General features: G+C 38.3%; 4 protein-coding genes and 2 pseudogenes across 4 annotated transcripts; 4 read left to right on the forward strand and 2 right to left on the reverse strand.

Annotated features, from left to right (window-relative positions):
- Positions 1-4,935: 4,935 nt before the first annotated feature.
- LOC101103504 (olfactory receptor 5M3) lies at positions 4,936-13,453 on the forward strand. The gene is made up of 2 exons (XM_004016477.5): positions 4,936-4,948; positions 12,516-13,453. The coding sequence occupies exons 1-2, from the start codon at positions 4,936-4,938 to the stop codon at positions 13,451-13,453; spliced, it is 951 nt and encodes a 316-aa protein (XP_004016526.4).
- A 7,862-nt stretch (positions 13,454-21,315) lies between these two features.
- LOC101114556 (olfactory receptor 5M3-like) lies at positions 21,316-24,607 on the forward strand (annotated as a pseudogene).
- Positions 24,608-25,031: 424 nt separating this feature from the next.
- Positions 25,032-26,137, forward strand: LOC101103263 (olfactory receptor 5M9-like; annotated as a pseudogene).
- Positions 26,138-31,976: 5,839 nt separating this feature from the next.
- LOC101114305 (olfactory receptor 8U3-like) lies at positions 31,977-32,933 on the reverse strand. The gene has a single exon (XM_004016791.3). It carries the CDS (start codon positions 32,931-32,933, stop codon positions 31,977-31,979), a length of 957 nt encoding a protein of 318 aa, XP_004016840.3.
- A 20,055-nt stretch (positions 32,934-52,988) lies between these two features.
- Positions 52,989-53,948, forward strand: LOC101114053 (olfactory receptor 8U3). Its single transcript, XM_004016790.4, has one exon. It carries the CDS (start codon positions 52,989-52,991, stop codon positions 53,946-53,948), a length of 960 nt encoding a protein of 319 aa, XP_004016839.2.
- Positions 53,949-63,291: 9,343 nt separating this feature from the next.
- LOC101103010 (olfactory receptor 5AL1-like) lies at positions 63,292-64,233 on the reverse strand. The gene has a single exon (XM_004016476.3). The coding sequence runs from the start codon at positions 64,231-64,233 to the stop codon at positions 63,292-63,294; it is 942 nt and encodes a 313-aa protein (XP_004016525.3).
- Between the last annotated feature and the right edge of the window lie 7,856 nt (positions 64,234-72,089).

A 72,089-nucleotide genomic window follows, 5' to 3' on the forward strand; every position in this document is an offset into this window, starting at 1 on the left:
GGGCTGAGAGGAGCTCCTTCATGTTCAAGGTCAGGAAGGGCAGAGGTGAAGAGATACCCCTCATGCACGGTAAGGAGCAGCTGCCCTTGGAAGGAATAGATGTTTCCCCATCTATTTCCCATGAAGTGATGGGACCAGATGCCATGATCTTCGTTTTCTGAATGTTGAGCTTTAAGCCAACATTTTCACTCTCCTCTTTCACTTTCATCAAGAGGCTTTTAGTTCCTCTTCACTTTCTGCCTTAAGGGTGGTGTCATCTGCATATCTGAAGTTATTGATATTTCTCCTGGCAATCTTGATTCCAGCTTGTGTTTCTTCCAGTCCAGCATTTCTTATGATGTACTCTGCATATAAGTTAAATAAGCAGAGTGACAGTATACAGCCTTCACGTACTCCTTTTCCTATTTGGAACCAGTCTGTTGATCCATGTCCAGTTCTAACTGTTGCTGCCTGACCTGCATACAGATTCCTCAAGAGGCAGGTTAGGTGGTCTGGTATTCCCATCTCTTTCAGAATTTTCCACAGTTTATTGTGGTCTGCACAGTCAGAGGATTTGGCATAGTCAATAAAGCAGAAATAGATGTTTTTCTGGAACTCTCTTGATTTTTCCATGATCCAGAGGATGTTGGCAATTTGATCTCTGGTTCCTCGGCCTTTTCTAAAACCAGCTTGAACATCAGGGAGTTTACGGTTCACATATTGCTGAAGCCTGGCTTGGAGAATTTTGAGCATTACTTTACTAGCATGTGAGATGAGTGCAATTGTGCGGTAGTTTGAGCATTCTTTGGCATTGCCTCTCTTTGGAATTGGAATGAAAACTGACCTTTTCCAGTCCTGTGGTCACTGCTGAGTTTTCCAAATTTGCTGGCATATTGAGTGCAGCATCATCTTTCAGGATTTGAAATAGCTCAACTGGAATTCCATCACCATCACTAGCTTTGTTCATAGTGATGCTTTCAAAGGCCCACTTGACTTCACATTCCAAGATGTCTGGCTCTAGATTAGTGATCACATCATCATGATTATCTGGGTCATGAAGATCTTTTTGTACAGTTCTTTTGTGTATTCTTGCCACCTCTTGTTAATATCTTCTGCTTCTGTTAGGTCCATACCATTTCTGTCCTTTATCGAGCCCATCTTGGCATGAAATGTTCCCTTGGTATCTCTAATTTTCTTGAAGAGATCTCTAGTCTTTCCCATTCTGTTGTTTTCCTGTATTTCTTTGCATTGATCACTGAAGAAGGCTTTCTTATCTCTTCTTGCTATTCTTTGGAACTCTGCATTCAGATGCTTATATCTTTCCTTTTCTCCTTTGCTTTTCACTTTACTTCTTTTCACAGCTCTTTGTAAGGCCTCCCCAGACAGCCATTTTGCTTTTTTGCATTTCTTTTCCATGGGGATGGTCTTGATCCCTGTCTCCTGTACAATGTCACGAACCTTCATCCATAGTTCATCAGGCACTCTATCTATGAGATCTAGGCCCTTAAATCTATTTCTCACTTCCACTGTATAATCATAAGGGATTTGATTTAGGTCATACCTGAATGGTCTAGCGTTTTTCCCCACTTATATAGTCAGTGTTTCTTAATAGGTATGTGATAGATAGAAGATAGATAGATAGAAGTATAGAGAACTTTTGCAAAGTGGAAATTACAATTTAAGTCTTATAAAAAGAATTAGACATCATGTTAACATACTGATGGTATCATCAATGTGTATAATTTATTCATGTGTATTAAATCTATTTTTATTTTCTTAAACAGAAGAATTCATCTGGAAATATTCTGAATAAATCAGACAAAAAAGAAGGATTTTAGCCTCCTGAAACTGACCAGTTATTCAATTTTGCAACTTTTCTTCTTCATCTTATTCCTATTTCCCTGTATTCTCCTTCTTGTTGAAAATTTAGACCTAACTTTGAGATTAACACCATCATCCTGTCACTTTGCCAATCTGCCAATTTCACACTTTCAGGTTAACATTTTGTTTAAAAAGGTCATTTACTTGTCCAACTTATTTGAAGAGTATAATCTGATTACATTTCTGGTAACTCAAGGTTTAGTTCCTGCTGCTCTCTGTGACCATTACATCCATATAATTACATACTTTTCATGTCAATTTCATGTATTTTTCATTACTTCCAAAATATACACTTATGTGGCTACCATTGCCTACATATGTGATTTTCATAGATTTGTACACAGCATCACAATTGTTTTCTTCAGAGCCGGAGATACGGAGCAACATTACGGTGTCTTGCCACTTTGTAATTACTAAGATCAAATGAAACTGTTATTTATTTAGACCATATTGGTACTGCAAAATATGAATAGGAATATATGGTAATCTCAAAATTTTACATTTTTGCAAATGACTTTCCCATCTTTTTAATATTTGAAAACCAGAAAGATAGCCCCGCTTTTTAATCCTCTTATGAATATGGTACTTCCTGGGAAGAATGAATAGTAAAATTGAAATAGTGTCTCTCCTATATGTTTGTGATTCTTCATTTGAACTGCCAAATATTTAGAAAGAATATAAAGAATACCAAAGTTGAATTACTGCATATTTTTCTTTATTCATAAGCATGAAATATCACTACCTGAAAAATTTGCATGGCTCATATTTGATTACCTTTTTCTATGGGATATTGTAAACATGATTTTAGTTTGTTTTATTTGAATAATAAAATAAAATATTATAAATTTTTAAGAATATTCAATCCAGAGTCAAGACTACTATTTATATCAGTGACTTATTTAAAACCCTTGGCTCTGAAGCCTTGATTTCTTATTTTTAAACTCATCTATCTCACATTCTACAAATATATGTTCAATGAAAATTTAATTGTTGAATAAATTTTCCTGAGTTTTAAAGAAATACAATACTCATTACTGAGCTTTGAAAATCAGAATACATGTAAAAGTAGTCATTGATTTGGAAATTGCAACATAGTTAAAATTATTGTTTATTTTGATGATCTTGGGTTGAGTAATCTATTATTTAAAAAATGGATTTTTTCCTAGAAAACTTCCTCTATTTGAAGACCTTAATGGAAGCTTGTTTACCTAGGCAAGACTATGTTGAGGTAAAGTTTCCTCTTATTTCACAGCTCAACTGATAGAGATAGTTTTAGAAGTCATCTGATTAAATATCTGATAAAAATGTATTCATGGTCATGTATTAACTTACTCAACACAAAGTTATCAAGATTTGTCAAAAGGTAGAAATTGTAGGCTTTAAAAAGGATTAAATATACACCCACCGCCATGTTTATTTATGAAAAAAATTCATATTTATTTGCTATAAGACTTTCTAGGACAAGGGAAGCAGTTAATGAATTTTTTTTAATTGTTTTGTGAAGAGATAGAAAAATTAATTCTGAAAAAGACTTTTAGGAAAGAGCTAGGCTTTGGAAACTGAGTAGAATTTCAAAAAGATAGAGGATGGTTGCAAAGGCATTTTCTAAAGAAAGAAGCAATAAGAGGCAATTGATGGAAGTAGAATAGCTTGATCATGCCTGGGGCATCAATAATGGATAGAAAACTGAGAAATTGTACACAGGATCACATGAGGTGGAATGGGAATGTGTTGCTAATATGTGTTGGATTAAATTTGTTACTCCTTGGAAGGAAAGTTGTGACCAACTGTCAGGGTCCAGCCCCGGTGGATCCAGGGTAATTCGAAGTGGGGATGGAGTCAGCGTCCTAGGAATTAATTGCTTAATTAAAGATATAGAGGGAGATTAGAAAGAAATAGTGTGGTAGGAAAATTAGTGGAGAAAAAGAGGCTGAATAAGTTGGTTGATGTGGGATACCAATAAAGCTTCGAGACAAGAAGCTTGCACTACATACATAGGCCACCGGCTCCCACTTGAATATGGGCAGGTGCCCCGCCTTGGGCTCCCTCTCATGTGGAACTTAAAAGCCAGGGCAAAATTAGCAGGCTTGGCAAGCACCCATGCTCCAGATGGGAATTCAGCCAGAAAAACGGAGAACAAGAAAGAACGACACGGGGGAATCAGTCTTTCCAGAAACTGATCCGATTTCTTTATTTTTAGGTTTGCTTATATACCTTTTGTTACACATAGAGACAAATGAAAATTTTAAAGTCACACGGGGGTCAGCAGTCCTGACCTTTATCAAAATCAGGTGTTTCATATAAATGTATACGAAAATGTCTTAGGGGTTTTACATCATCTTCTGGCCATGAGGCCTGCTGACATTATGATCCTTTCTTTCTGATAATGGTCAGTCAACAAAAAAACTAATTTTCCAGGGGTGATTTTTCTTAAACCAGGCACCACCCTCCAGAGTACCAGATAAAGTTACATTCCTATAGGGTGAGGGTGTAGTGGGTTACAATTAAGAAAAGAATTTACTTAGCCTAAGGTTAACATGATTAATCTTAAAGGTTAATACTTATTTCTCCTATATGCTAGTTATATATGCATTAACATGTATAAGGGCAGGGGATTTAGCAGCAAACATTGGCCCAATAAATGAAAAACCCTTCACCAACATTATTTTTATCTTTAGAAAAACCCAATGCTAACTAAGACTTTCAAAATACTCCAAACTGTCTGTGCTGTTTATGGTTGAGAGATTGTAAACAATTATGTACTTAGTAGCAAGAGTGTGGATAATCCTGTCACACAAGCTAGTCTGCCAGCAGAGAGGTTTCACCTGAGACACCCTTGTCACGCCCAGGAATTTTCATAACTGGAGCTGTAGGTTAACTCCTTCTCTGAGAGAGGTGATGGGGGAGAGCCCCCATAAAGTCAGAGGTGTAGGTGAGAGTGTAAAACAGTAAAATAGGCAGACTCTGGTTTTGGGGGTAGATGCTTGAGAACAGGGGGTTTCCTGAGGCTCGATCCCACCTTTGTGTATTCCGAAGCCTCCTTCCTCATGACCTTTGCCATGGGTGGAGTTCCTCATGCTGGCTCCCAGCAACCAACCTAGACAGCGCATTAAAAAGCAGAGACATACTTTGCCAACAAAGGTCCGTCTAGTCAAGGCTATGGTTTTTCCAATAGTCATGTATAGATGTGAAAGTTGGACTATAAAGAAAGCTGAGCATCAAAGATTTGAGGCTTTTGAACTCTGGTGTTGGAGAAGACTCTTGAGAGTCCCCTGGACTGCAAGGAGATCCAACCAGTCCATCCTAAAGGAGGTCAGTCCTGGGTGCTCATTGGAAGGATTGATGTTGAAGCTGAAAATCCAATACATTGGCCACCTGATGTGAAGAGCTGACTCATTTGAAAAGACCCTGATACTGGGAAAGATTGAGGGCAGGAGGAGAAGGGGATGACAGAGGATGAGATGGTTGGGTGGCCTCACCAACTCAATGAACATGAGTTTGTATGGACTCCGGGAGTTGGTGATGGACAGGGAGGCCTGGCATGCTGCAGTCCATGGGATTGCAAAGAGTCAGACACGACTGAGCAACTGAACTGAACTGAACTGAAATTTGTTACAGATAGGAACCTTAAATCCTTTAAACCTGAGTAGTGACAAGAGGGGTGTAAGACTGCCATTATTTGTTACATTTCTGAGATAAGAATTCTGTGAAGAACAATGAAGTCTTTTAGCCAAGGTAGAGAGTGACTACAGGAGTGGCCACCATTGTTAATCTGGCAAATGATAGTCCCCTTCCCAGACTACTTTTATTCCTCACTAAGATGTGTAGTTCTTCCTTTCATCTGGGGATAGACTTTGCAAAAAAAAAAAAAAAAAAAAAAAATATATATATATATATATATATATATATATATATGAATTGGTAATTTGCGTATGCGCTAAGTCTCTTCAATTGTGTCCAACTCTTTGCCACCCTATAGACTATAACCAGCCAGGGTCATCTGTCCTTGAATTCTCCAGGCAAGAATACTGAAGTGGCTACCATGACTTCCTCTATGGTATCTTCCCAACCCAGTGGTCAAGCCTGAGTATCCTTCAGCTGTTGTATCGCAGGTAGAATTTTTACTACTGAGTCACCAGGGGCGCCCAATAGGTTATTTATCCTCTCTTTATCTTTGCTGTCACTTTGGCTCCCCATTTATTTACAGATTTAGTGTTGTGTTGACAAGTTCCCTCTTGTCAAGATCCTAATATGCATTTCCATGAATCGCCCTTGTCTTCCAAATCACTGAACAAAAGCTGAGTTCCACTAACCTCTCAGGAAAAAAAAAAAAAAAAAGCTATTGTTTATGGTATTTTTACTATAACAGTCCAAGCAAACTAAGACAATAATCCACACAATAACCAGACATCTAAAGTTCACTAAAAGACAATACATGGAAGAATATATTCTGTTTGATTTCAGTTATGTAAAATTCAGAAACCAACACAAGGGATCTACAGTGATACAAATGATCACATCATCATCTCATCATGTAGTTGCTCAGTCGTGTCCAACTCTTTGCCACCCCATGGTCCACCAGGCTTCTCTGTCCATGGGATTCTGCAGGCAAGAATGCTGGTGTGGGTTGTCAGTTCCTTCTCCAGGGGATCTTCCTGACCCAGGGATTGAATCCAGGTCTCCCACACAGCAGGCAGATTCTTCACCATCTGAGCGACCAGGGAAGCCCATCAAAAGTGAAGATGTAGCTAACTTGAGGGATAGTAACTGAGAAAGGAGGTGAGATGTGGTCTGAAGTAGTGTTAATCTTCTCCTTGCTTTTGAAACAGGTCTTATAAGTTTGCTTACTGTGTTAACAGTTCATTAGGCTGTACGTGTTTGTGCTGTGTATATTTTGCATGTGTGTATTAAACTTCACTATAAAGATTAAACATATATAAAAAATGACACTAGTCTGCAAAGAAGGAAAGCTTCATTCCAGTATCAAAGCATTCTGTTTGTAAAACACAGAGCATATCATTTTGCTAGGGCTGCCATAACGAAGTACCACACACTGGGAGGCTTAAACCAGCGAGATGGATTTTCTCCTAGTTTGGAGGCTATAAATTCAAGATCAAAGTGTCAGTAGGGTTGGTTTCATTCTGAAGCCTCTGTCTGGTTTGCAGATGCCTGTCATTTCCCGTGTTTGTAGGTGCTCTATCCTTCGTGAGTTTCTATGTACTAACCTCTTAAAAAAATAATAAGAAAGACAGCAGTCATCTTGAGTTGGGACCCACTCATATGAACTCATGGCACTTTAATTTACTCTTTCAAGATGCTATCTCCAAATTCAGACATATTCTGAAGTACTGACAGTAGAGATGTTGATGTATGGATTATAAAGGAACACGATTCAATCCATAACACTAAGTAAAGTAGTAGCACATTGTGACACAAAGTTATGATAATGGGGTGGAAGAAATTGCATTAAGCTAATATTATGGCAAATATAATGTAGTATGCTCATCCATGGCAGACATCAATACTATGGTGTGGACTTCCCAATGCAAGAAGAAAAATGTTGAGTCTGAAGGTTGGGTCCCATGGGAAATCTGCCTTGTACCCAGTTGTTATTTCTCCAGAGAATTCATGTATTGAAGAATAATTCTCTTAGAAAGTAATTATTTCACCCTCACTTGTTTGTGCAGTCTCTTAGGAAAATGGTATCAACTTACAAATGATATAAATTAGGTCTTCATCATTCCTCAGAAGAGCCATTGATATTCTTTCTGAAGACAGCTCTTCCCCCATTGGTAGGTAGATTTCTTTATTCTACATGTATTTATAACCATCAAAAGCCTACTTATTCGTTCAATCATGTATGGTACCAACATTAGACTTATGATTTATAAATAACTAGATGGAAAAAGAGAAATGCCAGTGACGGGAAAAGTGCAGACTTTTAGTAAATATAGATGACGTCTACATAGAAAAGCAAACACTAGTATTGTCACTGCTAGTATGTTTTTTTTCTTTATTTCTTGCCAAAACAGAAGTCAACTCTAGCTTTCTTAAGCAAAAAATAAACTGTTTTGGAAACACATGGCCTTGCAGATCAATGTGTAGCTAGAATACCAGGCATAAAGAAGAAACCCAAGGAGTCTGAAAACAGGTCAGCTCAGACTTCATAGAGTCAGTCTTCCTTTGCAGGTTCAGTCTAGCCTTAAAGCCACACTGCAATCAATTTAACGCAAAACTAGTTTGCATTCAAGTGACCACCTTAAGTCACTAACTGACTCATGTAAGATATCCCTGGGCCACCATTTCATTTCTTCTTATTCCTCTTTGAGCCAAGAATCTTGGCCCTCAGGTTCCGCAGTGAAACCAAAACTAAGACCAGGAAGAGAGAATCTTCCTCACTGCCAACTCCAAGCAGTGGGAAATTCTCTATAAAATATTCTAACGGGATGCTAATGGCTGGAGAATTTAAAAGCTGGCCAACTGTCAGAACTGTTCAAAAATATATTTTTTGAACAAAGTGAAGGAAAATTCCAGCTATTCACCTGGAAAGTTCTTATTCTATTGAATCTGAAAAAGTTGGAAAGCATAAAACTTGCCCAACTTAATTATTATGTATTCTCCAGTAAGGAATTGATTATGTAAAAATTATCCAAAAAGAATAAGGTCATTTGGGAAAATGTTGTTCTTTGATACCATACTCTTTTCTTTTTCTAAACTCTTTCTCACCTGTTTATATAATTAGATATAAAGATAAAAAAACCTGACTGTGATATATGATGATGGCTATGCACATAAAGCATTTTTTCAAACAAAAAGACCAGGGAAGAGAAAGAGAAGGAGAAAGTGGATAAAGAAAAAGTGAGAGAGCACAATTAGAAGGGAAATGAAAAATTGGGAAATAAAAAATAATGGAGGCCCATTTTTGACATGGCCCTCCATTATTTTTATTTCCCTAGTTTTCATTTCCCTTCTAATATTGCCAACATCTGCTGGATCATGAAAAACCAAGAGAGTTCCAGAAAAACATCTATTTCTGCTTTATTGACGATGCCAAGAGCTTTGATTGTGTGGATCACAGTAAACTGTGGAAAATTCTGAAAGAGATGGGAATACCAGACCACGTGATTTGCCTCTTAAAAAATCTATATGCAGGTCAGGAAACAACAGTTAGAACTGGACATGGAACAAGAGACTGGCTTCAGATAGGAAAAGGAGTACGTCAGGCTGTATATTGTCACCCTGCTTATTTAACTTATATGCAGGGTGCATTATGAGAAATGCTGGGCTGGAAGAAGCACAAGCTAGAATCAAGATTGCCAGGAGAAATATCAATCACCTCAGATATGCAGATGACACCACCCTTATGGCAGAAAGTGAAGAGGAACTAAAAAGCCTCTTGATGAAAGAGAAAGAGGAGAGTGAAAAAGTTGACTTAAAGCTCAACATCCAGAAAACGAAGATCATGGCATCTGGTCCCATCACTTCATGGGAAATAGATGGGGAAGCAGTGGAAACAGTGTCAGACTTTACTTTGGGGGGCTCCAAAATCACTGCACATGGTGATTGCAGCGATGAAATTAAAAGATGCTTACTCCTTGGAAGAAAAGTTATGATCAACCTAGATAGCATATTCAAAAGCAGAGACATTACTTTGCCAACAAAGGTCCGTCTTATCAAGGCTATGGTTCTTCCAGTAGTCATGTATGAACGTGAGAGTTGGACTGTGAAGAAAGCCTAGTGCCAAAGAATTGATGCTTTTGAACTGTGGTGTTGGAGAAGCCTCTTGAGAGTCCCTTGGACTGCAAGGAGATCCAACCAGTCCATTCTGAAGGAGATCAGCCCTGGGATTTCTTTGGAAGGAATGATGCTAAAGCTGAAACTCCAGTACTTTGGCCACCTCATGCGAAGAGTTGACTCATTGGCAAAGACTCTGATGCTGGGAGGGACTGGGGGCAGGAGGAGAAGGGGATGACAGAGGATGAGATGGCTGGATGGCATCACTGACTCGAAGGATGCGAGTTTGGGTGAACTTCAGGAGTTGGTGATGGACAGGGAGGCTTTGCGTGCTGTGATTCATGAGGTCGCAAAGAGTCGGACACGACTGAGTGACTGAACTGAACTGAACACCACTACCTTTTCATGTTGCTGTTTGTTTTTCCTGTTGCTAAGTTGTGTCCAATTCTTTGTGACCCCATGGGCTGTAGCATGCCAGGCACCTCTATCCTCCACTATCTCCTGGAGAGTTTGCTCAAATTCACGTTCATTGAGTCACTGATGTTATCTAACCTTCTCATCCTCTGTTGTCCCCTTCTCCTCCTCTGTTCAATCTTTCCCAGCATCAAGATCTTTTCCAATGAATCGGCTCTTTGAATTAAGTGTCCACAGTAATGGAGCTTCAGCTTCAGCATCAGTCCATCCAATGAATATTCAAGACGAATTTCCTTTAGGATGGAATGGTTTGATCTCCTTTTCACATCAGTTTTTTTTTTTTCCTAGATCATCCTTGATCCCACCCAATTAGATCTGACTTGCCAAATAAACTGTTCTCTATTGCCTATTCTTTAGAAATGTGTTAGTGTGGGGACATCTCTAGCGGTCTTGTGGATAACACACCACACTCCCAATTCAGGGGACACGGGTTACATCTCTGCTCAGGGAACAAAGATCTCGAACAGTGCACAGTGAATTGCACGTGAGGGTGAACACCACTAGCAGCCACAGCACATTCTGCTAATTTAATACCAGCATGCCCTGCTGATGTGTTTGCAGTCCTTTTCAGGGATGAAACCTCTCCTTCACCTTTGTGTTTCCTCTATTATTTATGATGGTTTCTACAACTTATTTCATCAATTTATTTTTGAATATGAAATTGCCAAACACTAAATATCCAGTGTTCTTGTTCAGGGCATTCAATTGTTTTCCAAAAATAATAGATTATCTTAAGTTTTTTAAGTATAGATTTATTTATTTTAATTGGAGGTTAGTTACTTTACAATATTGTATTGGTTTTGCCATACATCAACATGAGTCTGCCACAGGTATACACGTGTTCTCCATCCTGAACCCCCCTCCCTCCTCGCTCCCTGTACCAGCCCTCTGGGTCGTCTCAGTGCACCAGCCCCAAGCATCCTGTATCCTGCATCGAACCTGGACTGGTGATTCGTTTCATATATGATATTATACATGTTTCAATATCATTCTCCCAAATCATCCCACCCTCGCCCTCTCCCACAGAGTCCAAAAGACTGTTCTATACATCTGTGTCTCTTTTGCTGTCTCGAATACAGGGTTATCATTACCATCTTTCTAAATTCCATACATATACTGCGTTAATATACTGTATTGGTGTTTTTCTTTCTGGCTTACTTCACTCTGTATAATAGGCTCCAGTTTCATCCACCTCATTAGAACTTATTCAAATGTATTATATTTAGTGGCTGCATAATACTCCATTGTGTATATGTACCAGAGCTTTCTTATCCATTCATGTGTAATAAACTAGCATTATTTGGTAAGTTTACAGGTAAATCTGTAATCTGATTATCTGCTTCCTGTTCCTGTTGGGCAAATAAGTTCACAGGAAGCTCCAAATGACCCTTGAACACATTTGAGACAAATACAGTCTTCCTTCAGTAGCCAACAGGGTTTGCTTCTCTCCCTAAGACACCAAACTCTGTAGAGATTCAAGTCCCTCCTACAAAATGGCCTAGTGTTTGCACATAACCTATGCATGTCCTCCTGTATAATTCATCATGTCTAGAACAGGTATGATATTATAAGTATTTGTTATATTAATACCACTCTAAAGATTAGCATTCATCTCTTTGTTTTACTTATTTCTTAATCTGCAGCACATAACAGTGGAGGATATCTAGTTGATTATAATTGCATGCTAGATATGAAAGAGTCCTTAGCTAGGGAATATGCATAATGCTTGCATGTGAGGTTTCCTCTTTATTTTGATGACTATTGTGACCAGGTTCTCTCTCTTTAAATGAGCACAACTAGCAGGCTTAGATTAAGGATAACTTTTTATCAGGTAACTAAGGCTGATAATTGAGTTTGAGCAAGATCCAGGAGTTAGTGATAGACAGGGAAGCCTAGCATACAGCAGTCCATGGGGTCACAAATAGTCAGACACAACTGAGTGACTGAACTGAACTAAGGGCTGATAATACATCTGATTAAGTAGCTTCCATTTATAATCTAGGATAATATGGTTACAATTAGAAGGACATAAAGTAGTATTTGTGACATGTTAAAAAGAGAAACTAACTCTCCATAAATATTTTAAAAACATGTGACTACCAAATATGCCAGTGTTAGAAACAAGGGGTATTTAGAAAGTAGTTAATGGACAATTGGCCAGTTACAAATTTTAGTACTAGCCTGGTTTAATCACATTTTGTACAACTGTTATGTAATTAGAGTTGTGTATTTATCCATCTAGTATTCATAATTATGAGAGAGACTGTTACATAGCAAGTGTTCAGACATAATTTGTTGAAAAGAATGGAATAACACATTCATAGATAATTAATACAGTAAAAATTGAAAGGGGACATAAGAATATAAATTAGTAATAAATACTTGATTTTGAATTTGTTTCATTTTAATTATCACAGAGACTTGTAAATAATACTGACCAAGAACAGAGACAATGCTCAACTTCACGGATGTGACAGAGTTTATTCTTTTGGGACTAACCAGTTGTCGGGAATGGCAAGTTCTCTTCTTTGTCATTTTCCTGCTGGTCTACATGATCACTGTGGTGGGTAATATCAGCATGATCCTGTTAATTAAGGTCAGTCCCCAACTCAGCAGCCCCATGTACTTTTTTTTGAGTCATTTGTCATTTGTTGATGTGTGGTTTTCTTCCAATGTCACTCCTAAAATGCTGGAAAACCTGTTATCAGAGACAAAAATGATTTCTTATGCTGGCTGTTTGGTACAATGTTTCTTTTTAATTGCTCTTGTCCATGTAGAAGTTTTTATTCTTGCTGTGATGGCCTTTGACAGACACATGGCCATTGGGAACCCTTTGCTCTATGGCAGCAAAATGTCAAGGACTGTCTGTATCCGACTGATTTCCTTCCCTTATGTGTATGGTTTTCTGATTAGTCTGGTATCAACATTATGGACCTATGGCTTGTACTTCTGTGGGAAGATTGAGATCAACCACTTCTACTGTGCGGACCCACCTCTCATCAAAATGGCCTGTGCTGGAACCTTTGTAAAAGAATATACCATGATCACCCTTGCCGGCATTAATTTCGCATATTCTCTGACTGCAGTTGTCTTATCTTACCTGTTCATCCTCATTGCCATTCTGCGGATGAACTCGGCGGAAGGCAGGCGCAAGGCCTTTTCCACCTGCGGGTCCCATGTGACAGCGGTCGTCATATTCTACAGAACCCTTATCTTCATGTATCTCAGACGTCCCACAGAGGAGTCTGCGGAGCGGGCGAAGATGGCGGCCGTGTTTTACACCACGGTGGTCCCCATGCTGAACCCCATGATCTACAGTCTGAGGAACAAGGATGTGAAAGAGGCCATGAGCAAAGTGATCGGCAGGACAATTTTAACAAAGTAAAGTTGGGATACTTTTGTTCCCTGCGTTTCATCAATATTCATTTGTCAAAAGATTACAGCTTAGTACACACCTTTAGAGAATTCACAAAACGTAGGACTTTACCCTTTACAAAAAACAAGAAAAAATTAAAATTCAGAGGGAAAAAGTGAATTTTCTCTCACTGATACAAGTAGTCAAGCTTAGCTAAAATTAATAAATTAATAGAGAAGATTATTTCAGCCCGAGTTCACAGGTATAGGTATTGACATTGTTTATATCCTTTGTTAGAATAAATAGATTTTGTTTTTCTTATTCAAAAATGTTTTGATGAATTTAGGATATATTCATCTATCTATTAGAGTACAATCTGAGGTAGAAGAAATAACAACATATTTAATTCAGTTCTCTCATGTAAGCGCATAAAGATGAAGGTCTTGCTAATGGTTTTTATTTTCCTGAGGGGAAAGGAGAAGCACATGTGAATTCATTTCTGCTAACTCACACGTGCATTATGGGCAACATTTCAAAGCTCTTCACACATAAACAAATTGGGAATTTTGTTCAAATTATAATAACATCACTGAGTAGTTGAAAAACTTAAGCCTGATATTTAAGACCTTTTCCAATATGGAAGGTGGATCTGTTCCGAGACCTTTGTTTTGAAAATAGAAATACCATGATACGTAATCCTTCTCCAATATTTTTGTACTTAAGAGACACAACAGCATAAGTGTCTCTCTTTTGCTGATTCTAGTAGCTGCTGTGGGGCCAGACTGTGCGCATGTCATGTACCCCGGCCAAAATGCCATCATTCTAACTGAGAAACAGGTAGAATTAGTGAATGTGTCATTTTCATGTACAAAGCTACAGATTTCCCCTCACAAATTAAATTAATATTCAAGTGGATTATTTTGCACTTTTTTGACCGAAGTATGATATCTAACATTAAGTTCTTTTTACTTGAAAGAAGGAATATTTGGGTGGTCTCTTTTTTGTTAAAAATGACACATCCTGACTTAACAGTGTAAACATAGCTTGGCTTCTCTCTTGTAGCTCATTTCATCTAATACAGCGATGAGGCAACAAGTTTACAACTTGGACATCCATGATGTTTCTTTGTCTTTTTGTATAAGTAAACAAATAAATATCCTGATATCTTGACATGAAACATATAGCCAGTGAAATGTCACTCACACATTAAAATCATGCATTTAAATCATCACAAAATGCAGAGATGTAGATATAAAATAAGAATGATGTATAGGAGAACAAACATTTCCCTTTGTCCAGTGTTTTTTTAAAATTATTATATTTATATGTTTATTGTTGGATGTGCTGGGTCTTCATTTCTGTGAGGGCTTTTCTCTAGCTGTGGCCAGTGGGGGGGATCTCTAGTTGCCGTCCACGGGCTTTGCCTCGCAGCAGCTCCTCTTGTCACCCAGCGCAGGGTCTAGGGCATGTGGACTTCAGTGGTTTGGGCACAGGGGCTCAAGAGTTGTGGCTCCCAGGCTCTGGAGCACAGGCTCAATAGTTGTAGCATTTGGGCTCAACTGCTTGCCTGGAGAATCCCAGGGACGGGGGAGCCTGCTGGGCTGCCTTCTATGGGGTCACACAGAGTCGGACATGACTGAAGCGACTTAGCAGCAGCAGCAGCAGCAGCTCCATGGCAGGTGGGATCTTCCTGGATCAGGGATCAACCCGTGTTTCCTGCACTGGCAGGTGGATTCTTTACAATGAGCCACCAGGGAAGTCCTCTTTGTCCATAGTGAGTTTTTATTTTCCTCAGGGGAAAGCAGAAGCACATGTGAACTCATTTCCACTCACTCACCCATACATCATGGGCAACATTTCAAAGCTATTTGCATGTAAACAAATTGGGGATTTTGATTTAATTATAATAATATCATTGTGTCTATAATGCGAAACTTAACCTCCCTAAAGAATTTAAGCTCTTACTTAATGTTACTATTTGGGTGAGCTAAAAGTAATTCCTTTTGTCTGTAAGACTATTCACCACTTATTGGAAAACTCTTGGCGTTCCAAATTAGTTGATGATTACTAACAAATTTTAAAATGTGATTTTGAAGCTTTTAAATTAAGGACGGTCTTCATCTGGAATAGTTTTGTAAAGTGGTTTTTTTTATTTTTTTTTAGTTTTTTACTTTTTAAATTTTAAAATCTTTAATTCTTACATGCATTCCCAAACATGAACCCCCCTCCCACCTCCCTCCCCATAACATCTTTCTGGGTCATCCCCATGCACCAGCCCCAAGCATGCTGCATCCTGCATCAGACATAGACTGGCGATTCAATTCACATGATAGTATACATGTTAGAATGTCATTCTCCCAAATCATCCCACCCTCTCCCTCTCCCTCTGAGTCCAAAAGTCCGTTATACACATCTGTGTCTCTTTCCCTGTCTTGCATACAGGGTCGTCATTGCCATCTTCCTAAATTCCATATATATGTGTTACTATACTGTATTGGTGTTTTTCTTTCTGGCTTACTTCACTCTGTATAATTGGCTCCAGTTTCATCCATCTCATCAGAACTGATTCAAATGAATTCTTTTTAACGGCTGAGTAATACTCCATTGTGTATATGTACCACAGCTTTCTTATCCATTCATCTGCTGATGGACATCTAGGTTGTTTCCATGTCCTGGCTATTATAAACAGTGCTGCGATGAACATTGGGGTACATGTGTCTCTTTCAATTCTGGTTTCCTCGGTGTGTATGCCCAGAAGTGGGATTGCTGGGTCATAAGGTACAGCAGGATCCTCTATGATCCACCTCCCAGAATTCTGGAAATAAAAGCAAAAATAAACAAATGGGATCTAATTAAAATTAAAAGCTTCTGCACAACAAAGGAAAATATAAGCAAGGTGAAAAGACAGCCTTCTGAATGGGAGAAAATAATAGCAAATGAAGCAACTGACAAACAACTAATCTCAAAAATATACAAGCAACTTCTGCAGCTCAACTCCAGAAAAATAAACGACCCAATCAAAAAATGGGCCAAAGAACTAAATAGACATTTCTCCAAAGAAGACATACGGATGGCTAACAAACACATGAAAAGATGCTCAACATCACTCATTAGTAGAGAAATGCAAATCAAAACCACAATGAGGTACCACTTCACACCAGTCAGAATGGCTGTGATCCAAAAATCTGCAAGCAATAAATGCTGGCGAGGGTGTGGAGAAAAGGGAACCCTCCTACACTGTTGGTGGGAATGCAAACTAGTACAGCCACTATGGAAAACAGTGTGGAGATTCCTTAAAAAATTGTAAAGTGGTTTTTAAAACTGAATGCTACTGTTACATTTGCTTCTATGTTTACCGACATCATTATAGTCAAGCATCTTCAGCATAAAGTGTACTTATCTTTCTCAGTCACCCTTTCTCTTTCTTGATCTCTCCCTCACTAACACACACACACAAATGCCACAGTCTCTTCTTCTGAAATCTACATTTCCTTGAGGGAGTGCAGATTACATTGTAATGACCTACTGCAAATGAGTTTACCAGATGTATTTTCTCCATAGTTAGTGAGAAGGAATTGAGGAATCCTGCATACTTGGGCACTGAAATTGCTATCATGAACTCAGCTCTCATGGGTTCATGAAACTCTGTTAGCTATTTTGTCTTAAAAATACTAAGCCAAGAATTTATTTCAAATATTCTTAGGTTGAAAAAGCTCCAAAGTTTCTGGGAGAAAGTGAAAGTGAGAGTGAAATTCAGTCGTGTCTGACTGCGACTCATGGACTATACAGTCCATGGAATACTCCAAGCCAGAGTGCTGGGGTGGGTAGCCTTTCCCTTCTGCAGGGGACCTTCCCAACCTGGGGACTGAACCCAGGTCTCCCACATTGCAGGTGGATTCTTTGCCAGCTGAGCCACGAGGGAAACCAGGTAAGGAGAGGGAGGGATGGATTTCTTGTGTCTATTATGTTTTCAGTGTGTCTCTATGGGTTCCAATAGGTGTGAAGTGTGTGTGTGCATGTGTGTGTGTGTGTGTGTGTGTGTGTGTGTGTGTGTGTGTGTGTGTGCTCAGTCATATCCAGCTCTTTGCAATCCCATGGACTGTAACCCACCAGGCTCCTCTGTCCATGGAATTTCCCGGACAAAATTACTGGAGTGGGTTTGCTATTTCCTTCTCCAGGGGATCTTCCTGAAGCAGAAATTGAACACTTGTCTCTCGTGTCTCCTGCAGGAGTCGGACACGACTGAGCGACTGAACTGAACTGAGGAGCCTGGTGGGTTACAGTCCATGAGGTCGCAAAGAGTTGGACATTACTGAGTAACTAACACTCTCACTTTCAGCATGGAAATGGAGGTAAGGAAGTTATAAGTTTTACATAGGTAACCCCAAGGAAATGCTGGTGAAAGAGATGGTCATTTTTATATGAATTACAAAAGTAGATTCTGCTTTATCTACATCTTTGAAGAATGAAACTCAGTCTCTTGCTAAGTGAGTTGTCCTGCCTAGATTTCTCTGTGATAAATGAGTGATCCTCCTGGCTACTTATGTTGGGAACCATATGGTACCATAAAACCCAAGAGCATCACATGCCTTGCCTTCTCCATAGAGGATGGCCTTAAAACTTAAACTTAGAAAAACGTTAAGGTGATAAAATTAATTGGCAGTTGAAAAGTATCCTAGATCAGAGGTAGGTTTCTCTGAAAGATATTAGATCCAAGACTTCTATGAGGAGTCGATTCTTATTCCTGGGGAGCACATGGATTTTCTCAAGTTAAAAGTTTTTCTCTCAAGATCCACTCAGAGCACTAGCTTATACACACCAAATATGTTTATACCAATTACCAAAGTATGGCTTAATTATAACACTAGGGCTTCTCAGCCTTAAGCTGAGATGTACCTAAGTGTTAGTTAGATGCATGCCTCTCTTCCCTGTGTCAGTCACCTATTGAAAAATCTGATAATCATTATCTTTATTGAATGATTATTTCTTGCACTTCTACCATGTGCCCCATGTGTCATGGGTCTTGGGGCAGGGTCACGTCCAAGGCTCTCTAGTAAAAGGTTCATTGCAACAGAAAAACAAGAATCGCTTTGGAAGAAAATCAGCAATTCCCTTCATAATTCTTCATAAGCAGAAGTAGGCTCTTGTTATAAGAACGGAAGGGGAAGCAGTGTGAGCATACTGATCTGGGGAGGAAAGGAAAGGAGTTTAATGGCTGGGCGTAAGTTGCCAGGCCAATGAGTTAAAATGATCGAATGTATATACCACTAATATTATTAACGATTTTGTGGTTGTGCAAAGGACATTTTTTTTCTGTGTGTGGGACCATGCTGCTAAGCTTGTATGATTTTAGTTCTCCACCCAGGAACCTGGGCCCACAACAGTGAAAGCACCTAGTCTTAACCATTGGATCACCAGGGAATTCCCACAAAGGACGTATTTTTGTTTCCCAAGTACGGAAAACCATACGCATGCATGCTAAGTCACTTCAGTTGTGTCTGAATCTTTGAGAGCCTACGGACCTGGACTGCAGCCTGCCTGACTTCTCTGTCCATGGGATTCTCTAGACAAGAATACTGGACTGGGTAGCCATTCCCTCTTCCTCTGGGGAGTCTTCCTGACCCAAGGATCTAACTACCCAGCATCCCTTAAGTGTCCTGCATTGGCAGGCAGGGTTTTTGTTTTTGTTTTTGTTTTTTGTTTTTGTTTTAACCACTAGCATGGCAACTGTCCCTAGGTTCACAAAGACTTGGACACTACTGAAGTGACTTAGTGCATAGGCAGGTGATGAGTAGGGCAAGTTTGGACTCTGCAACATACTTTTTTTTTTTTTTAATAAAATAGCATTGTTTGGGCAATTTACAGTTAGATCTGTAAGCTACTTTTCTTGATGCTGTTCCCATGGACTAAGGATATTCATAAGCAGTTCAAAATGATCCTGCAATGCATTTGGGACAAATATAACCATCCTTAAGTAACTCAAGGGAAATTGGTTCCAGGACGGCCCTTCCCACCACTCCCCAGGACACTGAAATCCACACGCTCAAGTCTCTCTTACAAAATGGTGTAATGTATTATTATACAGACCCCATGGACTGCAGCCTGCTAGGCTTCTCTGTCTACAGAATTCTTCGGGCAAGAATATTGTAATGGGTAGCCATTCCCTTCTCTAGGGGACCTTCCCAACCCAGGGATGGAACCCTGGTCTCCTACATGGCAGGCAGATTCTTCACTGTACGAGGCACCAGGGAAGCCCGTTATTATACTCAATGCACATCCCAATATGTATTTTGTCATCTCTAGATTACAGGTATACTTATAATATTTAGATACGTCATTACCACTCTAAATAGTGACATTAATCTCCGTATTTACATTACTCATCTTGTTTACTCTGCACAATGTAACAGTGGAAGATACATATTAGATTTAAATTGCTTGTTAGGTATGGAAAAGAGTCTTTATCCAGGAAATATATATAATATATGAATGTGTTTAGGTGGTTTGCCACTTCATTTTGAAGTCTACTGCGATCAGGTTGTCCCTCTTTAAATGAGTATGAGATAAGATTAAAAATAATTTTTGATCCAACATTTAGGGATGATAGATTATTTGATTAAATGGTTTACATCTCCAACCATGGAGAATATAATTATAATAAAAATAGATAATATGATATTTTGAGTTATATTAAAAAGAATATTAAGTGCCCATAAATATCTTAAAAATAGGTGACTACAAAATATAACAGTATTGGAAAAAAGGGATATTTAAGAAGTATTTTTGGATTTCCCTGGTGGCTCAGATGGTAAAGAATCTGCCTGAAATGCAGAAGACCCAGGTTTGAATCTTGGTTGGGAAGACCCTTGGGAGAAGGGAACCTCTACCCACTCCAGTGTTCTTGCCTGGAGAATCCCATGGACGGAGGAGCCCGTGGGCTACAGTTCATGGGGTCACAAAGAGTGGCACAAAACTGAGAGACTAACATTTACACTATTTTCTCTTTCAGTCTTGGATAAATGGCCATTTATCTTATTTATTCATTTAAAATTTAAATGATTTTTTTTATTACAAGTTTTGTTCAATCACATTGTGTAAAAACTGTGACAATGGCAACTGAGTCTGTATATTTTTCCATTTAGGTGACCTTCAGAGAGTTTGTTAAATAGCAAATGCTCAGAAATGATTTGCTGAAAGGAATGTCAAAGTACAGCCATAGATCCATTCAGTTCAGAGCCTCAGTCATGTCCGACTCTCGACACCATGGACTACAGCATGCCAGGCTTCCTGGTCCATCAACAATTCCTGGAGGTTGCTCAAACTCAAGTCCATCAAGTCAGTGATGGCATCCGACCATCTCATCCTCTGTCATCCCCTTCTCCTCCTGCCTTCAATCTTTCCCAGCATCAGGGTCTTTTCCAATGAGTCATTTCTTCACATCAGGTGGCCAAATTATTGGAGTTTAAGCTTCAGCATCAGTCTTTGCAATGGATATTCAGGACTGATTTCCTTTAGGATGGGCTGGTTGGACCTCCTTGCATTCAAAGAGACTCTCAAGAATCTTCTCCAACACTGCAGTTCATGAGCATCATTTCTTCTGCACTCAGCTTTCTTCATGGTCCAACTCTCACATCCATATGTGACTACTGGAAAAACCATAGCTTTGACAAGATGGACCTTTCTTGGCAAACTAATAACTGCTTTTTAATATGCTGTCTAATTTGGTCATAGCTTTTCTTCCAAGGAATACTCGTAGATAATTATTAATAATTAAAATAATGGGTCCATAAATAAAAATATAAATTAATAAATAATCAATACTTGTAGTTAAAATTTGTTTCCTTTTTATTATCCCAAAAGTTTCTATCTAATATTGACCAAGAACAGAGAAAATGCTCAATTTCATCAGTGTGACAGAGTTTATTCTTTTGAGACTAAGCAGTCATCAGGAATGGCAAGTTCTCTTCATCATTTTCCTGCTGGTCTACATGATCACTGTGGTGGGTAATATCAGCATGATCCTGTTAATTAAGGTTGGTCCCCAACTCAGTAGCCCCATGTACTTTTTTCTGCGTCATTTGTTTTCTGTTGATATGTGGTTTTCTTCCAACATCACCCCTAAGATGTTGGAAAACCTGTTATCAGAGACAAAAACGATTTCTTATGCTGATTGTTTGGTACAGTGTTTCTTTTTTATTGCTCTTGTCCACGTAGAAGTTTTTATTCTTGTTGTGATGGCCTTTGACAGACACATGGCCATTGGGAACCCTTTGCTCTATGGCAGCAAAATGTCAAGAATAGTCTGTATCCAACTGATTTCTTTCCCTTATGTGTATGGTTTTCTGATTAGTCTGTCATCAACATTATTGTACAACAACATTGTACTTCTGTGGGAAGATTGACATCAACCACTTCTCATCGAATTGGCCTGTGCTGGAACCTTTGTTATATACAATAGTTTGAATATAAAATGACTATCCATGCCAACATTAATCTCACCCATTCTCTGGTTATAGTAATCATATCTTATACATTCATACTCATTGCCATTCTACAGATACATTTACCAGAAGGGAGGCACAAGGTCCGTCTAGCTAGGGCTATGGTTTTTCCAGTGGTCATGTATGGATGTGAGAGTTGGACTATAAAGAAAGCTGAATACTGAAGAATTGATGCTTTTGAACTGCAGTGTTGCAGAAGACTCTTGAGAATCCCTTGGACTGCAAGAAGATCCAACCAGTCCATCTTAAAGGAGATTAATCCTGGGTGTTAATTGGAAGGACTGATGTTGAAGCTGAAACTCCAATACTCCAGCCACCTGATGCGAAGAGCTGACTCACTGGAAAAGACCCTGATGCTGGGCAAGATTGAGGGCATGAGGAGAAGGAGAGGACAGAGGATGAGATGGTTGCATGGCATCACCGACTCAATGGACATGGGTTTGAGTGGACTCCGGGAGTTGGTGATGGACAGAGAGGCCTGGCGTGCTGTGGTTCATGGGGTTGCAAAAAGTCAGATACGACTGAGCGACTGAACTGAACTGACTGAAAAGGACTGAATGAAAAATATACAAATGAGACAATTTAGGGAATGGAGTGAGACAAAAACAGAGCATGCTGATAAACACAGAAATTAGAAGAGGCAGGATGCACTCAGAATTGTCAAAGATTTATTTTAAGGAGGTGACTTTTCAGTTATGGGCAAGTAGCCAGCTATGTTGGAGAAGGAAATGGCAACCCACTCCAGTGTTCTTGTCTGGAGAATCCCAGGGACAGCGGAGCCTGGTGGGCTGCCATCTATGGGGTCGCACAGAGTCAGACACGACTGAAGTGACTTTGTAGCAGCAGCAGCAGCCAGCCATGTAAACTACTGAGGAAAAAGAGAATGAAAATATGAAAAATTAGAAGAGGAAATATTTCAAAAACTATAAACTTTGTGATTGTGTCATGGCTTCCTCCAACTAGTAGCAACTCACAGTTTGGAAGTTGATTAATCACTGTGAACTATTTTCCTACCCCTCAAATTATTCATATGGGAATTAAATACATCATAGAGAAAATAATTTGGGCACATAACATAGGCACCGATATTTCAGTTCTGGTCCGGGTTCACCTGTACCCTATATTTTCCCGATCATAAATCTTATGGCTGCTAAGTGTGAATATCCTAAGCTAGCTGAGAGTTGTTGATTTTCACTGGGGATAGAGCTAAAACCAAGAATTTTCATGTATAAAAACTCTTGACTCTGCTTGGTGAATCCATAATTACCTAATTAACAGAGTTTGACTTGGATTATTGGTACAACTAATTATAAGAAGATGAGATGGTTAGATAGCATCACCAACTCAATGGACATGAGTCTGAGCAAACTCTGGGATATAGTGAAGGACAGAGGAACCTTGTGTGCTGCAGTCCATGGGGTCTCAAATAGCCAAATACAACTTAGTGAACTGAACAATTATGATAGAAACCAGAATCTCGTGTAGCTTGTTCAATTTCATATTACAAAACTTAGACTACTTCTAGATATAAAGTAATACATAATAAATATAACATAGCAAATATATTTGACATAAAATTGGTTTTGATGTTTGTAAATTAATTATTATAAACAATTATAACTACAGCCCATTTATGTCATAATATTCTCTTAAAGCAATATTATTATGGGGATTTTAAATTCCCAAGATGATGTTAATCCTACAGATGCATCCCTAAGTACTCAGAGCAGTTTACTTCTCAGAAGACTTATCTGGGGTAATGTATTAAATGGAGAAAACATTCCTTGAGGACATTTTCCTTGTAATGACGTTAAATTTGAAAATAAATAATTAGACATATAATGGATTGTTGCTGAAAAGCAGTAGAATCTGAAATAAGACAGTAATTTTAAAAACACGGCACCTGAATTTTATTTTATACGTATATAGAATTTGTCTATTGACATAATTTTGATATGGTGATTGAACCACTTGCAGTTGACTTTTCTAACTGTTAAACTGATACAGTCCATGTTGTTAAATACCTCTTACCTCATCCTGCAAGCAGCAGTAATGAAGCAAGCGAAACATATAGCTAAGTAAAATAACACATGACTGGGATTTTCATAAGTTGAACGCTTTTGATATCATATGCTGGCATAGTGTAGAAAAGTATGTCAATGACTAGATTGTAAGACCAAGGTTTAAGACAATCATCCTGTAAAACTGTGTAGATAAGAAGATATCTTCTGGACTTCCCTGGTGGCACAGTGGGTAAGAATCTGACTACCAGTATAAGGGACACAAGTTCAATCCCTGCTTGGAGGAAGATTCCACACGCCGTGGAGCAACTAAGCCCGAGTGCCACAACTACTGAGCCTGCGCCCTAGAACCTGCGAGCCACAACCTCTTCAGCCCGGTCACCTGGAGTCCGTGCTCCACAACAAGAGAATCCACTGCAGTGAGAAGACCACACACCCCAACCAAGAGGAGCCCAGGCGCAGCCAAAAATAAACAAACACATTTTAAAAAAAAAAAATAGGATATCTTCCAAGTCATACGAAAACGAGTAAGTTAATATTGCATGTGTATTTGTATTAATATTGACAATGAGAGGCAACGATCATACACAAAGTTAGTATTCAGTGGAATTGCAGTGATTCACCCTTTTTACTTCCCCGTTCAGCACAAAGTGGTTGTCTGACCTTGGTTGAATATTTACACTTATGAGTCTCCAGTCTTTTTCTATAAGACAATACGTTGAAACGGATTCAGTCATGCTCTGATGATTCTCAGTCTAGCTTTACTTTTACTAGAACTCTATGAGGTTAACATTATTGTAATCATTTAGCAAAAATAAGTGTCTAGTACTAATAGTATATGAATGCAATTGTCTGTTTTAGAGTTAAGAAACTAATAAATATTGCAATAATTATCTATAAGGCCTATTAAAGGAAATAAATGTGATTATATAGCCTTCCATTAGACTTTGTGCAAAGTGTACATTGATTTTTATATCATTTGAACTAGAATACTGATAAACATGACTCAAACATTTCAAGAATAAAATAAAGCCATTTGTTTCTTTTAATTTGTCCATAGGCGATGCAAACTGGATCTAAGTGAAGGCAATGCCAAATTTCACAGATGTGACAGGATTTATTCTTCTGGGGCTGACCAGTCATCAGGAGCTTCAAGTTCTCTTTTTTTTGTGGTGTTTCTAGTAGTTTACGTGATCACTCTGATAGGGAACATTGGTACGATTATTTTGATCAGCATCAGCCCCCAGCTTCAGAGCCCCATGTACTTTTTCCTTGAGTCATTTGTCTTTTGTGGATGTGTGGTTCTCTTGCAGTGTCACTCCGAAGATGCTGAAAAACTTACTATCAGAGACAAAACCCATTTCCTATGCGGCATGTTCGGTGCAGTGTTATTCTTCAGAGCTCTTGTCCACGTGGAAGTATATATCTTGGCTGTGATGGCCTTTGATCCCTACATGGCCACCTGCAACCCTCTGCTTTATGGCCGTAAAATCTCCAGGACTGTGTGTGCTAGTCTCATCTCTGTGTTATACATCTATGGGTTCTCTGTTAGCCTAATCTGCACACTGTGGACATATGGCCTGTTCTTCTGTGGAAACTGTGAAGTCAACCACATCTATTGTGCTGACCCTGCTCTTATCAAGATTGCCTGTGGAGGGATCCATATTAGAGAATACACCATGATTGTTATTGCTGGCATTAATTTCACATATTCCCACTCTGTGCTTCTCATTTGCTACACCCTCATCATAGGCCGTGCTGCACATGCGCTCTGCCGATGGCAGGAGGAAGGCATTCTCCACAGTTAGCATGTGTTTTGGGACTCTCAAGCATCTGCCTCCAATGCGGGAGACCCGGGTTCCAGCCCTAGGTCGGAAGGATCCTCTGGAGAAGGAAATGGTAACCCACTCCAGTACTCTTGCCTGGAGAATCCCATGGACGGGGAAGCCCAGTAGGCTACAATCTATGGGGTTGGAAGGAGTCGGACATGACTGAGCGATTTCACCTCACCTCACGTCATCTTCATGTATCTCAGGAGGCCCACTGAAGAGTCTGTGGAGCAGGGGAAGATGGTGGCTGTGTTTTACACCACAGTGATTCCCATGCTGAATCCCATGATCCACAGTTTGAGGAACAAAGACGTGAAAGAGGCGGTCAACAAAGCAATCGTCAAGGCACACTTGAGGCAGTGAACCTGAACTACATAATTCCGTGTATGCCGCTTCCTGTTATATATGTCCAGGCGCATAAATAACCCTGTTTACAGTATACTGTATACAGGCAACACTTAAATATACTAAAAGGTCCAGTCTAACACAGCGATGGTCTACCCCATGAACGGACTCTCAGGACTAAGCCTCCTTTATCTACATATGCAAACATCCTAACCCTGACCTATTACTGTTAGTCACAGTGTGTGTAAAATTGTGCTGAGTGTAGTCACTGGATAACTGATAAATACATTTGGATAAGCACATGTTAATTTGGAGGTATCTTTGTAAGAGTTTATGATTTCTTAGGATACTTTCTATATATAATTGCTCTTCACTTGTTTTATAAGTAATATATAAGTTCATGAGAAAAAATTAAGACTTCATCTCTTTTCCATGAGTATAAAAGTTGGTGAATCCTCATTTACCAAGAAAGCTTTCAATAACATAAGTGCATGCATGGACTTTTGAAAACAAAAATGTATTCAGAATCTTCCTCTAGTGTCATGAATTCAGAAGGTTAATTCTCAGTATGCATTGCTATATATTTAACACTGTGTTTCAAACAATCTGTTGACTCACCGTAATTCTAATCTTTGATTTGGATTTTGGCTGGTTGTTTTTCTCTTCATTAATTTAAATAGTGAAATATTTATGACTAAAGCCTATCATGTCCTTCTCATAGTTTAAAAAGATGAAGCAATATGGATTTTTATCCTTTAAAATCTAACTTTTGACCAGAAGAATGTCCTGTTAAATATTTGATTGCCATGATCAAGCTATTGTTTGATTCCAAATTCTTGTCACTAACATTACATTCTTAGGTCTGTGTTTAGCTGCTTAAGTCAAGCTTTTAATAACTAGAGAGGATCAACCAGATAAGAATCTCTGTAAGACCAAATGCCGTTGCACTCAGTTCAGTACAGTTCAGTCGCTCAGTCGTGTCCGACTCTTTGCGACCCCATGAATAGCAGCACGCTAGGCCTCCCTATCCATCACCAACTCCTGGAGTTCACTCAGACTCACGTCCTTTGAGTCAGTGATGCCATCCAGCCATCTCATCCTCTGTCGTCCCCTTCTCCTCCTCCCCCCAATCCCTCCCAGCATCAGAGTCTTTTCCAGTGAGTCAACGCTTCGCATGAGGTGGCCAAAGTACTGGAGTTTCAGCTTTAGCATCATTCCTTCCAAAGAAATCCCAGGGTTGATCACCTTCAGAATGGACTAGTTGGATCTCCTTGCAGTCCAAGGGACTTTCAAGAGTCTTCTCCAACATCACAGTTCAAAAGCATCAATTCTTCAGCACTCAGCCTTCTTCACAGTCCAACTCTCACATCCATACATGACCCTGGAAAAACCATAGCCTTGGCTAGATGGGCCTTTGTTGGCAAAGTAATGTCTCTGCTTTTAAATATGCTATCTAGGATGGTCATAACTTTTCTTCCAAGGAGTAAGCGTCTTTGAATTTCATGGCTGCAGTCACCATGTGCAGTGATTTTGGAGCCCCCCAAAGTAAAGCCTGACACTGTTTCCACTGTTTCCCCATCTATTTCCCATGAAGCGATGGGACCAGATGCCACGATCTTCGTTTTCTGAATGTTGAGCTTTAAGCCAATGTTTTCACTTTCCTCTTTCACTTTCATCAAGAGGCTTTTTGGTTCTTCTTCACTTTCTGCCATAAGGGTGGTGTCATCTGCATATCTGAGGTTATTGATATTTCTCCCGGCAATCTTGATTCCAGCTTGTGCTTCTTCCAGCCCAGCGTTTCTCATGATGTACTTTGCATATAAGTTAAAGAAGCAGGGTGACGATATACAGCCTTGACGTACTCCTTTTCCTATTTGGAACCAGTCTGTTGTTCCATGTCCAGTTCTAACTCTTGCTTCCTGACCTGAATATAGGTTTCTCAAGAGGCAGGTCAGGTGGTCTGGTATTCTCATCTCTTTCAGAATTTTCCAGTTTATTGTGATCCACATTGCACTAGACGTGGATTAAAATATGATCAGCACAGCTCAAACTGGTATCCATTGGTATCTGATTACAAGTTTAGTATTCAATTTATGTTGATTGGTGTCCATTTAATCTACCTTCATTCTTAATATAAGTGGAATCCATTTTCTGTCCTTGTTGACTCTTGCTAATAGTACCAGCATAAAAGCAAATCAGAAGCAGAAGTAATTTCTCATGAATGAGTTTATTCTTGTTTAAGGGCTAATCCAATTAAAAGGGGTGCACAATTGAACATGTGTAGAAAGACTCTGAGAAGTAACATTTACTTGTGCTAATATCACTGGAAAGATGTTTTCATTTAAGCACAGAAAGTATTGTTACTCAGGTTAATTTACTAATTGCCCACAAACTACATTCCCTCAGATTGGCTCTGAGAAAAGGCAAATGGTGGGAGGAGAGTTCCTTTTCATAACTTTAGGTTCTGAGCAGGAAGAAACAGTACCATTTGATTAGTATTGGAAAGTACATTAACAAAGTTTTTATTTTTTAATGTTTTCAAATCACCCAAGTTTGCTTCTAACAAGTTGGTGTCAAGTATGAAACGATAAGCTGCTCAAGAAACAATCGTACTGACAGAGATCATTATAACTTGACCCTTTAAGAGCACATTTTCTGTGATCCTTATGGCAGACATATTCCTCAGTGTGCACTATTTCATGTTTTATTTTATAAGTAAAACATTTGTCATCCAGCCGTTCACCACCATTCCCATTGCCCCTTGTCAGTGTGATACAAAATGTTGTCAAGTCTTGGGAATGAGCCATCAGTAGAAAGTGATGCCTGAAACCTAAAGATCACCTTCTGGATGTTAAAGCCATTAGATATGGACTTTTTTTTCCTCTTCCTTCCCACTTGAAAATGTGGCCACTGAAATGATCACTTTTTAGACAAAGATGGAAAACACATATTGAGGGTCTAATTGCCCTTCCCAAACCCTGTAACTCATACTGCTGCCTGAGAGAGAAATGAATTCCTTTATTAAGTCACTGCATCTTGGGAGTTCACTTGGCTATATTTGCTCTTATAATACTTTCCATAAACATCCTTGGCACTTCACCTCTGCTTCTTACCACTCACTAGGACGATTTTTACCTGAGAATGATGAAGTCTGTTCAGAAACTATTCTGGTATTGAGAGAAGGGCATCTTGTCTTCTGTCTTAACCAGAAGGAGAAAAACTGAAACTTCTGATCTATCTCAGATATTAGGTTATACATCCCTTTGTCCGGACATGACTGAGCGACTGAACTGAACTGAACTGAACTGATCCTTTTGTCCTAACTACTTGGTGAATCCTTGGGCTTATTATGACCTTTAAGACCTCCAGTTTTCACATTAAGTGGTTTTGGATCCCTTTTGACCTGTCATCTAGGCCATTTTGCTAGCTTTTGTAGGTACTTACAAGTCTCTTTCTTAAGCTTAGGAGATCTCAGCTATGCTTTTTCTGCACTGCGCTTGCAGGTGCAAATCAAGTGTGTTTTTACCAGACACTTGAGCCAGCACGTCTTTGACTGTCCTTACTTATTAGTGGGGCTTCCCCAGTGGCTCCGCAGTAAAAAATCATCTGCAAAGCAAGAGACATGGTTTCAATCCCTGGGAGAACATCCCCTGGAGAAGGAAATGCTCCAGTATTCTTGCCTGGAAAATCCCATGGACAGAGGAGCCTGGTGGGTTACAGTCCATAGGGTCACACAGAGTCAAACACAACCGAGCGTGCACACACTTACACGCACTTATTATGAGTGAAGTTGTTCCCCCCAAAGATGTGTTAAGTTCCTAGCCTGAAGAACCTCAGAGTTTGGTTATAGGGCCATTATTTGGATATAGGGTAGCTGAAGATGCGATTGTTAATATGAAGTCATACTGGAGTAATGTGGACGGTTAGTCCAGTGTGAGTGATGTCCTTACAGGAGTGAAGAATCTGGACACAGATGTAGAGGGAAAATGATCATGAGAAGACAGCAGAGACTGGAAAGATGCTTATAAACCAAGGAATGCCTGGGACCATGAGCAGCTGGAAAAAAACAAGGAAGGAACCTCCCTTAGAGCTTCATAGAGAGCATGGTTCTGGCAATACCTTGACTTCAGACTTGTAGGCTCCAGAAAAGTGAGAAAATAAATTTTTGTTGTTCTAAATCAATAAGTGTGTGGTAGTTTGTTAATGCAGACTGATGAAACTAATATATTTCTTTACAATATTGTTTCAATGTTAGAACTTTGGTTTTACTTTAGTCTTGTTTAGTCTCCCAGGCTATCATCCTTTCTGCTCTGGGAGCTCTTCAAATGTATCTGAACTTTATTTGGTAAACATGTGGTTTTGCAGAAACCTCCCCTGAATCCAGTGTGCTCCCCAGAAGGGGCACCAGATTCCTTTTGAAAGATTCACTAACCTTTAAACGCTTCTCACATTGCCAATCTCAGGTTCAGCCCTTATTCTGCAGTTTACTATATAAGCTTGCTACTGTGCTTCTAACTATTTAAATTATACTTCAGGAATTATTTAAAAAAATAGCAACAACAAAGATGTTCTCTTTTCTTGAGTTTTATCTTTGGCAATTGACAGTCATGATTTCCAAGAATGATTTCTCTGCAACTATGCTCCCTGACTCCAAAAGAAGTTGTTTTAAGAACTTGAAAATCAGGATAGTAATTCATTGCTTCTGTTCAGAATTTGTACAGTTTACCTCCACTTAGAACACCATGTTGCTGCTTTAATAATGGCATATATTAAAGGAATATATTAAAGGCATATATTAAAATAGAGTTTAATATAAATAATTTAACATGGCAATATTGATGTCTTCACATAAATCTGAAATCTAATTTAACAATGAAGTGTGTACTAAGATAACTTGTATAAAATAAGCTAAAATGTTTCTGAATAACTTATACAATCATTTTTTTTTTTGCCAGTATTCCCCAAATAGCAGACTGTTCAGCATATTCAGGAATGTTTTTGATTTTGCCCTACAAGAATAGCTCACAATATCACCCACATGGTAGACACCAAACATTTGAATCTGAATTAAAAAAAAAAAAATACATTCCAGTTGACGGTTTAAGTGGGTCTTGGATTGCATCACTTTACAACCACCCCAACATAAAACGATATTCCTGACATCTGAGAGCAACCACATTTATAACTTGGTTTTAAACTACCACTTCCTGTCCCCTCAACCCATTGTAATTTCTTCAAATCCCTAAAATATAAAAGGATCTTAAGCATTGCTGAGGGAATATAGAGTTATGTCTTCATTTTTGTTTTGATACAGAAGAAGAGAGGATGACTTTCCAAAAGCTGACCCTGATTCCCAGATCTGCAGGGCAAATAATGACATCTTTTAGAACATGAGAACCACGAAATTATAGAGAGTGACCGACAGTGAATCTAGTGGGGGTCAGACACAGAGAAGAATGGTGTTTAGCAGACAGGATACAGTTGAGGAACAGCTACTGCATGGAGTGACATGGGGATGGACAAGAAACTTACTTTACCACCTCCCTTTTTCTGGCTCCACAATGTATAAAATAGAAACATTTTTGAAAGCAGTGGCTAAATCTTATTATCAGTTAAATAGAAACTATCTAGGTCAAAACTATCAAGTGTCACATATGCAAAGAGTAGCAATATGTTAAAAATGTGCATAGTAATCTTTTAAACCTTTCGTCTTACTTAGAAATTATATGTAAAATAGAACACATGTGCAAAGTCATTTTGCTCATATAAAAACGGTAAAAATAAAATTAACCTATCAAAGATAATAAAAACAACATAGCGGCATGTGGCATAGTTCCAGGACAGTCAGTGTTACAAGTCACATTCTAATGTTTATTAGAGACAGGAAATAACATTTTTCAAAGGCTTTCCTCAAGGCGTTTTTCATCTCTTGGTTCCTCAGGCTGTAGATCATGGGATTCAACATAGGAATGACTATTGTGTAGAAGACAGAGGCCATTTTGTCTGTGTCAAGGGAATGGTTTGATTTGGGCTGCAGATACATGAAGATCAGAGTCCCGTAGAATATAGCAACAGCGGTCAGATGAGAACCACAGGTTGCGAATGCTTTGCGCCTCCCTTCTGCAGACTGGATTCTCAGGATGGCAGCCACAATGTATAGGTAAGAAACAAGGACCATGGTCAAAGAGCTGATCATGTTGAGTCCAGCAAAGATAAGAATCAAGATCTCTTTGAGGCTGGTGTCTGAGCATGCAAGGGCCATCAAAGGGACATCATCACAATAGAAGTGATTAATAGCATTGGGGCCACAGTAGATCAATCGAAAAGTAACAACTGTGTGGAGGAAAGCAACAGAAAAGCTGTATAAGTAAGGGCCTGCTACCAGTTGCATGCACACCTTTCGGGACATGATCACCATGTAGAGAAGAGGATTGCAGATGGCCACATAGCGGTCATAAGCCATTACTGCAAGAAGGAACATCTCCAAAACCAAGAAGTTCAGGAAAAAGCCCAGCTGTGTCGCACACGCATAGAAAGATATGGACCTGTGCTGGATCACGAGGGTCTCCAGGAACTTTGGGGCTATTGAGGAGGAGTAACAAAAGTCTACAAAGGCCAGATTACTGAGAAAAAAGTACATGGGTGTGTGAAGGTGAGGATCCAGCTGGATTAATGAAATCAGGCCAATGTTTCCCACCAGAGTTAGAGAATATACCACTAAAATGAGGAGAAAGAGAAGGATTTCAATCTCTCTCTGGACTGAAAAACCCAAAAGAATGAATTCCATCACCCTGGTAATATTCTCTTCAGTCATGTGTTCTAGTTTCTGAACTGCGGAAAAGAGACAAGTTAAAGACAGATAAGTTATCAGGAGTAAGGAATTGTCATCAGATGCCAAACGTGTGTGTTTTAACTTGAGAAATTATTGCTCACTGAAGCAGAAGATCAGAACAAATAAATATATCCCTTCTCAAACTCTCCTGTTTGGCTATTTATAATTTTCTGAAGCCAAAAATTGAGGTTTAATAAAAATATGGAATATTTTTATATTTTAATATGTTTATAAAAATATGGAATATTTTAGTTTTAGATTATTTTAGTTATATTCAATAATAGAGAGAATAAAGATATTGTTAAATATTCTGCTCCCAATATTTACTTCTCAGTGGAGTAAAATTTTAATATGTAATATTTTATCTGTTTTAATAGACATATATTTTATTTTAAAAATGTACCTTATGCTAAATATAATAATACAAAGCTAAACAGGATAGTCAATGGATAGAAAAATGGAGGCAATTAAATATTCCTATTTGTGAATTAGGCAAATTTTGATTCTTTTTCAAATGCTACTTTCTAAAAGTGATAATGTACACTTGCAGTTAGTCAGAACACACATATGTTAAAAAGTAGAGTTCTTGATAATCATTTAGTCAATGGACATGAGTTTGAGCAATCTCCAGGGGATAGTGAAGGACAGGGAAGGCTGGCATGCTGCAGCCCATGGCGTCACGAAGAGCCAGACATGACTGAATGAGTGACCAATAACAAATAGTTTTACATTAATTATTTTCAGCACTTATAATCAGGAATGCTTTCTAAATTACCTGGTAAATTTTTAGTGTAACAATAGCATGCACTCCTGCTTTTGAAAGGTAGCCATCTCTTTGACAAGAGAAATAGCAATTATATGGACATGGTATTCCTATCATAATGTTCAACTTGCATGATGTGGTTTTTGAGAGTTCTATGCCTCTTTTCACTTCTGAGACTAAGGAAGATAACTAGCTCATTTTAACTTCAGGAGTAAAGTTAAAAAGAAAAAAAAATCACCATAGCAAATTAAAATGAAGTGTGCAAAATAGAAAAAATAACCCCATACTTTCCCCCTAAACATTTTACCCAAAGGGAAGCTTTGTTTCTTGTTGCTGTTTTTTTTGTTGTTGTTGTTCTTTTAAAATTTATTGGAGTATAAGTGATTTGAGATGTTATGTTAGTTTCTGCTGTATAGCAAGTGAATCAGTTATACACATACATATTCATATATCCACTCTTTTTTAGATTCTTCTCCTATATAGGTCATTACAGAATATTGAGAAGAGTTCCCTGTGCTATACAGTAGGTTCTTATTAATTATCTATTTTATATATAGTAATGTTGCTGTTTTTTAACAAGTTACTGTGAGTAGTCAGAAAATGTGTCCTTTTAGTTTTTCCTCCTCTTTCTATTGACTCAGCTTAATGCAATGACTTGTACCTAATGTGTTTTCCAGAAAAAAAAAATACACATGCACCTATGTGTATATACTCGTGTGTGTTAAGTCCCTCCAGTTGTGTCTGACTCTTTGTGACACTATGAATTGTATTCTGCAAAGGTCCTCTGTCCACAGGATTCTCCAGGCAAGAATACTTTGGTGGGTTACTGTACCTTCCTCCAGGGAATCTTCCCAACCCAGGAATCGAACCTGCATCTCCTTTGGCTCCTAAACTGCAGGCAGACTCTTTACTGCTGAGCCACTGGAGAAGCCTATATATATATATATACACACATACATGCATATATGGTAAATCATCTGCCTGCAATGCAAGAGACCCAGGTTCGATTCCTGTGTTGGGAAGATCCCCTGGAGAAGGAAATGTCAACCCACTCCAGTATTCTTGCCTGGAGAATCCAATGGACAGAGGAGCCTGGTGGGCTACAGTCCATGAGATCGCAAGAGTCAGATACTACTTAGCAACTAAACAACCATCACATACATATATACATAATGGCAATCCACTCCAGTACTATTGCCTGGAAAATCCCATGGATGGAGGAACCTGGTAGGCTACAGTCTATGGGGTCGCAGAGCTGGACACGACTGAGCACCTTCATTCATTCATTCATTCATATGCATATATACAAACACACACATACTTACACATAAGTACATACATAAAATGTCACAAGAAAACTGTTTTCCCCCATCCATTTATTTTCCTCTTGCTGGAGACAAAACCTAGCTTGTGAAAGGCATTGTTTTAACTAAGTTATCTTCCTGAACAGACATCTTAACAGAGCTACTGGCACTACAGCTTACCATTCTGGCAAAAGAATGGAAAAAAATGATAAAAGATTGATCTGAACATCATTTGCCCATTTCCATTATGGTAATATAATATCTCTAGTCTCACTTTGGTCTTCCATGATAAATATCAATTTGGACATTTTAGAGGTAACTAACATATTTTGATACTGAGTTACTTTTCTTTGAGCATACATTGAAATCAGACTTATTTTCTTATATGTTTTCTTTGTAATAAAAGGAAAAAGATACCAAACTCACACAGCCTCATCAATTTAAAAAAAAAAAAAACTTCCCTATTTTGTGAATCACTTTCAGCCACAAATGTCTCTTTTTCAAGATTTTTTTAAACCATCAAAAGTTTCCCCTGAGAGAAAGACAACACACACATACAAATGCTCTTCTTCCTTAGGAATTGGCTTCCACAGTTTCATCAATGAAGTGTTTTCTTTTAAAGGAAACCCAAGTCTTGAGCAGAAGTCAAAGAGGATATCTAATTTGGGGTGGGCTAAGAAAGGTATTTCATTATTGTGTATACACAGCAGCTTCATCCAGTTGGAGTAGAGTTAGACAGGGTCACCTACTTTCCTTTAAATTGTGCAAAGTGTAGAGGCTTGGAAAAGGAGGGTTATGGAAATGACTGGCAGTACCTCTTAACCTACTTGGTTGTAGAAGAAATCTTCCCCTGAAAAGTTGAAATACCCAGGGTACCTGAATGTGTGAAGTAGGTCTTTATAAAGTGCAGTTTCTATTCCTTGGGGAGTTAATTCCTAATATTCCCCAGACGTGACTGCACCAGGTTCACTGACCCTCCAGGGTGCAACTGTGATTAGAAAGCTTCATGTTGATGTATGGCAAAACCAATAAAATATTGTAAAGTAACTAGCCTCCAATTTAAATAAATAAATATAAAATTTAAAAATAGCCTATAAAGAGAAAGGTAACAAACAATATGTCTTATTTTAAACTAGAATGTTGTGAAGTAATTAGCCTTCAATTAAAATAAATTAATTAATTTAAAAATTTAAAAAATAGGCTATAATAGGATGTAATCACGAAATCACTAATCCTTGATTCAGTTCAGTTCAGTCACTCAGTCATGTCCGTCTTTGCAGCCCCATGGACTGCAGGGTGCCAGGCTTCCCTATCCATCACCAACTCCTGAAGCTTACTCAAACTCATGTCTATCAAGTCGGTAATGCCATCCAACCATCTGATACTCTGTTGGTCCCTTCCCCTCTCACCTTCAATCTTTCCCAGCATGAGGGTCTTTTCTAGTGAGTCAGGTCTTAGCATCAAGTGGCCAAAGTACTGAAGTTTCAGCTTCACCATCTGTCCTTCCAACGAATATTCAGGACTGATTTACTTTAGGATATACTGGTTGGATCTCCTTGCTGTCCAAGTTCAAAAGCATCAATTCTTCTGCACTCAGCTTTTTTTATACTCCAATTCTCACATCCATACATGACTACTGGAAAAACCATAGCTTTGACTAGAAGGACCTTTGTTGGCAAAGTAATGTCTCTGCTTTTTAACAGGCTGTTTAGGTTGATAATAGCTTTTCTTCCAAGGAGCAAGGGTCTTTTAATTTCATGGCTGCAGTCACCATCTGCACTGATTTTGGATCCCCCAAAGTAAAGTCTCTCACTGTTTCCATTGTTTCCCCATCTATTTGCATGAAGTGATTGGACCAGATGCCATGATATAAATCGTAAGTTGTTTTCTTTATTCTTTGCTATGTGTAGACCTAAGAGCAATAAGTACCCTCTGTCTACATCATACATCATTAAAATTCAACTTTTAAAATTACATAGCATTAATTTGTTTGTGACCTGTGGCAAGAATCTAAGCTCTTGTTTTTCCACACAGCAAACTAACTTCCCTAATATTATTAATTAAGTAATCCATCTCCTTCTGATTAATTTATAATTAAAGTATCAACTCATTTACTAAAATATCTCAATAAAATTCATGAGTTTAGAGTTTTAGAAAACTTTTAGGGCATCATTTGAATATATGCTTAACTTTATGAAAAGAAAATCTTTTTTAAGAACATAAATAAAATATGATTGACATCTGAACAGCACGGGTTTGGACTGCATGGATCCACTCATTTGCCATTTTCTTTTCAATAAATACTACTACAGTCCTACTCTATTCAAAGTTGGTTGACTCTTCAGATGAAGAATTGCATATCTAATGCAAAATTAAAGCAAATTATACAACCAGTGGGGTAGGATTAGGGACATAAACCCCACTGGCTGTAGAATTTGCTTTGATTTTGCATTAGATACGCAAAGATAGGCTCAATAAAAGACAGAAATGGTATGAACCTAAGAGAAGCAGAAGATATTAAGAAGAGGTGCCAAGAATACACAGAAGCGCTATACAAAAAAGCTCTTCATGCCTCAGATAATCACGATGGCATGATCACTTTTCAACCCCATGGACAGCAGCATGCCAGTCTTCCCTGTCCTTCACGACCTTTGAGAGTTTGCTCAAATTCATGTACATTTAGTCAGTGATGCCATCCAACCATCTCATCCTCTGTCACCTCCTTCTCTTCCTGCCCTAAAACTTTCTCATCATCAAAGTCTTTTCCAATGAGTTGGCTCTCACATCAGATGACCAAAGTATTGGAGCTTCAGATTCAGCATCAGTCCTTCCAGTGAATATTCAGGTTTAATTTCCTTTAGGATTAATTGGTTTGATCTCCTTGCAAACCAAGGACTCTCAAGAATCTTCTCCAGCATTACAATTTGAAAGAATAAATTCTTTGACTCTCAGTCTTCTTTACAGTCCAACCGCCTCATCCATACATGACTACAGGAAAAAAGCAAACAAACAAACATAGTCTTGTATTTACTTTACTGCAAAATTATCTTTTTTGCAGCACTGTTTTTTGCAAAGTTGTTTGTGTTTGTACGCTGCCCCCAGTGTATATCCTCCCACTCCTCATGAAATCATTATAGTCATCCTTTTATTCCCATTATTCAATATAAAGTCCACTTAAGAAGATCATGCTATTTAATCGATCAGCCATATTTGCCATAGTTTTTCCTTCCTTGATGAATTTTCTCACGTTCAAATTTTCATGCCCCCCTGAATTTCTTCCTGAATGTTCATCCCCAGTTTCATTGCTCATTTTTCTTCATTGCCTTGACCTCTAAATGTTGGACAGACATAAGTTCAAGTCCTTGTCAATTTCATCTGTTTATATCTACACATTTTCCTTTACTTGTTAATTTCATTCAGTCTTATTCCTTTTAACAGTGTCCATATGCAAATTGTTCCCAATGTAACTCTTCACCTTAGTACATTCTGAATTCTAAACTCTCATATTCAACATCAGATTGATGTCTTTACTTGGTAGCACACTAAGCATCTTAGATTTAGTGTCCAAAACTGAGTTTCTAATACCATTCCCTTTCCTTTCTCAAGGCTGTTCCTCTCAAACTCCTCTGAATCCTATGGTTGCTCCAGGCAAGTACCTTGAGTCATTTTTGATTTGGAGAAATTCAGAGTGGTGTTCCCTTCCAGTCCATCTGGCATCCAGCTTATTTTACCAGCTGGAATGCTGCTCCATGCTTTTATCCATCATGCTTTCAGCTAGGTTCCCTGTGTCCATCCTTTCTCTCCTTAGTTGATCATAAAGCAGAGTAATTTGCTTAAAGAGTAAATTAGGTTATCTCATTCCCTGGCACAGAATCCTCCAATAGTTGCCCATTTCACCCAGTATAGAAATCAGATTCTTTTTTATGTTTTTTTTTTAATTTATTTTGAATTGGAAGGTAACTGCTTTACAACGTTGTGCCGATTTCTGCTGCACAACAGTGTGAATCAGCTTTAAGTAGACATATACCTCCTTCTCTTGAGTTTCCCTCCCAGGTCCCCCCTGTATCCCATCCCTCTAGCTCATCACAGAGCACCAAATGAGCTCCCTGTCCTCGACAGCAATTTCCCACTAGCCATCTATTATACAGATGGTGGTGTATGCATGTCAATGCTCCACTCTCAATTTGCCCCACTGTCTCAGATATGCAGATGACACCATTCTGATGGCAGAAAGCAAAGAGAAACTAAACAGTCTTCTGATGATGGTAAATGAGGAGAGTGAAAAAGCTGGCTTAATACTCAATAATCAAAAAACTAAGGTCATGGCATCCAATCCCATTACTTCATGGCAAATAGATGGGGAAAAAGTGGAAACAGTGCTAGATTTTATTTTCTTGGGCTCCAAAATTTCTGAAGACTGTGACTGTAGCCACAAAATTAAAAGATGTTTGCTCCTTGGAAGAAAAGATAATAAATATAGACAACTTCTTAAAAAGCAGAGACATTACTCTAACAAAGGTCCGTATAATCAAAGCTATGATTTTCTCAGTAGTCATGTAAGGATGTGACAGTTGAACCATAAAGAAGGCTGACCACTAAAGAACTGATGCCTTCAAATTGTGGAGCTGCAGAAGACTCTTGAGAGTCCCTTGGACTGCAAGAACATCAAACCAGTCAATCCTAAAGGAAATCAACACTGAGTATTCATTGGAAGAACTAATGAAAAAGTTCCAATGATTTGGCCCTCTGATATGAAGTACTGATTCACTGGAAAAGACCCCAATGCTGGGAAAGATTGAGGGCTGGAAGAGAAAGGGGTGACAGAGGATGAGATGGTTGGGTGGCATTACTGACTCGATGGACATGAGTTTGAGCAAACTCCAAGAGATGGGAAAGACAGGGAAGCCTGGCATGCTGCAGCCCATGGGTTTGAAAAGAGCCGGACATGCTTAGGGGCTGATCGGCAACTCCTTCTCCCGTGTCCACAAGCCCCTTCTCTATGTCTGTGTCTCTATTCCTGCCCTGCAGATAGGTTCATCAGCACCATTCTTCTAGATTCCATATACATGAATTAATATATGATATTTATTTTCCTTTTTCTGACTTATTTCATTCTGTAAAACAGGCTCTAGGTTAATCAACATCACTTCAAAAATTTTACAGGGGTCCACAGAACTGGGAATGATTACGCTGTTTATGGCATTCTGACTACATTTATCTTACTTCTTCCTCCTCCCACCATTCCCTTCTTTCTATCCATATATAAATATTTCAGGGCATGCCAGCTTGCATGTGTGTGTTCTAGGCTCCTCTGTCCATTGAATAATCCAGGCAAGAATAGTGGAGTGGGTTGTCATGCCCTCCCTCAGGGGGATCTCCCCAGCCCAGGTATCAAACCCATGTCTCTCATATCTCCTGCACTGGCAAACTTGTTCTTTACCACTGGAGCCACCTGGGAGACCCCATGATTGCATTTGCTCCCTCTGCCTAGAATACCTTTCTTTGACATCTCAATCTTTCACCCCCTGGACACTTTCACAGTGTGAAATGTGAGAACACTAGAGTTAGATTATCTAGGACCAAATTCTGGCTTTGCTGAGATGTGCTGTGACAATACTTATTCATATAACACCCTGTGTTTTGTTTTCAAGATCTTTGAAACAAAAATGGACATAGTAACTGCTTCTGGTGTGGCTTTGAGATTTAAATGTGTGTGTAAACTATGCAAATATGAAGGATGTAAATTGTGTAGAAGATCTAGAATCGTATATGCGCTATCATAAATGCCACATCAGCATTAATTGCTAACTTACTTTTTATCATTATACCAAATTTTAGTTGGCTTGTTTCTTTGTCTCCTCTGTTATGTATCATGTGGGAAGAAGTTTTTGTCTCTTATCCATCTCTTTATATGTATTTGTTGACACAAACTGGAGACTCAATAAAGATTCTCAACAGAGTTGTAAGAGTTTACATTTTTTCTGCACTAACATTAATAATTATATATATATGTAGTTTTCACTTGCCAAGCTCATTCTTTAAAGATAATACTTTCTCTTTTATGCCTATTAAATCATTGTTGTTGTTTAGTTGCTGTGTCATTTCCAACTCTTCTGCAACCCCAAGGACTGTAGCCCACTAGGCTCCTGCGTTCATGGCATTTTCCAGATAAGAAAATGGAGTGGGTTGCCATTTCCTTCTGCAGAAGGTCTTCCTGACCCGGGGATTGAACTCGTGTTTCCTTCATTGGAAGGCAGATTCTTTATCACTGATCCACCAGGGAAGCATTAAATCTTTAGTAAATTTTATGTTAATCATTATTTAACTTATATGCAGAGTACATCATGAGAAACGCTGGGCTGGAAGAAGCAAAAGGTGGAATCAAGATTGCCAGGAGAATTATCAGTAACCTCAGATATGCAGAAAGTGAAGAGGAACTAAAAAGCCTCTTGATGAAAGTAAAAGAGGAGAGTGAAAAAGTTGGCTTAAAGCTCAACAGTCAGAAAACGAAGATCATGGCATCTGGTCCCAACACTTCATGGGAAATAGATTGGGAAACAGTGGGAACAGTGTCAGACTTTATTTTTTTGGGCTCCAAAATCACTGCAGATGGTGACTGCAGCCATGAAATTTAAAAGATGCTTACTCCTTGGAAGAAAAGTTATGATCAACCTAGATAGCATATTTAAAAGCAGAGACATTACTTTGCCAACAAAGGTCTGTTTAGTTAAGGCCATGGTTTTTCCAGTAGTCATGTATGGATGTGAGAGTTGGACTGTGAAGAAACCTGAGCACCGAAGAATCGATGCTTTTGAACTGTGGTGTTGGAGAAGACTCCTGAGAGTCCCTTGGACTGCAAGGAAATCCAACCAGTCCATTCTAAAGGAGATCAGCCCTGGGTGTTCTTTGGAAGGAATGATGCTAAAGCTGAAGCTCCAGAACTTTGACCACCTCATGCAAAGAGTTGACTCATTGGAAAAGACTGATGTTGGGAGGGATTGGGGGCAGGAGAAGGGGACGACAGAGGATGAGATGGCATCACCGACTCTATGGACATGAGTTTGAGTGAACTCCGGGATTTGGTGATGGACAGGGAGGCCTGGTGTGCTGCGATTCATGGAGTCACAAAGAGTCGGACACGACTGAGCAACTGAACTGAACTGAATAATTAAATAAATAAACATGAAAGAGGAAACATCCTTTGAAAATAATGAGATTGCTATTGTTCCGAGTCAAACTGCCAAAACTTTTTGAGAAATTCATTTATTGCTCAACAATAAGTTATGAAGTCCCCAGCTGTGTCAGGAACTACAGATAAAGTGGCTAAAAAATGACTCCATTTAGTTATGTTTTCTTTTTTGTTGTTGTTTTTTAATTCCTAAATCAAGTTACATAAGGCTTCTTATTTTCTTTACCCCATTTTTGATACTTAATTTTAATATATCTAGTTTCAATCTTTCTTATTTAACTACGTAGGAGGATATGGCTATTCATGAATAATTCTCTACATATACTTTCATTTGTATTTTTTCAGCTTTTATTTGGGCTTCCCTGGTAGCTCAGATGGTAAAAAAATATGCTTGCCGTGTAGGAAACCCTGGTATTAAACACCCACACATACACAATTATTTCTCTGATACTTTTAAGCTGAAAATGTGACTTATTCCTTGAAGCAAGTTTTGTATTTGTTTTCACAGAGTAAGTTGATTTGAGGGCTTCCAGATAATGATAAAGAATCTGCCTGCCAGTGCAGGATATGCAACAGATGAAAGTTCAATCCCTGAGCTGGAAAGATTCCCTGGATTAGGAAGTGGTAACCTACTCCAGTATTCTTGCTTGGAAAAGTCTATGGACAGGGGAGCTTGGCAGGTTACAATTCATGCAGTGACAAAGAGTTGGACACAGCTGGACACTCAGCCCTGGCGCTGACTGGACTTCATCTGATGCCTTCATTATCTTGTTTTCATCATGATGAGACTTTTGTGCCCTGTCTAATTTCTAGAAAATGACCCAGCCATAAATATGAGCATTTTAATCATATTTTGGTTCATAATTTCTATTCTAGAGTGATGAAGAAACCAAAACTTTGTCTAATTATTGCAGCTCACACACTATCACCTAATCCAAACTATGCGCACATGGTATATGGCTTCCTTCATTGATTGTATATATATTTTACATTTGCTATTTCAATCCTATTTCCCATCTGAGTTAGCTTTTACCTAGCTGACTGTTTAGGATTTTATTTTTTAATTCAGAGAAGTATTAAACCCATTGGTATCCTTTAATGCATTCTAGCAGGACCTTCCCTTATATGTTAAAAATCTGAATTACGAAAAAAAAATAGTAGCAGCATCGAATTTGAAAAAAAATTAATCAGTGATTCTATTACCAAATTATTAGGTGTTAGTGAATATGAAGTATCTCTCCACAACACTTACAAGTTCTCAAGTGTCTGTAGCTTGCCCATAATATATAATATGAAATAAATTAGGTTAATATTTCCATTTCTAGTCAGGTTGCAAAAATTCAGAATATCTGGGAAAACAAAGAAAAATATATATTTTGTGGAGCTACCATTCTTTAGTTGTCTATTTTGATTGAATAATTCCTAATCATTAAGTAAAGGGAAACTGAAGTTAGAGTGTGTTTAAGTGCCAGTGATGAAACTGTCTCTCTGGGTCTTATTACGAAACTCTTCCCTACACCCCTACTGTAATTGCTAAAGGTAGATTTACCTTTTAATCAGTTTCAAGGAGACTTATTAAAATAACTTCTCAGCTTTTGGGGGGAGGATGTATTAACAGAAACCAATTTCAACAAACAAAGTTTCAACTCAGGATTAATGAATATGGGGCAGAGTTTGAGTGAGTGGCAGTAATCACCTGATTCCTCAGGGGTGACTCTGTCCTCAGCCTTGAAGCATCTTCCTTTGGGAGACCAAATAGCAGACTGCAGTGGGAAGATTAGAGGTTTTGGAGCAGGATGTAGGTTTGACTCAGGCTCATCAATTACCTCCCCACACACACTTGGGAAAGTCATAAACTCTGAGTCCCAATTAAGAAAGAAAAATACTGCTTATAACACCAGGCACTTTTGATGAATAAACCTTTAACGGACAGTAAATGAATTTGCAAACTGCAAGCTAATGCTGCTGTAATCATTGCAAGTAAAATGATAGTAATGATTATAACTGTGGCTAAGTTTTATTGGGCCCTAATTATGTGCCAAGCAAGGTATTAAAAAGATCTACATACTGTATATTGTTATTCCTTACAAAACACAATGATGCAGGAAAAATACTCCCATATTTTAGATAAGAGAAATTCAGATAATTTAAGTAATTTGTCTCAAGTCACAACTGATTAAATCATTAGCTAGTATCAAGAATCAAAGCCTAACTGTCAAATGGCTATATATTTCAAAATTAATGCAATCTAATATTCTCAAGAATGTACTATTATTGTGTCCCTTTCAGAATATCTAACAAAATTCTTGGATACTTGCATCATTTTTGTAGTAGCATAATAGATAGATGATAGACAAATACATACATGAATATATACATATGTATATCATTAAATTGTTTTAAATATCTCAACCAAAGAAATTTTCTTTCCTCAAATAATAATCCCAGTATGTAACCCCTTATCACACCAACATGAACCAGGGAACAATAAACTATAAAATTACATCCCTAATTCTCTTGTTTGTGAAGTACACACACACCATCTATAATATGTATTTTTTTTCACTTTGAATTTCATTTTTTCTATCACATTCAGAGGTAACAATTATAAAGGACAGTTTGAAGGTATATATATATTTTTTGTGTGTGAAGATTTGCTAACCTGTATGATATTAGTTTTAGAAAAGATGTATTAGTATTTCAAACCACAAGCTGAAGCAGCTACTTACAGACTTTTGAGGATTTTTATCTTTTTATTAAGAAAACTAATTATCATATAATCAGTTTTTCTGCTATGGAAATTTTCAAGCCTATACAAAATTACAAGATTTGATACAATAATTTCCCCTATAAAAATTGCCAGCTTTAACATGTCTGTTCATTGTCACATATGTTCCATCCATACCTCTTGTTGTTCAGCAGCTCGGTTCATCTGTGGGTCCCTTCATGTTGCTGCAAATGGCATTATTTTACTTTATGGCTCAGTAGTAGTATTCTATTGTATATATTTTAATTGTAAAGACATATAGATGGATAAACAATAAGGTCTCACTGTATAGCACTGCTGCTGCTGCTGCTGCTAAGTCACTTCAGTTGTGTCTGACTCTGTGTGACCCCATAGACAGCAGCCCACTAGGCTCCCCCATCTCTGGGATTCTCCAGGCAAGACAGTGGAGTGGGTTGCCATTTCCTTCTCCAATACATGAAAGTGAAAAGTGAAAGTGAAGTTGCTTAGTCATGTCCAACTCAGGGAACTATATTCAATATTCTGTGATAAACCGTAATAGAAATGAACATGAAGAATATATATGTGTATATATATATATATGATGCATGCTTAGTCACTCAGTCATGTCCACCTCATTGTGACCCCATGAACTGTAGCCTTCCAGGCAGAATATATACATATATGTATACACACAGATATGAATAACTTTGCTCTGCAGAAGAAATTAATATCAACTCTCCTTTAGTAAAAAAAAAATTTAAAATAAAATGTGCCATATACATACATAGGAATGTCAACCTTAAAAAGAAATTCTGCCAAATGTGACAACATAAATGAGCCTGGAGGATATTATAAGTAAAATAAGCCAGTTAGAATAGGATAAATTACTCATTATTCCACTTATATAATGTATCTAAAATAGTCTTTCAAAGAAATGGTAGAATGGTGGTTGCCAGGATCTAGGAGAAGGGGTCAATAAGAGTTGTTTAGGAAAGAAAAGTATCAGTTACACAAGATGAATAGCTCTAGAGATCTCCTGTACAACACTTTGTCTATAGTTAACAATATCTTATTGTGCACTTAAAAACTAAAGTGGGTAGATCTTATGTTAAGTGTACTTACTACAGGTTAAAAAAAAAAAGAAAAAGAAGCAGGAACTTCCTTGGTGGCCCAGTGGTTAAGTATCTGCCTGTCAGTGCAGGGGACACAGGCTCCATCCCTGGTCTGGAAAGATCCCACATGTTGTGGGGAAACTGAGCCTGTGCACTGCAAACTCACAGACTTCTGAAGCCTGTGGTCCATAATGAGCACAGCCACTGGGATTAGAAGCCCACACACTGCAATGAAGACCAAAATGAATAAACTAAAAATAACATAAAAAAAGAAATAAATCAAGGAAATCATGGTTTCATAAATGACAAGGAGTGAGATAATGTACATTTTCAGATTTCAGAGGAATCTAAAACTTGACGAAAGTTTATTGTGTTTATCGATCATACAATAATCACACAAGCTAGAAAGGACTGGTGTCAGTGCTGTGGGGAAAAAAAAAACTGGTTGGAAAGGACAAAGGTCAGGAGAAAATGGAAGCAGTGGATAACTTTTTCAGGAAGTTGGTCTACTGCTCTGAGTACCGTTTTCATGCACAAACATATTTTGAGATTGGTTTAAAGTTGATTTCCACCTCTCAGAATATTGGAAATCAAAGCAAAAATAGACAAATAGGACCTAATTAAACTTAAAAGCTTCTGCACAACAAAGGAAACTATAAGCAAGGTGAAAAGACAGCCTTCTGAATGGGAGAAAATAATAGTAAATGAAGCAACTGACAAACAACTAATCTCAAAAATATACAAGCAACCCCTGCAGCTCAACTCCAAAAGAAAAATAAATAAATAAACGACCCAATCAAAAAATGGGCCAAAGAACTAAATAGACATTTCTCCAAAGAACACATACAGATGGCTAACAAACACATGAAAAGATGCTCAACATCACTCATCATCAGAGAAATGCAAATCAAAACCACAATGAGGTACCATTTCACGCTAGTCAGAATTGCTGCGATCCAAAAGTCTACAAGCAATAAATGCTGGAGAAGGTATGGAGAAAAGGGAACCCTCTTACACTGTTGGTGGGAATGCAAACTAGTACAGCCCCTATGGAGAACAGTGTGGAGATTCCTTAAAATACTGGAAATAGAACTGCCTTATGACCCAGCAATCCCACTGCTGGGCATACACACTGAGGAAACCAGAATTGAAAGAGACACGTGTACCCCAATATTCATCGCAGCACTGTTTATAATAGCCAGGACATGGGAACAACCTAGATGTCCATCAGCAGACGAATGGATAAGAAAGCTGTGGTACATATACACAATGGAGTATTACTCAGCCATTAAAAAGAATGCTTTTGAATCAGTTCTAATGAGGTGGATGAAACTAGAGCCTATTATACAGAGTGAAGTAAGCCAGAAAGGAAAACACCAATACAGTATACTAATGCGTATATATGGAATTTAGAAAGATGGTAGTGATAACCCTGTATGCGAGATAGCAAAAGAGACACAGATGTATAGAACAGTGTTTTGGACTCTGTGGGAGAGGGCGAGGGTGGGATGATTTGGGAGAATGGCATTGAAATATGTGTAATATCATATATGAAACAAATTGCCAGTCCAGGTTCGATGCATGATGCTGGATGCTTGGGGCTGGTTCACTGGGATGACCCTGAGGGATGGTACAGGGAGGGAGGAGGAAGGGGGGTTCAGGATGGAGAACATGTGTATACCTGTGGCGGATTCATGTTGATGTATGGCAAAACCAATACAATATTGTAAAGTAATTAGCCTCCAATTAAAACAAGTAAATTTGTATTTTAAAAAATAAGTAAAAATAAAAAAAGAAACAATAAATCTAATATCCCTAAATACAAAAAATAAAAAAATAAAGTTGATTTTCTAGTTTGAAATTTGTGAAAAAAAATCTGGATTTCATCATTAATGATAACATTTCCTTTACTGTGCAGATTCACCAAGATAGAGTCTGACACTGTGCTGACGTGCTTCCGTTTTTCAGGGAGTTGTTTGGAGTAAGTATGTTTGTTTATTTGTTTATTTATTTATTTATGTTCTGATTTACTTCCCTTTTTAAAGCAAATATCTTTTGGGTATTTACTATTTATCATAGAGTTTACTGAGTCTTTACATACATTAATACATTCAATATTCATTAAAACATGAAATATTGTGGGGAATCAGCACGGGAGATCCTACCCATGACAAGGTCATGCGGAGAGGCCTGATGGGCAAAGCAAGTCAGTTCTCGAGGGGTCCTCTGTCTGAGTATCTACCCCGAAACCAAAATCTGTCTGTTTCCTCTCTGCTATCGTATACTCTTCTGACATTAACACCTTTTCTCTGGAAAAAGTTAACTCAGGGCTTCAGTTAACAGTCTCCTGCATATGAAAAGAATGTTTCAGCTCAAACCCCTTTAATGGCTCTCTAACTTGCCTAACAGTTGGGGACTTTTACAACTTGTGAATTGTTTAGGGCCCCCAACCTTGAGAGGCACGAAGCTCAAAGCATCTTAAAGATACAGAGCCTTTTCTAAAAAGCTAAAAATTTTATTGGTAACAGGTTTCACTATTGAGTCAATGACTGCTGCCAGGCCTCCATATTCTTTTATCTTTTAGGCACCTGAAAGATATTAATCAATGTAATCAGGATATAGAAATAGGAATATAGTAGTTTTGATGTTAGCAACACTAGACTTTTGAGTTAATTACTTTTCTATGTTATATATCACTGCACTCCTCTTGTGTCCTTGCTATGTAAGAATGTAACTTTATTTAGTTCTTTCTGAGAGTGGCACCAGACTTTGGGAAGAACAACACAAATAAGTCTTCTGGTTGACAAACCCTTATCAGAAAAGGGCCGTAAAATGTTAAATCGGCCTCCTGGCCAGAAGATGATGTAAATCACCTAAGACTTATGTATACAACTAGGTATGCAGAGAAAAAGCCTGGTCTCAATAAGAGTCAGGGCTGCTGATGCTGCATAATTTTATATTATCCATTGATCTCTATGTACAAAAAAAAAAAAAGTATAAAAGGCCTTTCTGGACAATAGAGGACAGGCAAGTTGCTGGACTGGTTTCCCTCGTGTCTTCTCTTTACTCTATTTTCAGGCTGAATTCCCATCTGGAGCGAGGAGGCTCACCATGTCTACTTACTTGCCTCGGCTTTTAAGTCCCGTGAGAGAGGGAGCCCAAGGAGAGGCACCCTCCACTATTCAAACAAGCGCCAGTGGCCTAACGTAGATGGTGCAAACTTCTTGTCCTGAAGTTTTATTGGCTTTCCCCATAAACCAAGTTATTCAGCCTCTTTTCTCCACTAAATTTTCCTACTATACTATTTCTTCCTAATCTCTCTTTATATTTCTAATTAAATAAATAAGTTTTTCCTCACCATGCCATCTCTCCTTCAAATTATCCTGGATCCACTGGGGCTGGACCCCGGCAAAATATGTTTTACTTGATTTTAGAATTGAGAAAGATGAGATCTAAAAAACAAAAATACAGACATTACCCACATTCCCATAGTTTACTCAGAATTTAAATGCTGGTCTTAACCTTTCACAAAACTTGAGTTCTTCTTTAAATGAATGAAAGTGTATGGTCTTTTTACATTGCTGTCCCTAATACAGCCTACTTTTGCTTCTGTGGAAATTGTCTGATAGGTATACTTGAAGTATAGTTCCTTCAGGAATACAGATAATTATATATATATATATTTTTTTTTTCAAATAGCCACTATAATTTGTTCAGCTCATTATACTTTATGAGAAACAGAGAAGGAGATATTACATCTTTCAGATATCTCGAGAGGGTCAACTTTAGACTCAGAGGGATCTAGGAACTATTAAGCCACCCAAACGACTTTGGTATGAGCACATTCGGAGCCAGAGCCACGGCTAGACAGGTGAGTCGTGAGAAGTTTGCAGCGTAACAGTCGACCTTCCACCTGGGACTTAGCTTTCCACTATGAACCTTTCTGCCTTATGAGCTGCTGTATTAAATGGAATCATAATACTTCTAACACCTTAACTGCATTTCTTACTTTCATACTCTGCATTTCAGTCCTTCTATGATATCTGTTTGCACTTCAAATACTTTTAGAAAACTTTTTAAAAGTTTGATCTCTTGAAATTTGGCTCAACTACAGTTTTCATGTTTGAGTTCTCTAAATATTTGGTTCATACCAGAGCAAAGTGGACATATCTGCCAGTATTGTTACACAGTGGGCAGCATGGCTTGATGGATTAGGAATATGGGCTCTGCAGCCAAACAAAGCCAGTTGCACCCATACTATACCATCTACTCTCTGTGTTGCTGTTGCTGTTTAGTTGCTAAGTCATTTCCAACCCTTTGCAACCCCATGGACTGTACCCCACCAAGCTCCGCTGTCCATGGAAAGAATACAGGAGTGGGTTTCCATTTCCTTTTCTAGGGGATCTTCCCAACATAGGAACTGAACCCACATCTCCTGCACTAGCAGGCATATTCTATACTGCTGAGCCACCAGGGAAGTCCCTATTCTGTGACCATACCTCTAAGCCTGGGCTTTTTCCATTGCTACTCAGATATGATAGAAATTTCATCAGAATGTGTTAGCAAGAAACTAGGAAAAGTGAAAGTCTCTCAGTTGTGTCCAACTCTTTGGGACCCCATGGACTTCACAGTCCATGGAATTCTCCAGGCCAGATCCTAGAGTGGGTAGCCTTTCCCTTCTTAAGGATCTTTCCAACCCAGGGATTGAACCCAAGTGTCCCGCATAGCTGGCGGATTCTTTACCAGCTGAGCCACAAAAGAAGCCCAAGAATACTGGAGTGGGCAGCCTGTCCCTTCTCTAGTGGGTTATCCAGACCCAGGAATTGAACTGGGTTCTCCTGCATTGCAGCTAGACCAACTGAGCTGTGCGGGAAGCCCATACCACAAGTGAATTCATGTTTTGCACTGTGTAGAGTATCTGTAAGGATAGTCCTCAACTTCAACAGATAAATAATAATAGTATTAATAAATAAAATTTGAAATATGAAGGAGTTATACACAATAATGTCTTGAGGTTACTATTTTTGTTAATATTTCATGGTTCCACTATGTGGGAAATAAAGACAGGATCAAAAATAAAATTCAAGTAGGCTAACATTGGATCTAGAGAAACTAGTCTTATTTTTCCAGAGAAGGCAACAGCACCCCACTCCAGTACTCTTGCCTGGGAAATCCCATGGACAGAGGAGCCTGGTAGGCTACAGTCCATGGGGTCGCTAAGAATCGGACACGACTGAACAACTTCACTTTCATTTTTCACTTTCATGCATTGGAGAAGGAAATGGCAACCCACTCCAGTGTTCTTGCCTGGAGAATCCCAGGGATGGGGGAGCCTGGTGGGCTTCCATTTATGGGGTCGCATAGAGTCAGACACAGCTGATGCATCTTAGCAGCAGCAGCAGCAGCAGCAGCAGCAGTCTTATTTTTCCAGAGCTGTCAAAAATACAGGTAATTATTCTGAAGCATTCATCAAGAACTACTATACATGTTTCCACAAAACTTTGTTTACAACTGAAGGTAAGTACTTTGGATATTTTAAGCCCCTGAAATATACTGACACATGTTTATGGGAAAAGGTGTTTATCTACATATAGTATAGAATAAATTACCTAACAGACTACTTAATGTTATCTCTCAGAAACAAACTACAAAATGCAGTAAATTTTTGAATTGGAGAATAATGCTAAGTCTCTTTAATTCCTATGAAAATGATATTTTCCCACAGGTCTGATTAATTACCTTTTAACTTACATAGCATCAAGTACTTACTTTATAAAAGTAAGTAAGTAAGTCATCCTAGATTATTTTTATATTTTAAAGCTTTGGGGACTTACAAAATTTGAAAAACAGGTAAATAAAAGTGTAGTTTCATGTATCTATTATGTATTTTTAACTGCCTCATGTTTTACCTAATCCAAGCTCACTCTGCTGCTGCTGCTGCTGCTGCTGCTGCTGCTGCTGCTGCTGCTGCTGCTGCTGCTGCTGCTTCTGCTAAGTTGCTTCAGTCGTGTCCAACTCTGTGCGACCCCATAGATGGCAGCCCACCAGGCTCCCCCGTCCCTGGGATTCTCCAGGCAAGAACACTGGAGTGGGGCACCATCACCTTCTCTGCTCCTTACTGCAAGGCAAGCCAATTAATTGTGAATTTAGGTGTTGAGGCAAGGAATATTGACTTTATACAGAAAGCCAGCAGACAAAGAAGATAGCAGACTGATGTCTCAAAATAATCATCTAATTGGGGTCCAGATGACAGGTTCTTTTATAGAACAGAGATGATGGGAGGATGAAGAAGTAAATTTAAAAGGCCATTAGCTTTGCAAATATCTCCTGGAATGGCAAGCCATGGGCAGAGGATGTGTTCATTTCTTCCCTCCTATAGCCATCCACAAGTGGACAGGGTCCTGAACAAATGCACTTTGATTTAACATTCAGGCAGAGGGGCAGGGTTTTCCGAAGCAGACCAATATGTATGAACAGTATTCTTTCAGTGAACAAGCGCAACAGGAAACAAAGGTTAAAGAAACAAAATATATCCAGCATGGAGTAAGTTATTCCCTGTAACATATACATGGGCACCAAAACCTTGGTGACATCAAAAACACTGGAATATTACTATTAGTTGTCTCAAGTGCTTTCTTTCAGATACTATTTAATTTTTCATCAGCATCTTCCCATATTTTCTACATCATAAAGCAAAGAGCACCACATTTTTGTAAAGCAAAGTAAGGCTTAAGAAGACTACTCTGAGAGTAATAGATTCCTTTCACTGGAGCAAGAATGGCATGTCATTGGAGAGCGGCAGCTACCTTTTGCCCACAAGGTGGTGTGACTCACGGATAGAAGATGCTAATGATCACCTTCCCCAACACTGGCAAAGGCTGTAGAAGGTGTCATTTTTATTCTTCAACTCACAACAAACTCTTCAAAATCCATCAGATTAAATGGCTAAAGTGAATCTTACTTTTGTCACTGAATTCATTCTCAAGGGAATTACAGACCAGCCAGAGCTTCAGGTCCCCTGCTTCGTGGTGTTGTTGGTCATTTACCTGGTCACGGTGCTGGGCAACCTGGGCTTGATAACCTTGATCAGAAGTGATGCTCGACTCCACACACCTATGTACTATTTCCTCAGTCACTTGGCCTTTGTTGATCTTTGCTACTCCTCTGCTATCACACCAAAGATGATGGTGAACTTTGTTGTGGAGCACAACACTATTGCTTTCTATGCTTGTGCAACGCAACTGGGCTGTTTTCTCACCTTCATGATCACAGAGTGTTTCCTCTTAGCTTCCATGGCCTATGATCGCTATGTGGCCATCTGTAGTCCCCTGCATTATTCCACACTGATGTCAAAGAGAGTCTGCATTCAACTAGTGGCAGTTCCATATATATACAGCTTTCTGGTCGCCCTGTTCCATACCATCATCACCTTCCGTCTAACTTACTGTGGCCCCAATGTTATTAACCATTTCTACTGTGATGACCTCCCTCTCCTGGCTCTGTCATGCTCAGACACACGCATGAAGGAAATTCTGATCTTTGCCTTTGCTGGTTTTGATATGATCTGTTCGTCTTCCATTGTCCTCACCTCCTACCTCTTCATCATCACCGCCATCCTAAGGATCCGCTCTACCCAGGGGCGACTCAAGGCCATTTCTACCTGTGGCTCCCACATGGTGGCTGTTACTATTTTTTATGGCACACTGATCTTTATGTACCTGCAACCCAAGTCAAACCACTCCCTGGACACAGACAAAATGGCATCTGTGTTTTACACTGTAGTGATCCCCATGTTGAACCCACTCATCTATAGTCTAAGAAATAAAGAGGTGAAAGATGCCTCCAAGAAAGTCTTGGGAAAAGGTTGTGAAATTTTAAAGACATTCAAATTAAGAAAATAATAACATTGTATTAAATGCAAGAAGAAAAATAAGTCAGTCTTTGCCTTTTTGACATTGCTTATAATTTCTTTACTAGTAAAGTGAAAATGTGATTATTAATTCAACAGACCCTGGTAATTACTACAAAGACCCAGGTCAATTCTGGAAAGTCAGTTTGATTCTGAGTCCGGCTCAGGACATAGTAGCATTTAAAGACCATGAAATCATCTTCAAAAGCAAACAGAAATACACTCCCAAACACATATACATGTATCCCAAACAAAGATAGCAGCATCTTTTTCTTGGAACTCAGAACTCTAGAACCAAGACTGCATCAGTTTGAATTCTATCTTCTTGTATTAGCTGTGAAATTAGGGACAATTGACCTGAACTCTGCATGACTCTCTTTCCAACTTTACAAAATAATGGGAACTGAATGGTTGATTGGTTTTGAAGGTTAAACAGGTTAATGTTTATGAAAGGCTCAGAACTGTATCCTGTTATAGTAAGTGCTATGCCTGCTAAGTCACTTTCAACTCTTCGTGACTCCATGGACTTCAGCCTGTCAGGCTCCTCTGTTCAATACTGGAGTGGATTGCCATGCCCTCCAGGGGCTCTTCCTGACCCAGAAATCAAGTCTGCATCTCATATGTCTCCTGGAGGCAGATTCTTTACCATTAGCGCCACCTGGGAAGCCCATAAGTTCTATGTGTTGTTATATCAATACTTTCAAGTGTAACTAAAAAATAATCAGTTAAGTTTTCAAAAGTTTATCAGTCTTAAATAAGAAAGACAAAGCTTAGTTAGATTTCTACTACCTTCCAGGATTTTAATCACCTAGTTCCACTTAATCCTATATATCAAGTCTACTGGAGTGTAAGGTTTCACATCTGGGTCTCAATAATTTATAAATTGTCTAAGGTCACATAACTAATAATAGGAATATTCTAAGTTCTAATTCAAGTCTATTTGAAGTTTGTTTTCTTAACACTTTGGCTGTTAAGAGTAAAGGGTATTATAGATTGCACTCTTAGTCTCTCAGTCGTGTCTAATTCTTTGCAACACTTTGGACTGTACCCTACCAGGCTTCTCAGTCCATTGGATTCTCCAGGGGATAATTCTGGAGTGGGCTGCCACTTCCTACTCCAGGTGACCTTTCCAACTCAGGGCTTGAATTTGCCTCTCCTGTGTCTCCTGCACTGCAGGCAGAATCTTTACCACTAGAATCATCTGGGAAGCTCTAATTATAGATCATCCTGTTATTGTTATTTAGTTTGCTAAGTTTCATTAGATTCTTTGTGTCCCCATGGACTGTAGCCTACCAGTTTCCTCTGTCCATGGGATTTCCCAGGCAAGAATACTTAAGTGGGTTACTACTCCTTTCTCCCGGGGTTCTTCCTGAACCAGGGATCGAACTCAGGTGCCCAGCATTGGCAGGCAGATTCACTGAGCCAGCTGGGAAACCTAATTATAGGTTATCTATGCTTAGAGGTGTCATTATCAGATTTTTAAATATAATTGGAAAACATGGTTTATAAGAAAATATATTTTAAAAATGAATAAATTCTCTTATGTTCAAATAGAAATAATCTTAGACCACAATGTCATTTATTCAATCACCCTTATAGGATCACGTCATGAAATTTAAAAATTAGTGATTCTAAGTTCTTTTATTATTTTGACAGTTCATAAAAATTGATTAAATTACTGATTTAATATTATCATTTTACCATTTTGGAAGGTGATTTTGGTGGTTATGGTCATTATATAAAATATAGTTTGAAGTCTGTAATGTTGTTCTTTAGTTGCTAAGTCAAATCTGACTCTTTCGTGACCCTATGGATTCTAGCCCACCAGGCTCCTCTGTCCATAGCACGTTCCAGGTTAGAATACCGGAGTGGGTTGCCCTTTCCTTCTCCAGGGGATCTTCCCAATCAGAGATCAAACCTGAGTCTCCTGCATTGGCAGCTGAGTTCTTCACCCCTGAGCCAATAGGGAAGCTTTGAGATATATTGTACAAGGGAATTATTTCTTTCCTCTTCTGCACTTAATTTGTAAGAAACCCATGTATGTTGCCGTGAAGTTTGTTTAGAATCTTGTGAGTTGAATGAATCCTCAGAGTTTTAAATCAGGTTTGACAGAGAACATGGCACTTCTAGTCACTGCACTATGCCTCATGAGTGCATATTTATATGATGGATATCCACACATATTCTCACATATCCCATACAAAACACAGAGAAACAACATAGGAAGCTTCTCTTTCACAGGTAAAGAAATTCAAACGTAAAGAATCTTAGTGCCTCACTTGAGGAACTCTGCTCTTCTGGAGTTTCACTTTACCTTTTTGCTTCCAAAGATTATTTACAATAGCAATCTTGAAACACTAATTGGAGTTTTCATGTCTACACAGTTTTAATCCTTTACTTTTAGCAGTCATTTCTTAAAGTAATCTTGACTTTTCTCAGGGAAATTCAAGAAGAAATTCACTTACAATCAATAGTTATGTTATTCAGCTTCTTCCTAAACAGACACATACAATTTTGTGCGGCCTTTAAAACTGTACTGTGAAACATCATTCCCTCAGCTAAAATATCAAAATCCATATTCTTAGGCAGTCTTAGGAGCAGCACTTCCCCAGGGCTATCCCAGGCTGCACTCACTCTAGCTGGAGTCAACCTGTCAAAGTCACCAGTTGCAAGCAGTGAACACCAGAGATGCACCCACACAAAGATACTCCTTCAAGACGAGGAGAGGTCGGTGCTTTGCCTAATTCGTAGGAATAGAAATCAAAAGTCAAGCATAATGAGGAGACAAAAGAATGAGTTCCAAACAGAAAAGCAAAATAAAACCCCAGAACAAACACTAATGAAATGGTCTTTAGATAAGTGTTTACCTAAGAGTTCAAAGAAATGATCAAAGGAGGTTCACCAAACTCAGAAAATGAATGGAGAGATTCAGTGAGAAACAGCAACAGAGACGGGAAATATAAGAAAGAACCAACCCAACTGAATACAACAGCTGAAATTTTAAAAGATATATGTATATATACATAAACGAGAGGAGATCAATGCTAGAGAAAAATGATTTGGAAGATAGAATAGTGAAAATCACCCAATAAGAACAGCAACAAGAAGACAAAATTTATAAAAATGAGGAGAGTTTAAGGGACCTCTGTGTCAATATCAAGTATAATAATATTCACACTAAAGGGATCCCTGAAAGAGAAGAGAGAGAAATAGGGGCAGAAAATATATTTGAAGAAATAATGGTATACAGGTATTTTTTTTTTCCATAGCTCCAGATATATTTCTAAGGAGCAATCATGTTTAAAAACAACTGGACTATATGATGATCTCTTAACTTTTACCTCGTTCATTTCACTTTTTCTATTTCGTAATCAGTGCTCCCATTTCATTTTGTTTATGTTTTCCAATTTCCCCATCATTTTTTTTTTGGATGTTCTTTCTTAAACCTTTATCAAAAGTAATAGAAAATATTTTGCATATACTTATATAAATAATATATATAATATATGTATTTTAGAAAAATTATGAATTTTTGCCTAACTAAAAATTTGTGACATTTGATTCTACTTGTTTGACTTACTCTGAATATAATGTTAAATTTCTAATTAAAAAATAGACATGCAATAAAGGTTTACTATGTAGCAGGGAACTATACTCAATATCTTGTAGTAACCTATAATGGAAATAATTTAAAAAATAATACAGTTGTATATAAATTTTTAAAAAGGCAGAAAATTACTCTAACCTGAGGAAGAAAACAGACCCTTTCATACAGAAAGCAACCTCCTCTCAATTCTTTTCAGTTTCTTTTTTTAAAATTTTTAAAATATAAATTTATTTATTTTAATTGGAGGCTAATTACTTTACAATACTGTATTGGTTTTGTCATACATCAACTTTTCAGTTTCTTGAGTGACAATTGAATTATTTTAAAAAGGACAACACACTTTCTTTACAACTTATTTTTACATGATATATTTAAACAAAGACCATCACTCACTTATGCAGTTGTTTACTAGCAACAAAGAAAAAGAAGAAAAATACCTGATATTTATTGAGTGTTTCCTATTGCTTAGCCTAATTTTGAATTTTATCAACTAATTTAATCCTCTTACCAATGCTAAGAAATAAGTAATATGCATTTAAGTTTAGCAATGTGAAAATCAGGATTTACAAAACAAAGAAAGTGAGCTTTAACCCATTTTACCTTTTTGAAAATGATAAGTAGAAAACATATGAAGTTAAGTTTTCTTGAAGTATGATTTATTAACTTAACAAAATAAATTGTTGTAAAACTACTAGATTATGAAGAATATGTTTAGAATGTAAATATTCTGATGAGTTTAATTTTTTGTTGCTTATGTATAAGTACCTCATATTCCTTCAATTATATTTTTATTTACATATTAGTTCAAAGAAGCCCAGGTTTTAATATAGTTTGACTGTTTCATAGTAACATTACAGTGTTATCTATGAAGAAAAACCATTGGTAATTATATATTTATAGACTGTTTTTTTTTTTCCCCTCAGACCTTCTTCTTGTCACTTAATTTGTTTTTTAGATAATTAAATTAAAGCATAGGATGTTGATATTTTATTATATAAGTAATAATCCAGGCTGAGGACCATTAGAGTTCATTTCTCCTGAATATCTCAACTTACATGAAAAACTTGTGCCTCCGAGCTGTTAAAACCCTTTCCTTATATTCTAAGCCAAAGCAGTCATGTAATAGCAAAGGGACCAAGTGACGCCAAAGTGTAGAAGTGAAATGTGGATACACTTTTAGAAACTATTAAGACTCTAGCTTTTGGGAGATGATTCAATATTCTCAGAAATTCTGAAATTAACATCACTGGAAGGCAAAGAAATGATAAAGGAAAAGAGCTTTTGCCCCAAGTGTGGTGACTTTTCCCTTCATTTTCTTTTCCAGAGTATGTGAGCCTCATGAAACATTCATTCATTGTGCCAGATTCAGGCTCATCTATCTTTCAAATTATTTTTCTAATTAAACAAATAATTTAAATTTAGTTTGTAAGTGAATTTGGATCAATGTTCAAAACCAGTTCAGTTCAGCCACTCAGTCCTGTCCAATTCTTTGTGACCCCATGGACTGCAGAACACCAGGCTTCCCTGTCCATCACCAGCTCCTGGAGCTTACTCAGACTCATGGCCATCAAGTCGGTGGTGCCATCCAACCATCCCATCCTCTCTCATCCACTTCTCCTCCTGCCCTCAAACTTTCCTGGCATTAGGGTCTTTTCCAATGAGTCGTCTCTTTGCATTGGGTGGACAAAATGTTGGAGCTTCAGCCTCAGCATCAGTCCTTCCAGTGAATACTCAGGACTGATGTTTCCTTTTGGATTGACTGGTTTGATTTCCCTGCAGTCCAAGGGACTCTTGAGAGTCTTCTCTGACTCCATGGTTAAAAATGTTTAAAATAGTCACTAAAAATCTGTTTTACCAAAATTAAACTAATTTTTTTTCTAGTTATTAGCTACATGCTTATTAAAGAACTACAAAAACTGTTTTGGACTTTTTATTTTTTAAATAGCCATCTCAGTAGACTGTTATAAAAAGTAGCTGATACCATCCATTTAAAGAGTTTCATCCAGCACCAGACACACAGAAGAAGATTCAACTGAGTTTATCTCTGTTTTTACTTTGAAAAAAGTGGAACCAAATAAATTAATATTTTATTAATGCAATCCTTGCTAAATGTAAAAAATAGCTTAAATTTTGTTTCAAGAAAATATCTGCTTATTTTAATAGCAGGAATGGAAGAACCAAAAAAAATTCAGTTTCAAATATGTTCACAAACACAAGAAAAACTAACTTTAAAATGGCCATTCAAAAATAAACTTAAAATGGCCAACTAGGTAAGTGAGTGAGTGAGTGAGTGAGTGATATTTGCTCAGTCCTGTCCAATTCTTTGAGACCTGCCAGACTCCTCTGTCCATGGAATTCTCCAAGTAAGCATATTTGAGTGGGTTGTCATTGCTACCCAACTGTAGTTTTGATTTGCATTTCAATAACAATTAGTGATATTGAGCATCTTTTCATGTATTCTTTTACTATCTATATGTCTTCTTTGGAGAAATGTCTATCCATCTTCAAAATATCTACAGACATTGCATGCTAGAGAGAGTATAGGGAAAAAAGAACCCTCCTATACTGTTGGTGGGGATGTAAATCAGTATAACCACTATGGAGAACAGTATGGCAGTTCCTTAAAATAAAACTACAGCTGCTGTCTGTGTCCTTACTTGCTCATTCATGTCCGATTCTTTGCAACCTATGGACTGTCACCCACCAGGCTCCTCTGTCCATGGGGATTCTCCAGGCAAGCATACTGGAGTGGGTTGCCGTGCCCTCCTTTGAATGATCTTCCCCACCCAGGGCTTGAAACAAGGTCTCCTGGGCAACTTTACCAGCTGAGTTACTGGGGAAGCCCACCTGGAGGTATATCTGCAGAAAACCATAATTTCTAAGACTGCACACGCCCCAGTGTGCTTTGCAGCACAATTTGCAATAGCCTGGACATGGGAGCAACTCAAATGCCCATCAACAGAGGAAGGGATTAGGAAGATGTGGTACATAGGTACAATGGAATCTCCAGTTCAGTTCAGCTCAGTCGCTCAGTCACGTCCGGCTTTTTGCGACCCCATGAAGCGCAGCACGCCAGGACTTCCTGTCCATCACCAACTCCTGGAGTTCACCTAAACCCATGTCCATCAAGTCGGTGATGCCATCCAGCCATCTCATCCTCTGTCGTCCCCTTCTCCTCCTGTCCCCAATCCCTCCCAGCATCTGGGTCTTTTCCAATGAGTCAACTCTTCCCATGAGGTGGCCAAAGTATTGGAGTTTCAGCTTCAGCATCAGTCCTTCCAATGAACACCCAGGACTGATCTTCTTTAGGATGGACTGGTTGGATCTCCTTGCAGTCCAAGGGACTCTCAAGAGTCTTCTCTAATACCACAGTTCAAAAACATCAATTCTTCAGCACTCAGCTTTCTTCACAGTCCAACTCTCACACCCATACATGACTACTGGAAAAAACATAGCCTTGACTAGACAGACCTTTGTTGGCAAAGCAATATCTCTGCTTTTGAATATGCTATCTAGGTTAGTCATAACTTTTCTTCCAAGGAGTAAGTGTCTTTTAATTTCATGGCTGCAGTCACCATCTGCAGTGATTTTGGAGCCCCCAAAAATAAAGTCTGACACTGTTTCCACTGTTTCGCCATCTATTTCCCATGAAGTGATGGGACCAGATGAATGGAATCTTACTCAACCATAAAAAAGAATGAAACAATAGTAATAACAGGAACAAGGATGGACCTAGAGACTGTCAAAGTGAGTGAAGTAAGTCAGAAAAAGACAAATATATAATATCCTTTATATGTGGAATCTACAAAAATTGTAGATGAATTGTTTGCAAAACAGAAATAGAATTGCACATATACATATAGAAAGGAAACTTATGATTGCCAAGGGAGGAAAGACAGATGGGTGAATTTGGAGACTGGGATTGACATATATACACTGCTCTGTATGAAACAGATAACTGATGAGAACCCACTGTACAGTACAGGGATCTCTATTCAGTGCTCTGTGGTGACCTAAATGGGAAGTGAATCTAAAAACCAGTGGATATGCGTATATGTGTAACTAATTCACTTTGCTGTGCGGCAGGAAACTAATGCAATATTGTAAAGCAACTACACCCCAACAAAATTAATAAAAGCAATTGTGATGAAATTTAGGGGCAGTGGGAGGTAGGATGGGCTTCCCAGTTTGTGCTGGTGGTAACAACCTGCCTGCCAATGCAGAAGCCAAGGCCCCTCTTCCTTCCCTGGATCGGGAAGATGCCCTGGAGGAGGGCACGGCACCCCACTCCAGTATTCTTGCCTGGAGAATCCCATGGGAAGAGGAGCCTGGTGGGCTACAGTCCATGGGGTCACAAGGACATAACTGAAGGGACAGCATGCACACATGCGTGGGAAGTAGAATGGCCTTAGACTAGCTCAGTGGTGTGGACGCTGCACAGCATCTCAATGGTGTGGGCAATGCACTTTCAGAGAATAATTATGCCAAATGTTCAACATGAAGCTGTTTGCACTTCTGAAATATAAAATTTTTCTATCTTAAAGGGTTCATACTGCTGATTGCATTTATATCAAACTGCAGGAAATAAGCAGTTAGACATGACTGAAGCAAACTAGCATGCAGCATGCGTGTAAGAATAGCAAAGCAATCGTAGTGGCAGGAACCAGGTGGTGGCTGCCCAGGGTCAGCGGAGGAGGAACCCTGGGGCATTGGACGAACTTGTTCAGCATTTTCATGTGGTGATGTTCCAAAACTTATCAAATTGAGCACTTTAACAATGTACAGCTTAAAAAGTCATTTATATCAATTTGAAACTAAAATGAAAAGGAATGAAATTGTTTTAATGATGACAATACAATAACTTGTTAGCTTTTATATTTTCATTTTGTTGATTTTAAAATAAAGCATATCACGTTGCCAACTCTTTCTAAAAAGGCTATGCATGCAATAACAATGCTGAAAATAATGTTACTAACTAGGTGTAATAGTTAACACTCATGAAGTGCTTGGCATGGACTATGAACTATGTAAGCCTTTTATAGTCATAATCTTATTTAATCTTCACAATCAGTCCAGGACAAAAGAACTATTACTATTGTAGATGAAGAAACCAAGAAAAAGAGATGTGAAATATAATAATTTACCCAAGATAACAGCTATTACTTGGAAAACTAAAATCGTTGGCCAAACTGTGTGAAGGAAGAGTCCATGTTCCTAATCACAACTGATACAGAACAAGCAAGGAGTTATATGGCAGGAAAGAGCTCTAGTGAACTAAACTGACACAGTGTCAGGATTGGTGTCACCAAGGGCTCAATGTCAAGGTGGCTCTGCTGAATGCAAGAAGAGGAGTGTTAGGAACATTATCCAGTGTGTTGGAAAAAAAAAAAAAAATATGACACAGAATTCAGATAAAGTCACTATGCCCGATGTTCCATTTCTTTAATTATAAAGATGTCTTTTCAAATAGGTTAAAATATCTCTATCTCTGTTTCACTCTCTGTGTTTCCTTGTTTGTCCGTCTCTTTCTCCTTTTACAATTTAACACCTTAAAATTTACAAAATGCCTTTCACGTGTAAATCACCAAGAATGACAGAGTGGGTAAGACATTGAGTAAATATGAACACTGAAAGTGAGAAATTTGACCCTATCATTTATCAGCATTTTGACTCTATATAAGCCTCAACTCCAAGTCTGCAGATTCCTCCCTGTCCTTGATTTTTTCAGTTATTTGATAGCCAAATGCAACTTTTCTATAATTCTCTTCAGTGCATTCTTTACTTCCTGATTCCTCAAGCTGTAGATCAATGGGTTTAACATGGGACTCACTACCACATAGAACACGGAAGCAAATTTATCTGTGTTCAGAGAATGGCTTGAATTGGGCAGGAGGTACATAAAAATGATTGTTGCATAAAATATGGTGATGGAGGTGAGATGGGAAACACAGGTAGAAAAGGCTTTTTGCCTTCCTTCAGCAGAATGGATCCTCAGAATGGCAAAGAGGATGAAGATGTAAGAAATGACCACGATCAATAGAGAGCAAAGGGTGTTGAGTCCAGCAATGATTAAAAGCATCAGCTCTTTGACGTGAGTGTCAGAGCAAGCCAGCGCGACCAAGGGAACGTCATCACAGTAGAAGTGGTTGACCCTATTGGAGCTACAGAAAGACAAGAGGAATGTTGCGACTGTCTGCGCAAGACCCACAGCGAATCCGTAAATATATGTGCTAGCAATGATCCGAATACAGAGTCTTTTAGGCATGAGGATGGCATACAGTAAAGGGTTGCAAATGGCAACATACCTATCATAGGCCATGATTGAGAGCAAATACTGTTCACAAACCACAAATGTAATGAAGCAGCACAGCTGAATGGCACACGCATAAAATGTTATTCTGTTAACTTCACACAGAAAACTCACCAAGGTGTTTGGGGTGACAGACGAAGTAAAAGAAAAATCAATAAAAGCCAGGTGGCTGAGAAAAAAATACATGGGTGTGTGAAGCTGCGGGCTGACTTGTATTAGTACAATCAAACCAAGATTACCCAGGACACTAGCAAAATAGATTACTAGGAATACACCAAAGAGAGTGGCTTGAAGTTCTGGATTATCTGTGAGTCCCAAGAGGATAAACTCAGACACTGCAGAATAATTGCCTTTTGCCATAGTAGAGATTTAACAATAAATTTTTGTTTTTTACAATAAAACCCCCTAGAGCACACAGTCTGAGTATTCTTATCTCCCTTAGAGATAATCAAGCAGATGATGGGAACTGATTCTGCTCCACCCTGATCTTACATTGAACACATTCCAAGGAGACTCTCCATGCAAATCTGGTTTCAGAATGAAGTGATTTGTTCTCTGCAGAATTTCCAAAGTATGAAATTCTATGGGGTTTGGAAAGATAGAAAGATGGCCTTCTATTTAAAATCTAACATAATTGAATAATTTATCTATTTTTAATAAAAGAAAATAAAGATAGAGTTATTTGAGCCCAAATAATTTTTTAATTGTTGAAATACTTTAAACAAACATATTAATTCTTTGAAAATTTTAATTAACAGAAAACAATAAATTTAAAAAATAATTTCTGAAGGAGTAGCATGAAAGGTAAATTTAAATTCTGACCATCTTTATATCAACTGTTTCAGGATGTTATTTTATTCTGTTCTCTTACTATGACTTCTAGTTTTCTTTCAATTACTATGTAATATTTGGGAATTAAAGGGAGAAAAGCCCTTAGAAACATAGATAGTCTTGCTTTTTCTGAAATATGCATAGGATGATTAAAAATACATTAAATAATTTAGAAAACATATTTATCAAGTGGCTCCTAACATCTAAATGCAAAACAGGAGAAGAAAAAAATCAAGATAATTTTGTATTACTAAAAGCCAATTTCTGGTTTATTAAAAGAAATAGCTTTTAATGATCTTCATTTAAGCAGAGATGTTTGATTTTTTAAATTTTTCTACTACTTCATCTCAGATTATCTTTCAACTATCAACTAGTGATAAGCTATCATCATCTTCATTTTCAGATATGGAAGCTGAGAGTGAGAGCTTGAACCCTCTTGCTGTTTCATGATTAGTGTGGGGTGAAGCAAAATAGCTCATGAACTAGTTCTGGACTCCCTGACCTCAATTCATAGTTTATAGAAATGAACTCTTTTCATAGAGGCAAGAATTTCCCCATTAATCAGAAAATTTTGGAAAGGTGATCTCTAAGTCTGTCCACCTTAAGTGCTTAAAATAGTGCCTTTCATGCAGTAGGTGCTAAGTGAGTAAATTTTAGCTTTTAAAATGGGCTTCCCACATGGCAGTGCAGTAGCAAAGAATCCTCCAGCTAATGCAGGAGATGTGGGAGACAAGGGTTGGATCCCTGTGTTGGAAGGTCCCCTGGAGGTGGAAATGGCAACTCATTCCAGTATTCTTACCTGGAGAATCCCATGGACAGAGGAGCCTGGCAGGCTACTGTCCATGAGTCAGACATGACTGAGCACGCACACATGGTTTTTCATTCCATCAGTATTAATAGTATTCAGATTTAGGCTTATTCTCCAAAGAAAAGACTGTGCAATCCCATCACACCCATGACTGTAGCTTATTCTTTTTGCAATATTTTGAGATCTTTTTCCATTGCCTCATTGACTTGTGATCTCAGATCATTACCTTTCCTGGCTCTTAATTTTTCTAGTATTTATATTTCTCTGATGTGTAGGAGTCTGTGTAGCTCTTGCTCTGACGTTACCAAACTCACCAATATCTTCAGTCATTTTAGTTTCCTTTCTTTAAACTGAAACCTGGATCATCCTTGAAAACGTATTTCCCTCCAGGTTTCCAAAGGCTGTTCCGTTTGAAACTATGCACATATGTTAAATCTGGCAGGTGAAATAAGGCATTGTTCATGTTGGAACATTCTTTCCTGTTTTTTTGGTATGTCTTGCGTTCAGGTACACTTCCCTGATGCTTAGAGGCTTGTCCCCATATTCACTGCCATCACATATGCATCCATTCTTGAAGGCTCTGGTATTGATGCCATCATGTTTATCTTCCACAAATTTGCCATCAGCATCACGAACACCACTTATTTCCTACCTTGGCTTCTTTGATCCTCGATCTTGGAATCAGGGACCCCACTGCTATCCCACTTGAGCATCTTACTCCCATGATTCCATTTTGAAGCTTGTTTTATGTGACAATTGATAAAATAGTAGCTATCCAAAATAAAAAAAAAAAAACTTATCCTATGACCACAACTTTCTGAATTTTCCTTTCACATCAGTTATGACACTGAAATGTTTTATGTATCCACTCAATCACTTTAACCCTAAGTATCCTTTACCTACTGTCGCCTCCTTTATTCAAAGCTCACCCTAAACAGCTTAGACTCTGTGATCAATTGCCGCAAGGACTATTCACAACATACAAATTCTCTTTCTAATATATAAACTTATATTTTGGTTCTCAGGCTGCTTTGTTCATCCCATGTGTTCATCCTCTACTAATTTATTTGATCTTCCCCATCAGTTTAAAAACAAGATACATGCTGAAATCGTTACTAATGACCTGTGACTTCTTTTCCTTTCCCTCTATCCATCAACCCCTCTCCTCTTCATTCTTTCAGTATTAAACATCCTGGAAAGTCACTTGCTTCATCTTTAGCATTTAGATATCAACTTGTATCCTGAAATTGTTCTCACCATAATTGTAATACAATTACTCATTCCAAGTTCCCCAACAAGCTCCTTCTTCCCATAGGCAGTGGAGACTTCTTTCCTGTTGTCTCTGTAGCCCCAGATATTGTTCACACTGGTTTTCATGAAAACCATTGTTTTGGTTTGGCTTGGTTTGCAAGTCATCAGAATCCCATCTTTCTGTCCACTTTTGCTCTTTTTGGTGGCTCCATCCCCTGTGTTTATGTTTTAATTAAAGCATTACTTTATATTTCATTCCTAAGCCATCCTGGGTCATTTTTTTTGCACACTCTTGTGAAGCTCTCATCAAATGTTCTGGGGATGGTTGTCACCTTTGTGTCACAAAAGTCTAAATTTCTAGGCCAGATTTTGCCTCTGATCTCTAGGTATATATTCAAGAGATTCCCAGACAACTTCATTTAGGTATTCCCACAGTACCTAAATATAGCATTTTCAAAAAAGAATTCAGCAATTCAAAAACCATCCTATATTTTTCATCTACTTTGAAGCATGCATTTTCTAACTCAGCAAGTGGTGTCATCTTCCAGCCAGTTATTCAGGCACAAAGCCAAGAAAATATGCTTCATATATCTTTCTCAACTCCACTGATAAAAATTAGATATTGAACATACTAATTATCTAACGTATTTTTTTTTCAAACCTGTCTACTTGTAATTTAGGCCTCTATCACAGCTTATTATATTGTTGTCCAAACATTTATCTTATCCATCCTTTCTCTGTTCATTGTAACTAGGTTGTACTTTCTAACATGCAAATCATAGCTTACTATTTCCTATTGACATAGGATAGAGTCCAAAAGGTTGGCTAACTTAACCTTTGATAAGCAACCCCTTCTTTTCAGACTAGTCTCACTTCTTGTGACATTTTTCATGTAATTCCCAGGCTTCAGCCATCATGTGTACTATCTGTCTCTCAGATGTGGTCATGAATTTTGTACATAGTTAAAGCAGAATCCCTTCCTTCTGTCTTTACAATCTAGTTGGCTTTATCTTTCTATGTATCCATCAGATCTCAGGTGAAATTTCACTTCTTCCTAGAAGTGTTTCATTACTTCTCAAGTGTTACGTCTAACAATTTATTCACCTATTAATTGTTTTGTAAAATAATCTAAATTTCACATTTTTGAAAAAAGCTGATAGTTATTTACCTTGCAGGAGCAAGTACTGTTTAGAAACTTCAAATATACTAGTAGAATAATACAACAAATAAATACAAGTTTTGTGTTACCATAAACCCTTTTCTACTATTTCAGTTACCTTGATTTTTCCTCACTGCCTGCTGCCTTTGAGCAACCCACAATGAAACCAAAAAGACATCCAATATACCTTGTGGCAAACTCTGTGAATGTCAACAACATTTAACATTACTTAACTATAGTGAGTATATTTTGTAGTATTTGTTGGTCCCTCCAGAATGTGTTCCCTGTGTTGCATAATTTTAAGCAATTTCTGAACAAAACAATGTAATGATGTCTCACAGCATAAACCATCATTATGGCTAATCTTCTGGGACTCAGTTTGCTTAACAGACAGGGATTGATCACTTGAAATTTCAGATCATTCTGCTGAATTTAAGTAAAATAAAACAATAATTACTAGCAAAGGTGATTTTAACACTTGGGAAAACAACTCAGAAATGTTTAACTGTTTTTATTTACTTTTTATTCTTTAGTATGAGCTTTATTGGGGTTTGCTGGGGCACTAGTGGTAAAGAACTCTCCTGCCAATGCAAGATACATAAAAAACAGGAGTTCAAACCCTGGGTCGGGAAGATACCCTGTAGGAGGACATGGTAACCCACTTCAGTATTCTTGCCTGGAAAATCCCTTGGACAGACGAGTCTGGTGGGCTACGGTCCACAGGGTCACAAAGAGTCAGACACGATTGAAGTGACTTAGCACTCATACATGAACATGAGCCTTATTAAGGTTTTAATTTTATAAGAAGTCAGTGCACATTAAAGCAGTGAGTTAACTTTGCTGTTGGACTGTGCAAGGCTAACGAGTAATAGTTTATAGTGCACCAAAGATCCAGCCCTACATCTGCAACCCACTCAATTATCTGTTGGGTTGTAAGGAATAATAATTAAGCCATGAGTTTAGAAGCTTGGAGGGATATTTAGTTCAGTCTCAGAAAATTGTTGTTTGAACATTCTGTTCAAAAAAGAAAATAATTTAAAATTAACTTTATTTTTTTCTTGAAGTCTAATAGAAAGCACTTAAAGGCATGCAAATCAGAGATAAATGAACACTTCTTTTCTTCAAACTCTGTAACAAATTCTCCTCATTCCACACATGTAGAGTGATAAATAGAAAGACATACAGATAGAAAATTCATAGACAATGCTTATTACAAAGAAAGAAAGAACAGTTATCATTAAATATGGACGTTTTATCCTAAGAAGACTGTTATGATTTTTATAACACCATTTTCTCTAGTAGAATAAAAGTGTAAATGACAAAGGACCTTAAACAAAAATTGTACAGAAGTCATCATATTTGTTTACATTTTATTTCTAACCAATCTGTACTGATTTAACTTCGTGGTTTTTCTTAGAGGCTTGGTAGAAATTCAAGAAAGTTTAAAAGAGATCTATCATGTATGGCAAAACCAATACAATATTGTAAAGTAATTAGCCTCCAATTAAAATAAATAAATTTAAATTAAAATAAATAAATAAATAAAAGAAAAGGAGGAAAAAAAGAGATCTATCAGCATGAACAAGGCTATGAGTGTCTAAAATACATTCCTCAATTATTTTAGGAAAGTATTTTAAACATTTTCCTTCTGTCAAAATCATAAAATCTATCTTCAGGATTTCTTATTAGAGTTCATTTCACTTCAAAGTTTTTGCAATTCATTCTATGATCACTATTGCTTCGACTATCTAATAACTTTTTTAAAGAAAACCCCCAAGTTTTAGAGACCTGAAGCAACAATGATTTATTATCTCTCATAATCTTGTGGGCTACGTACAATCTCTCTCCACACTGTGGTGTCAGCTGGGCAGTAGGCTGGCTGTATGGTCCGTGAAGACCTCAGTCACATGGCTGATATTATATTTGATGAGGCTGACAGCTGGATGTGGTCCATGTGATGAGTGTCTGGCTTGGGCTTCCAATGAAGATATGGTGGTTGAGTTCAAACATTTAAAATTTCCCTGGAAAAAAGTTCTAGCCTTGGAAGTTGTACACTTTTAAGCATTCTATTGAATAAGGCAGGTCAAAGGGATGATATCTCTCAGCTACATGTTGGATATTTCGAAAGACTACCAGATTTGATTTAATCTCAGAAAGAGTATCTTCTGCAAATAATCCAAAGATGTTGGAAATATCTGGGTTGGAAAAGACTGATGTTTGAGTCTCTGGAAAACTGAAATCAGCATTACTGCACAGGCCCTGGAGAAAAGCCAGACCTACTGATGAAGAAATAAAATGGTTTTCTGTGTTCTAGCACACCCCAGCAGAAACTAAGTGCCAGATGATGAGACAGCAAGTAAATATTCAGCATCTGCTGCTTATTCTGTGCTGGGTATTACAGGATCCACCAACTCAAATTTCGGTCCAGCCCAGAAATCCATCAATTGGAAGTCATTTGCTTACAACCCGGTTAAATTAGGTTGAGATTTTAGTAACAAATTGTTTATATTGCCTATCTTTGCCACACAGACCCCCACACAGTTCATGCTATAGTTTAATAAGCTAGGAGTTTCAAATTAAGAGGTCCCAAATAATATTTGGACCTTAAGAGGGTCCAAGGAAAAGGTTCCAAATAAGACTGGAGTGGCAACAGTGGTAGCGAATCTACCTGCCAGTGCAGGCAGATGCAAGAGATGGGGGTTCAGTTCCTAGATCGGGAAGATTTCTTGGAGTATAAAATGACAACCCACTGGAAAATTCCACTAACAGAAGAGCCTGTCAGGCTACAGTCCAAGGAGCCACAGAGTCTGACATGACTGAGCACGCACAGAAATAAGATTTGAGCCAAGTGCAAAGAAGGGCTTTTACACCATGTAGGAAACAGAGGTGGTCCTGAATGATAGCGGTGAGAGCAGTTCATCTCAGCGGGTAGAACATGGTCTTCTGTTCCAAACAGTGAGAGTGTGGCCTGAAGGTCATGGCCACTCTCTGACCCATAGATGGTGATAAGTAGCCCCGGACATTTGCTTATGGGACTGAGGCTATCAAGTGTCCGAGAACAGCATTTGAAGTAGAGGACTTTAGATGAATTTGTGAAAGGCACAAAGCATGCCGATTTAATTTTTATTATTATTTTTTTAACTACTAAGGAGTCACTGGGCTTCCCAGGTGGCTCAGTGGTAAAGAGTATGCTTGCTAAGCAGGAGACAAGAGTTTGATCCTTGGATCAGGAAGACCCCCCCTGGAGAAGGAAATAGCAACCCACTGCAGTATTCTTGCCTGGGAAATCCCATGGACAGAGGAGCCTGGTGGGCTACAGTCTGTGGGGCCACAAAGAAGAGAACATGGCTTAGAGACTAAACAGCGAGGAGTAACTACTGCAGAAGAGGTCTGCGCTGATGAGAAGGATTGGAAAACCCATTGCAGGCGTAAGCGCCACCTTCCCTTCCCCTCACAGCCCCAGGGACACCATGGACAGAATAGCCAGTGTCAGGAATGAAGACCAGGTATGTTCCCGAAAACACAGCTCCTTCCTACTGCTGCCAATGCTGAGTGCCCAATCTGTTAGAAGCAGAGACCTATGCCAAGGCCTGAATGTGGCACCCCTCTTTTGAGATAAAAATCAGAAACGCATGATACAACAGTTATATCAGACTCCTTGAATGTTGGACAGGACAGCAGTCCGTCCTCACTGAATTCAATATGTTGAAAAGGAATATTTCTTCCCAAGACCCATTATCCTAGGATATGTCATCTTGCAATAGCTTAAAGGGCATTTTGTTCTTTAAATAATAAGCCATACAATATTCCCTCAGAAGAAATACACTCACTCTACAGCAGTGAAAGTTTGACATGGCCATGGCATATAATGAACGGTCTTAACCGATTATCCCTTGTCGAGACTCAGTTGGCTTGATTGGACTTATGAATGGCAACCTGACCACACAGCTAAGTCACCAGCTCAGAAAATGATTTGACCGCATTGGTGCACCGTCCTCCATGATACACCGTAGGTAACGAATCGATGAGAACGTAAGTTATAGTGTCCCTCACAGCATGCGATCATGGGTCTGAGAACAAAGACGTGCTAATAGAATGGATGCTTCTCTTCATTACATCCTGTGGCCAATTTTCTGATTTTATGTCTCCTATTCATTCCTATCATAT

The sequence above is a fragment of the Ovis aries genome, chromosome 15, assembly GCF_016772045.2.
Source record: "Ovis aries strain OAR_USU_Benz2616 breed Rambouillet chromosome 15, ARS-UI_Ramb_v3.0, whole genome shotgun sequence".
NCBI classification, from domain to species: Eukaryota; Metazoa; Chordata; class Mammalia; order Artiodactyla; family Bovidae; genus Ovis; species Ovis aries.

What these genes read in the sequence shown, in the direction of transcription:
- LOC101114305 (XM_004016791.3), bottom strand. Translation starts at nt 32,933, where the DNA reads ATGACTGAAGAGAATATTACCAGGGTGATGGAATTCATTCTTTTGGGT.
- LOC101114053 (XM_004016790.4), top strand. Translation starts at nt 52,989, where the DNA reads ATGGCTAAAGTGAATCTTACTTTTGTCACTGAATTCATTCTCAAGGGA.
- LOC101103010 (XM_004016476.3), bottom strand. Translation starts at nt 64,233, where the DNA reads ATGGCAAAAGGCAATTATTCTGCAGTGTCTGAGTTTATCCTCTTGGGA.